This window comes from Sceloporus occidentalis, unplaced genomic scaffold, assembly GCF_023333645.1.
Source record: "Sceloporus occidentalis isolate IW3139 unplaced genomic scaffold, rSceOcc1.0.p SCAF_5, whole genome shotgun sequence".
NCBI classification, from domain to species: Eukaryota; Metazoa; Chordata; class Lepidosauria; order Squamata; family Phrynosomatidae; genus Sceloporus; species Sceloporus occidentalis.
In genome coordinates this window covers 61,371,026-61,431,973 of record NW_028316985.1, presented here as the reverse complement: position 1 = coordinate 61,431,973, position 60,948 = coordinate 61,371,026, and the positions used below count along the sequence as shown (strand labels likewise).

The window sequence follows — 60,948 nt, the reverse complement described above, 5'->3', positions numbered from 1 at the left end:
TTGTGTGTGGAGGGCATTGTGTGTGGTGAATTGGGCCTTCAAAGCCTCCTGGGGGACTAATGCAGTCCTTAAGCTTCCCACAGTTGCCCATCTCTGCTTTTATGAAATAATTTCTGCTTTGTAGAGAGGAGGTAGCATTTCCTTGGTGACAATCTGAAAGGATTGGTAAAGCCTAAATCTATTTTTATTATTTTATTTAAGTTTATTTCTTCCATAAAAACATTTAAAAACATTAAACATACATATCACTTTATCACATAAACAAAACTGATACTAAAAAGACAACTTCCTACAACCCCCCCTCCAATCCTACCACAAATTTATAATAAACATTCTATATTGGACATATACAAACCAAAAACTATACTTCTAAAATACTTGACAACATAAAAATGACTTCCTATCCTTTACCTGGGTTATTTCTAAATTTTGCACTTTTAAAAAAAATTAAGACTTTCCAATTCTAATTTCCATTTTAATATATTATTTTTTTTCACTTTTACATTATACATTTACTATATTATTCCATGTCTATTAATATATATACATATATATATTAACATATTAACATTACTCTTTTCATCTTTCAGACCTTTTCCTTAAATACCATGTGCATTTCATGTAACTACCTAAATCTATTTTTATATCCCAGTTAGAGTACATCCATTAAATGAATTCAATTTACATAGGTATTGATTCACCATTCAGCAATTTATTTAATGGGGTTTACATTAACTAAGCATAGCAAGTGTGGGTTTAGGACTAAAACTGGGAATTTTACTCTTTTAATCAATTTTTTTTTCTATTTCAGTAATTTGAAATTATCTGATTACTGAGTCAAGTGGATTTTCAGAAAGCCTGAATTCCAACATGTGTCAAATTATTTATGTAAGTTTATATGATGAAGCCCTGGCCAATTAAAGCAATTTACTAATACTGGTACAGCTGTCTACCCAATACACATCTAGAAATCATTATGGTAAAGTCTGAGGCCTCTTGATGCAAATAAGAACTGAGTTGGTCAAGGTCATGCCAAAGAAAAGCCTTTCTGCTCCATCTGGTAAGTGGCCTTATTCCAGACTCCATAATGCCAAATATTTAATCATTATCTTGTGTCAAAGGTAACTGATACTGCTCCCATGCACATCATTTCAGCTAAGCAGCCTAGAACTGGGAAGCTATGAAAAACCTTCCAGAGGCTGGAGTGGGAAGCCCTCCAGAAGTTGGACTGAAATCCCATCAATTCTGGCCAACAGAGCCAATGGTAAGGACTGGTGAGAGTTACTCAGAGTTTGCAGGAGATAAAATATGGACTATAACCACCATACGTCATGGGGGGATGCTGGGAGTTGTAGTCCAAACATGTAATGTTTTCAAGCTCTGCATCTGAAAGCCTATATGTTCCTCACCACTACTACATATCCTCCAACTGTCCTGATTTAGCTGAGGTTGTCCTGATCAGTTCTTCATCTGCTTTTAAAATTTCCTGATTTCTATTTCTTTTTCTCACTTTCTTCCCCCCTTGTTCTCATCTTACTTCAGTTGCTGCAAATTGGTTTAAAAGTGCAAAGGTTGATTCCTCCCATAGTTCATTGGGGCAAAGGAGAGAAGGGAGCAAATTCATCCCCTTTCCAGTAGACTTGGGCAAAAGTAAACTGCTACAGCCTATCCTGGCTTGTGTGTTCTTCCTCATAAAGAATGTTTGGCATCTTGACTACACTCTGAAGGTTATTGCACAGGGGCAAAACCGTCCCCCGATGTGTTCTAACGAGCACGAGAGCGGGCGCGCACGGAGCGTGATGGGAACCCGATGGGAACCAGAACGCTAGTTTACCGCACGGTGGAATGCCGCCGCTGCTGCCGGCGTTCCCATCGGGTTCCTGATGTGTTCCAGGAGGCGCCATTTCTGGGAACAGTTTCAAAAGCGTTCCCAGAAATGGCGCCTCCTGGAACACATCGGGAACCCGATGGGAACGCCGGCGGCAGCGGCGGCATTCCACCGTGCGGTAAACTAGCGTTCTGGTTCCCATCGGGTTCCCATCACGCTCCGTGCGCTCCCGCGCTCGTGCTCGTTAGAACACATCGGGGGACGGTTTTGCCCCCATGCGATAACCTTCTCTGATGTTGCTTTCCACATGTGTGCTGTTTTTCATCAGTGAAATGCTGATAAAGAATGAACTTCTCCCTTGCAAAAGCGAAACAATGCCAATTTTGTTCCTCCCAAATTTAGTGGTGCCACTGGTCCTTCATTTTAACAACATTTGTCTGTAGCTGACAGATCCAGAACATTGGTGATTTCTGTCCTCAATTTCTCTATATAAAATGGGCCACCAGGGATGAGCTGTATGAAGGCTGGCCTGGACAAGGTAAGTTCAGGATCTGAAGTATCTCCTGTCACTATAGCACTGAGGTGGGAGAAATTCCACTACAGACTCTTCAGTTCCTGACACACTACTCTCCAAGTCCTGGAAGATTTTTTGGTCCTGTGTCTGGTACCCTGCATAGAATAGGCAACAATGTTCATTGTTGTGCTGAGATTTTTGGGGGAAAGCTTGGTAAGCTTCCCTCCTCTTTGCCATTGTCATCACTGTCCATTCTCTTCCCAAAATTAGTGCAAGACATATTTCTGCCTGAGGCAAAGGACAATATGGTAGCCCTTCCATTCAATGTACAGAAGGTGATGGAACTGACAATTGATATCATAGTTCAATGCAGGTGACAGAATAGGATCATCTGTCACACTGAACAATGGTGAGCTAGATAAGGGGATGTAGGACAGACTGTAGGGTGTACACAACTCTCCCTTCCAAGATCAGAAAAAGGCCAGTGAGCTCATCTGCTGTTGGAGATAGTCACTTTACTTTCCCTAACAGTAGGACAGGATCTGCCACTTGAAGCTAAACTGGCACAACTTCTCACACAGAGTACTAGTCAAGTGGATACAGCTGCATGTCCTTATTCCTTGTGCCCTTGGAACAAACATACTGACAGATAAGAAAAGGAAGTTGTTGTAGTAATGTGGCCCTGGAGGCTGACAGGAATGTTGGCCTTGCAGGTGTCAAACAATCATATTCTGTATTGTGTTATATTTCGTTGACACTTATTATCTTCAGCTGTGTCTTGTTTCTTTAAGAACTTAATTTTCATAATCCACATTTGGATTTTTAAAAAAATCAAATACTGGCTTTATAAGGTGAGATATGAACTTAGCTGCTCCTACTGTATGTGTAGGGAAACAGTTGTTGTTCTTGTTATTTTATTCATTTATAGCCTGCCTTTTCCCAATAGTGGGACTCAAGATGGCTGACAACATATATTTGCGCGTGTGTTGTGTGCCTTCTAGTCATTTCTGACATATGGTGACCCTAAGGTGAAACTATCGCAAAGTTTTATTGCCAAGATTTGTTCAGAGGAAATTTGCCATTGCCTTCCCCTGAAGTTGAGAGCATGTGACTTGGCCACAGTGACCCAGTGGGTTTCATGGCTGAGCTGGGAATTGAACCATGGTCTCCAGAGTCATAGTCCAACACTCAAACCAATGCAACACAAACATAGTTAAAACAATACAAATTCAAAACTATTTTAAAGCATTAGTAAAAGTATAAATACAAGAATGTATAAATATTAAAAAATCAGAATATAAGAAAGCAATTAAACATTTTATAAAGTCAAAACATTAAACATTAAAAACTGGATGGCCCTTGTGGTCTCTTCCAGCTCTATGATTCTGTTATTCTATGGTTCTAGTGTGGGGAGAAGGAAATAGTAACAAAACAAAAAAGGATTCTTGCATCATAAATTGTACAGGTGAAATGAAGATACCTGGAGATACAGGAATAGTTTTTTTTTCCCCCACGAAAGGGATGTGACCTGCTGAGGTCTGGTACTTCAGTCAAATCCCTGGCCCACAGTTGTTTAAGTGTATTCCTTTTGCACCAGGCTCTGATCAGTGGATCTCTCATAAACAGTACTAGCCTTCTCGTTAGCTGCAATGAGGCAACCATTTCAGGTGGCAACTGCCAAGAAAAGAAAATCTACTACTTCCACCTTGCCCTTCCAGTAAGCTATTTCAGAGCCCACTAGTCCCAAGTGCCTGGCTCTCAGAGATCATCAGAGCCAGACATTGCGGATGTGGCATTCTGGGAAATTGTCTGTGCTGAACAGGTGGAAGGAGCCTTCAGAGCCAAACATTTGGGAGATATCTGGCTTTGTGACTGCTTTTCACAATCATTGAAGCTCTGCTCAGAGCTCTCTTGTTTTGCTCTCAGGAGGGTGGGAAATGGCAGTGGCAAAGGCAAGTTGAGGAGATCCCAGCTCAGGTCACCACTTTGGCCTTGCCTCACAAAGTAGCAAGCACACCTTCCCATATTCATATCAGGGTATTGCTATTATAATCTTTACCAGGTCGGTTGCCATATTGGCTGTGTTTGTGTGTGTGTATAAAAGGCTTGTTCTTTTAGGATCTGCTTCACTGTGGGTCTGGTGATGGGGATATTACCTGATTTAGAATATAATGTTAAGTATGACTTACATTATTATATTATTTATTCCTAACCAAATTATACCCACTAAAACATTTTGTTATACAGTCATCCCTCCATATTTGTGGCTTTGATATTTGCAGATTTGATTATTCACGAATTTAATTAATATGTTCTCTCTAGGACTGTCTAGGTCCTCCAGTGCAACTCTGTGGTCAACTTTAACTAAAAGTTGCACTGAAAGACCATTTGTAGCTACTCCAGTGCCATTCTATGGTCAGTGTATGTTGGACATTGACCACAGAGTTGCACTGGAGGACTAGAGATTCCTAGAAAGGTTTCCTCTCAGGTAAAAACAGTGTTTTTGTTATTTGCGTTTTTTCCATATTCACGGGGGTCTTGTTCCCCTAACCCTAGAGAATATGGAGGGACAACTGTAGTTACCTTTTATCCTATAAACTTAGATTGACAGCATTGTATTCATTTCATAAATACAACTTTCCTTTCAGTCTCTCTGTCCACTCCCTAAATCTCCAATGGTCTCCTTCAAAATCCTATTCTTCATCTTCACCCTGATGTCATTCTAACATCACTTTCATCCTCTAACTTCTTCAATGAGTCACCATCCTTATGCAAGTTCAAGTTTGATAGACATGTGGAATGTCCACTGGATGTTCTACATCCGTCACTCAATCCTCATCCCATCCTTTACCTTACTTACCATTTAAGATACAATACAAAGGTACAAATTATAATACAACTTTTGTAGCATCTTAAGGACAGGTTGCCCCTACTAGTAAATGATAAAGTAGATCCCATAAACCTACACCATACACCGTTGCTTGTGGGATTTGTTTCTACTGCAGGTTACTAGAAATGCAAGTCTCATAGGAATCCTGACTTTATCATTTAGCCTGGAAAATAATCATGAAGTTTGCCATACTGTGATAAAAACTAGTGTAACACTGTTATTGAGGGGTGGGAGGCATGGTATTATTTTAACACACAAGAGTTGGAAGAGACCACTAGGGCCATCTAATCCAATGTCCTGCAATGCAGGAACTCACAAAGCATCCCTGACAGACGACCATAACTTAAGAACAAATTATGCCTGCATGTTTTGATAAAAGCATGATTCCAAATATGAAAGTGTACTCTGCACATTAACTTTAGGTTATAAAATACATCAGCTAACAGATGCATAATTGTATATGCTGTGGGTTGGATCCAAAATGTTCATTTTCCCAATGGAATGAACCTCATTCAATGTGCCTCATGGAAGAAGCCTTATTCACACAGGGGCAGTTTCAAATCTGTTTCATGAGCCATCCTGGGCAGTGCTTGCTCCACTCGGTAGCAAATAAGTGAATTAACCCCTAAGGCAAGAAGAAAAATGTCACACATACACAATGTAAGATTATATCTTTATTTCAGTTTGGTTAAAACATACAATTGTCTAAAACACAGTGCAAAAATAATCTGGTTTGAGACTGCTTTAACTGCCCTACCTTAGTGCTAGAAAATCCTGGGAACTGTAGTTTATTGTGGCCCCAGAGCTCTCTGACAGAGAAGGCTCAATGTCTCACAAAACTACAGCTCCCAGAGTTCCCTAGCATTGAGCCAGGGCAGTGAAAGTGGTCTCAAGCTGCCTTATTTCTGCAGTGTGTTTTGGAGCAATGTTTCATTGAAACTGTGTAGCATTATTTTCCCAACAATTGGAGTTGAATTGTTGATCTAACAATACAGTGTGTATCTCTCTCTATATATATACATATACAATATATACAAATTGTAACATATCTGTACATGAAGGCTGAATATATTGATTTTAAAACCAATCACTGAAAACATCAACATACTCTGAAAACCTGAACTTTGTGGACCCAAAAGATAACTCATGGTTATTGCAGTGAACACATCTGTGAACAAAGAACAATGAAAAGCCTAATATGCACAAGAACTTCCCATTCCCTCGGGTGAAACAGAACATTGTTGTCTGCATTGCAAAGCCATTGAGGACAGGGACCTTTGCACACATGACAGTGTTTATGGGTCAGGTTTCAAAGAATCATGATGCTAGTCAACGTTATGACTTCTTTCTTGCCTCCAGCAGCAACTACCACTGTCCATCACACATAGCAAACTGCTTTGCAACCAACAGGAATTTCAGATCAGTTTGGTGGTACCATGTGGGGCAAATGGTACAAAGGGAAAAATAAGATTTCATTGGATTCACACATGTCGTTGAACACCGGCAGAGTAGTGAATGCCAACTTAAATTTGATTTTTAATCTTAGCAATTTGAGTAGACAGAATTTTAATTGGGCAGCCATACTATTTCTCTGGAAATTTTCCATCTGATAGCTCTTTACCAAGTGTACAACATGAATGAATCATGGACATTGTGTATTAGCCATTAAACATATTGAAAGCTTATATACATAAACATAAAATCCCAAACCTACATTATATACAATATAGTTACAATATATACACACATGATTTATGTACAGAGGATATGCATAAATACTGAAAAATAGGTTTTCAACTTCCAACAGGTTATTGTTCTATAAATAATGTTACATTTTATGAATGAAATAACATGGAAGACAGTAATTGTACAATGAGGTGACAAACAGTTGGTTTAATTAATACTGAAACTGCTAGATTGGGTGCTACTTAGAAACCTCCAAAGAAACAAGTATGCAACAGATTCAGACACCAGAAAGCAATGGACAAATTCATAGTGATCATATGCCGGAAAGCTGCATGATTCACAGTGTATTGTCCAGCTATCACTGGATTCAGGTTGTAATCCTATACACACTTATCTGGAAGTAATTCCCATTGAACCTGATGGGACTTTACTTCTGAGCAGCTATGTATAGCATTGTACACAGTATCATTTACTGAGGCAAAATAATGAGTATTATCTTGGATTTTTTTCATACCTCTGTCTAGTTTTTCAGCTGCTGAGATAAACCAATGAACATAGACAATTCTCCAGTGTTGGAAGAGGGCCTAGTTTTTCCCTGTACCAAACTGGTGGCTTGAGAAGTATCAAGACAAACATAATTGTTTTACGAGAAGCCACATGAATGGGTAAAGAGCTGCCATTTTAACTGAGACTTCTTTCAAATATTTTCACATGGAACATGATGTTAAGTACCAGTAATTTAGTTCAATAAGCAGGAAAAGAGAAATGCTGTTTTCACTATCTTATACATTATCTGTTACATTTGTATAATATAACCTTGATTCCACTGAAAACAGTAGCATTGAGACACAAAAGACATTTTAAAAATTCATTTTACTTTATCCCAAACAATTGCTTAGAAAAAGGTGAATTCTTTTAAAAACTCCAAATTGTTCTCTTTTGTATGTTTAGAATGTCAGCAAAAATTTAAGTTCTTGCAAGTATAGGGGTGATTCTTGGTTACAGTGGGCCGTTTTCATCTACAGGGCCCCAGGTGGATGGGGAAAATATTGACAGTTGCTCCCCATATTATTCAATGGGCAGTGATGTGCCCATGTTGCCACCTAATAATATGGAACATGGCAATCCACAGGCTGTTGAATCCACAGAATGCTAGCCTGCCGATGTGGTAGGCCCACTGTAATTGGATTTTTTGAGAACAAGGGAGATAATCAAGTTTATTCAAGTAGACTTCATATTGTTCTACTCAAGGTCATGGCTTGGATTCCAATGGCAAGCCATTGAATAGTGGAAGCAAGGGTATTGTAAGGGGAGGATGGAATTAATTAGCTTTCAGTAATGCATACATGTCATTGACATTGACCTCAGTGGAATCAGAATTGCAGCTTTTGAGGCAAGCAGTGCCCATGCAGAAATGCAAACAAAAACTTTTGCATTATCATATGTAAAAAGACACAATGACAGACAACTACCAAATGTTAAAAATGGGCCAAGACATTTTCCACAAAAATGCCTTTGTTGCTTAATTAGCTAATTACATGCCATCTGATCCCTGTAACCCAACTATTACTTGAACTAAATGAGACTCCTAAATTATGATGCCAGTTGAATATAGCTGAAAGCAATTCACATAGTACTATATTGTTAAACTTTGCCTGTCTAGTCTTAGGATGTTCTTTCCAGTAGCATCTGTGTATGCAAAGCAGTATTGAATGTGCTCTTAAACAAGTACCAATAATGCAGTGAACACCTACAGATTACCAAACAGTTAGAAGTATGTGTACCAGTACACAGATTTGCCACCATGAGGTGTAGTAAAGCAGTTTTCTCCTTTACCTTACTCAGCGTTAATTCACAGGATGCCCCTCTAGGGTATTGCAAAGAATGGGAAATCTGTACATACTTCCCTTTTCTCCATCTAACCCTCCTAACCTGGGCTGCAATAGCCTGGTAATGCTGAGTGTTCAAGGGAGGAAGGGTCAGGGGAACAGAGCTCCCTTGGGGCCAAGGAGATTTCTGCATTAGGAAAAGGATCATGCTCTTATTAAGCATTGTACTAAGTAACCTGTTGTTTTGTTAATGCAAATTTAAGGCTCAAACAGCACTCATATTTCAGAAACAAATACACATGAGATGACAGTATAGTCAATCAAGATCTTATTTTTTAAAAAATGTTGCTGTAAATATCAGTTGCATTTAGGAATACCAGTTGCCTTACGAAGATAATTTTTGTCATGTACACCAGTGCCTGGTGTATTGTATGCAATCATCTGTTCAAAGAGGAACAAATGATAAAATAGTTTAAAATTCTAATAACGGATGGAAACTTGAAATTGAAAAAATATTGTGCAGCCAGTGAATACTGTACTGCTAGTAAACTATAGGAGGACCTCACTTTTACTTGTTTAAAAATAAATAAATAAAACTAAGCCATGTGTTGTCAATAAGGGAACTCTGTATTAATGGCTGATGAACCAATGTGATTTGATCTATAACAAAAACTGAATAGGGGAAAAATACCCACACCTTTCTTTTTTAAAAAATGCAATTGCACTATTGAGCACCTCCAGAAGAAAAATGCCAATATTGCATTATCATGACTATATCAGGAATTTGCTAGATACTTCTGTATAGCCCTCATTCATTTCAAGAGGCCTGCTAGGGTATACTACTAATTGGGTAGGATGCTATGTTTACTACTACATACAAATTGCTTAACACATCATACACACTTTGGTGGAATGAAATCTTTTTAAAAGCATGACAATTTTAGGAAATAGAAATAGAGCATGGTAGTTTATGTTTGTTAGTTTAGTTATAGTACCATGAAATCTCAATAAATTCTTGTTTGGTTTCAGAATAACTAAATTACATATGGTTTGAATCTTTCAGATTAGTTGATCTTTAGCATTATAGGTTTTAAAAATAATTTCTTGTGGCCAAAAATATAATTTTAAGGATATGCCTCTACAGATAGGCAAGACATGTTGAATTTAGAACACTAATTAAACTGTTTACTGATTTCTTTCCAACCTTATGTGGATCATCGACGTACAAAACATTTTCTTAAAGTCAAAATAGTGCTTTTGAGGTCCATAACATTTTTGGTACAAAAATAATAGTGTTTTTTTTCTTTCACTTTCAATGGTTAGCTTAGCCTCCCTTGTTGTAAACTAACATTTCTCACATCAATGGTTTCCATTAGGCACATTCAAGTAAATAATAAAATTTCCAAGTAACAATGATAAAAGCCAAACACGGCTTGATAATATTTTTACAGAGAGAGCTGTCCATTCTCTGGAATGGAATAAATAGTCACTTCCCGCAGCCAAAGATTCAGGTGGTTTGATGTTAGTATCCATTCCCATCGTGTAGAATAGTTTCTTTTTAAAAAGTTCACCTATTCTACAATCAGAAGAACCAGCATCAAAGAATCTGCATTTCAAAGGAAGCAGAACTGCAAATACGGATAAGAAGTTCTGTCAGCAGATGGTTGTATGACCACTGTTGTTCAAAGCAGATAGTTAATGACCATCAGAAGCAGCATTGCTTGTCCAGTCCAGAATGATCAAGGTCATACTTCCAGTCATCACAAATATGCCACTGAGCAGGAAAAGCAAAGCCTACAAAGAGAGCACACAAAAAATACATTATTTCATCAAGAAAAAGTAGGACTTTATGGGAAGAACAGGCCATGGACATATTAGGGAATAGAATCTGTCTCTCAAGTTTCCTTTGTAATTTTAGTGGTAAATCCCCCATAGCAAAGATGATGAACCATAAAAATACATCTTGCCTTGAATGTTGTTGGAGACATGTCTATGCAAATTATGAATAACACTCAAACATAAAAAATAGCTCCTTTACACACGGAAGGATAATCTCCTTAATTCCACAACTGCTGCTTTATAGCATCCTTCCAACTCCTAAACTTAGTTTTAATATGATTTTAGTTTCCATTGATCTGGGTTTAAGCTGGAGTGTGCAATTTATAGCCCTTCAAGAAACAGTTAGATTTAGTAGTAGTTAGATATAACATATGACTACTATCCAAAGGAAGGATGAAGGATCATCCACAGGATAACAAAGTATGACTGCAATTCCTATTCTGACACCTTCACAAAAAGGCACAGCTCAGCTGTACAAAATATTAGAACAAAAATCAGTGTTGAAGAAGAAGCCATGTTACTAAATGTTTCCTCAACAACGATTTGAGGAAAGGCAGTTGATTTGCATGTATTAGAATCAAAGAATGCAAATACAAAACAGATACTGAACACTGTGCAGACAGACCACTGAATTAACTATAATCAGGCATCACTCCAAAAGCAAACTCTTGTAGAATTTAAAATATTTCTGTAAAAACTATGATTTTTGGGGGACTTTATGAGAGGAAAGTAACCTGATTTTTAAAAAAAGAATACAGTAGATTAATAACTGAGAGGTGGAATCCAAACTGGCCAAAAGCAAGTTGAGGTGGGGGTGGGGAGACAAAATGTGCGATGAGCACTGGTACTAGAATTCATACCAATTCTGTTCAAAGTTTGAGTCTGAGAGTCAATCATTTCATGAATGCAACTACCCTTGGAGGTTTGTGTCCACATTTTGCATGCCCAGACTGCATGCCCCTGAGTTTGACCCTCAACTTCTCCACGGGTCATGTCAAAATCCACGATTTTGCTCCCAAACCCTGCCTTTGACTTATACATGAGGTTGACTTATACATAAGTATATACGGTAGTAACTCTAAGAACTTTTAGGCCATAGGGCAGCTGGGGATCTGCTGTCAAGGAAGGGGGTTCACTCCCAGTTTTGTAGCCACCCTTTCCACAGCTCGCCCAGGTAGTATGGGGGCTCTTCTCTTACTAAACTTCCATCAGGTATGGCACTCTGATGCCTTTGTATAACCTGGAGGAACTGTGAGAGGTCCAGGCATAAAACTGGGCATGGACTCACCACTCAACTTCAACCATCCACATCTCCCATTTTTTACTAGTTACATAGATAAGAGAACTTCTCTGTACATACCCCAATCTTCTGTACAGACTTCATTGACTCCTTCTTCACTAGCTTAATGTAGAAAGCAGATGGAAGTATAAAGATCAGCATTGCAGCAGCAGAGGCACCTATATTAAAAATTAAAGATTAACAGGCTATTAGTTTTCTTTTACACTGTTCAAATTTCTTTTGAAGTTTTTTTCTTTTGAATAAAAGGAATGCGATTAACAGAAGAGTACTTACCAATGAAACCAAATATATCTCGGATTGTGGGAACAAAGATCACAAGGATGTTGGTGAACACCAAAAGAGCAAATGTAATAGCACAGTGGCGGAGCCAGCTGAATTCTTTCCCTGCACACAACAATTGTGTGATGGAGCTGCGGATCTGTAAATATATGAATTTTTCATTGAAGTAAATTCATTTTCTGGGGGAAAATGTTCCCCAAATTACTCATAGGATCATAAAAACTGTAAGAAAATAGCATATGGGGAAAATATTCTAAGAGATACCAATTTTTCATATAAAATTAGACAATTATTTCTGAACTAATTTGCTTATCCATCGGCTTTGACATAATGTGCTTAAGCCAAAAATTTGAGCTGTATTCTAAGATAAGTTAACAGAAGGATAGTCATAGAAATAAAGGCTCTCATTCTTTTTTTCTCTCTCTACATCACCAACAGCCTCTTGACACAGTGAAGGGCAACAAAAAGGGGGTTTCTCAAGTGTTGGGAAACCCTGATGAAGAGAATCCCTTGGAAACCCCTCTTCATTTTTTTCCTACAAGTCTCCAAACAACTCGATGACTATTCCTGCCTTCTGCTGCCTAGATTTCCTCTACTCTCTGAATATGGTCATGAAATGTTTGTGGGGAGGGCAGTGGGCAACTGTGGGTCATCACGAGCTATTTTCTGACCACTGATGATCCTCATCTGAAACTTGCTACTACAACCACTAAATAGTCATGCCAGGATCGGGGAAGATGAATTGAGGGGAGACTCTTTCCACCCTGCAGGAATGTTTTTGAAAACTGGTATTTTGGAAGATGTTCTCATAATGGGGGCAAAGCTGATTAAATTATTCATTCTCCAATGGAGAATGAGTAGTTTAAACAAGCACATTCCTATTCTGGAGGATGTGTGGGGCACTTTCTGAACAAAAGGGAAAACCAATTTAAGAGTGGGGAATTCCCTACAACTGAACTTTTATGAAAAGAAAAAATAAATTAAGGACATTTACTGATGGCAAGGTTTTCCCTTGCCCCCAGCCCGTGAGAAGCTTTTTGAAGGGGGCAAAGACAATTTTAAGATAGAAGATAGGGGAGAACTTTCCTTCTGTGAAATCTCCTAGGTTCACTTTATATTAGAAGTCCAGCATTTATTTTGAGGTCAGTTCTTATTCAGTGTATCACAGTATTCAGTATGTCACATTCAGTATGTCATTTAAAATGGAAACAGATCATTAACATCAAAGCAATGAAAGGAAAAACATATTGATACAAACAGGTGAAACAATATATATATATATAAAAAAGGACAGGTGGAAATAAGGAAAGAAGCCCCAAGTTATCTTGATTTCCAAATTACTATCAAAACTAAGAACAGAAATTATGAGCCCCTTCCCACCACCTGAAGTGAAGTTACTTACTGGAAAAATCACAACGGGCACAGTAAGAGTTACAGCCATCAAAACAGCCAGACGTACAATCAGGAGAAGAACATCTGCTCCAAGGAATGCAGAGTATGTATGAAGCAACTCTGGCTCAACTTTTTCTGCAAAGAAAATAGCATTTTAAGAGATTAGTAATTTTAGCATATACATAGTACAATAGCAAAATCTCTGTGCACTGTACACTGATGAGTGGAATCAGGTAAAAATATAACAATGCAGCACTTTCAACCTAAAAATTGAATTTGTTTAATGTTCATCCTTATTCAGTTTTGCTTAATAGAATTATAAGTGGACCAAATTCTGCGTCTGAATTGCATCAACAACAACCTTTGGAATAACTTCTTAAAGTTTTGTACTAATATGAACACAATATTGCTTCTATTAATATTGCTCAATAATAGTTAAATCCTGAGTTAATCACACTTGGGGCAGACATCCTGGAACCAGGGATTTACATACATCCTATCTAGCTGAAGACCTCTGAAATTTACTCTAGGCATGACAAAGTCTAGGACCAAATGACTGTACTGATGTCATGTTGAAGCTGCAAAGGCAGTGCACACTTCTCAGCCATCCAATGAAACCCAGCAATATGGTTCTTTGCAGTTTTACTGTAACCTGCATTAGGGGTTAATTACTGGTGGCCAATAAGTATAATAGAATAGCCTTGATGATGCTATTTGTGATAACTTTGTAGGGAGAAGATGTAGATAACTGATTTTACACGAGACACAGTACATTTTCCCAAAACTTCCTGGCCTCCAGACCAGAATGCAAAACCAGTTTCCATGTAGCATCCTCTGTTCTCTCTCTTTTGTCCTCTCTTCCTTCCAGGAAAGCCAGACATAAACTTTTGAAAAGTTACTTTTATGGACTATAACTTGCAGAATTCTATGTTGGATTGAGGATTCTGAGCTATAGCCTAAAAAGTAATGTTTCAAAGCACTGATCAAGCAGGAAGATCAAGATGTACAGAGGAGAGAAGAAAATCTTCAGTTGGTGACCTCTGCTTTCCCACCCACCATTTTCCAGGTTAAGGTGAAATTTTGTTTGTTACAGCCTACTTCATAACAAGCAATAGCTTATGTATTAAACATAAAAAGCATTCTATTCCACTTTCTTTCACATGCCTGATACCAAACATGATACCCACTGTATAATCCTAAATATCTCTATTCAGAAAGAAGTTCCAATGCATACAACAGAACTTTCTTTTTATTAAATAAATTTCAAAATGTGGATCAGATCTCCTTAGAATTAAATTGCTTAAGAACAAGTTGCAATTAAATTAGGAAGGGCTTATTTCAAGCTGTGCTTTTGGGAACAGTGAGCAAGCTTTTTATGCTTCCACCTGAGACTACATTTAGAGCTGTAATTTAGAAATGGTACACAAATATTTGAGTACACAAATCAAGTTGCCCTGATTCCACTGGGAGAGGTTACACATGATCTCCCCCACAAAGCAAAATAATGTTAAGTGTACTTTACTGTGGTAGCCTTGTGGATGCTCAAACACATCTATACAGTAAAATTCAAAGATATAGCCGTGTTAGTCTATAGAATCAGTGTATCTGAGGAAGTAGACTGAAGTCTGCAAAAGCTCATGCTGCCAATTTCTTTCTTTCAATTAGTCTCAAAGGTGCTACAAGATTTCTCTATGTACTACATCTATACAGTGTTTAAGTACAAAAATAACCCCAGAAATTGATACAGAAAAGTAGCTATTTACCATAAAATGTCAAGTAGCCGAAGAGAGCAGCCAGAAGGTACATGAGGAACATGGCAAAAAATGAAACATTGGATACCTTCATCATTCTTCTGCGGCTTCGGCTATTTCAAAGGAATAAATGTATTAATACTTCTGAAATATATGCACTTTTACCTATCTTATTTTCTATGAAACATGATATATGCAATATAAATAGGTCTTACCCTTTCAGTTCTTCATAAATAGGAAGAATAGCAGGATGGCAGACAAAGGAAAATGTTAAGATTGGTACAGCATAGACAGTCTGGTAAACAGAAAATGCATTTGTTAGTATTTTTTATAATTGTAACAGAAAAAGCAAAGACAGTTTACTTAGTAACTAGGTTGCAATCATAAACTCACTATTTTTATTTATATTATTTATAATGTATTACATTTCTATCACACCATCCTTCCACTGAGCTGATTTAATGTGCACAATAATCTTGTAAAGTATTGTCCAAATACTACCCAACAAGCTTCATGCCTGATTTAGGATTAGGCCTTCCTAGTCTTAGTCTGTCTTTGGCGGGTTACAGACGGGCAAAAAGGGGTGTGCTCATGACGTCATGAAGGTATAGCCTTTAGACAGCCCTTACCTGAATGCCGCCATGAACGTGCCACCTGCACGCCCCAAGCGGGAAGAAGCGGCATTAAAAAGGTGCCGCTTTTCCCCCCTTCTTTTCTATATACTGCGCAACTGCGCATCTCCGTCTGTAAGCTGCTGCACCTGTACGCCACAATTGTCACGCCACAAATTTAAGTTGCCCATTTAAAGGCTCCGAGTCAGCTGCGTCGCATAATGAGTCGGGATCCTGGAACATGCGCAGTTTGCACCGAGGCTCTAATTAGAGCGTCAGATGCCATGCAGATGTGGAAGCTGCAGCACAGCTGCACTCTATTTTAATGCTCGTAACCCTAACTCTAGAGCAACATGTATGCATGTGCTGCTAGAATTGTGGAAAGTTTGGAATTTAAAGTGAACCCCTACACACATTCCTGCGCCATTTTCACCTAACAATAAAAAAACGCTAAATCTATAAATATTTACATATGTACAAGGGAGGTGATGGGGATGGCAAGGGGACAGCGGTGGCAGTGCTTTGCAGATTCAGCAAGAGCGCAGGGACCAAAGGAGAGGAGGCATTCATGATGCTGGTGACACTGGCAACGTGCAAGCGGACAAGGATGTCAACACCAGCTGATCACCAGCTGGCAGGAGGCCACCTTTGTTCTTGGGTAGGGTGGGGGGAAAAGTTTAAAGGGGCCTGGGTGCTTTAAATGTGCACGTACGCTTTCTGCCGCCGGTGCTGACATACGCTTTCTGCCGCCGGCAAAAGAAAAAAAAGCCGCGTTTTTGGCCGCCTGTGTGGAAGCTGCCTCTCTCTTTGCAGCGTCCTGCGAGGCGGCGGTATGGAAGCTGCGGGTAAGAAACGGCCCCAGGTGAGGCGTCTTCACTACCCCCAGTGTGGAAGCCCCATCCACCTTAGCCACGCCCCCGGGGCGGGCGGTCTGGAGGCTCCGTATTCAGGGGAAGACACCTTCAAGACGTCTTCCCCTACCCGTCTGTAACCCGCCATTGTAACCAATACAATACTTCTGAGGGCAAATAGCAAGATTTACTTCTATATGGAAGCCAGCACAGCATAGTGGTTTGCGTATTGAATTGTAATTGGAGGCCAGGGTTTGAATCCCTGTTCAGCTAGGGAAACCTACTGAGTGACATGGGGTAAGTCGCTCTCTCTCAGTTTCAGAGGAAGGCAAAGGCAAACCTGCTCTGAACCAATCTTGCCAAGAAAACCCTATGACAGAGTCACCATTAATGAGAAATTACCTCAAGGCATACATCAACATCAAATGAAGGACTGTATAGTTAGCTGTCCTTTGAGAGCTGGTGGTTTTTTTTTGTTGTTGTTTCAGTTACAGATGAGGAAAGGAATCATGCCATTCAAGTCATCTTAGAGTTCTGCCCTTCAGTTCAAGAGGATGTGGATTGATCCCCAAGGTTCCATTTCTATTTGTTAGATGGAATTATGGGTACATTCCCATTTGGGACTATGCCTGTCATGACCAAAACACTTCTACCAAAATCACTAAGTGTCAGTTCTTATCAAATCCTATGGTATGTGTAGTTGCTAGTGAGAGTGTGTGCATATTAATGATTCTCAAAAAGAGGCAGTGTTGAAATATATACTGCACATATATAATATCACATTCCACTGAATCAATTATCATGCCAGCAAATCAATAAGAAAATTGGCATATTGCACCAGAGTACTTATTTGAAGTAGATCTGAAGCAATTTGAAAGTTTACTGAGAACTTGTCTACTCAGATTGAGAGTCCAATATGCCATATACAGATATTAAATAACCCCATACTGTTCTCCACTGAGAGAATTTTTAAACACTTAAGAATTTGAGCAGTTTTGTATGTGCTTAAGTAACCAATTGCCTTGGTGGCCAAGGCAAACATTCCATCCAACCCAGTCACCATCAGTTTAACTGAAGGATGACAGAAGACACACTGAACTTTACAACAGGTACATAGTGCTCTTGTGGGAGAAAGAGGAGCTCTAAATAGTCAATGAGGCTTAGAAAGAATTACAGTCACATTTATAATTAGCCCATACAGATTCAGCCACTCCTCTAGGCTAATATTAATCTTTACCTGTGAATTGAAGATGAAATATTTTGGTGTGCACTTGTCATCATTAGTTATATTAACTTCAGTTCCATGAAAAGGTGAAGCAGTTGACAGATGTTCTAATGTTGTATTTAGTGTCGCATTAATCAAATCATGTTCCAGCCCACAAGGAATCTGAAATTTCTTGCAAATGACCTAATGAAGAACAAAACTAGTACCTGTTACTTACTGTGATTCAATTTGTTTTAGATCTAATGACTGGGCATAATTAGAAGTAATTTGCAATTTCACTTGGACTAAGTATCTCAAGCATTTCAAATTATATAGAAGAGGTCATACTTACAACAATAAGAAAGAAGACCATGCACAATAAGGAAAATCCACTGGTGTAGCCCAGATAACCTGTAATAAAGAAATGTTTTACTTTGGACCTTATATTTCATCTGCAAGAGGATATACATCACATGGCCTGTAGTGGATTTCTAGGAATGGATATTGGCAATATATAAATACCACCCTACTATTCAACCATGCACACCTATGTTGGGGTTTACCTTTGCATTCAAGCTGCATAACCTGTGGCCCCCCAGATGTTGTTAGAATACAAATTTTCATCAGTCTTTGCCAGCCTTGCTAATAGTGAGAGATGATGGGAGCAGTAGCTCATCAACATATGGAGGGCCACAGTTCGTCGACCCACAAGTGAAACTGGCTCATCTGATAAATTAACAGTTAGATTTACAGTATAATTCTACACATATTTACTCAGAGGTAAGTCCCACTGCATTGTTGGACTTTCTCCCAGGTAAAGTATGTACGGGATTGCAAACTTTCCAACCTTCTTCTTGTTTCTTGTTATTTATGTTTTATAGTGTTTATGTAAGCCTCTTCTTTCACAAAGCACAATTTATTTTTGTAAGCCTTGCAGTATACATATTTTTCATATTGGCAGCTGTGAAGTATGTCAACTGGAAGGCTTCACGCACAAGATAAAGAAGTAGAAATGTAGTCATGGCTTCTAAATTAAGGATCTCTTACACTGTCATGAAAGAGAGTCATTATTATTTTCCTCCTAATTTTAGACAAAAATCAATATCCACTTACCTAAATTTTTCAGTAGCGATAAAGGTAGAATCAGCACCAAGGATACCAATATAACCAAGTAATCACCGTTGATATACCATTGCCTAAAAGAAAAGTAAGAGGAATCACCATTAAAATGTTGGCTATTAAATCTACAATTTCAAATACTACACAGATATGTATTACAGTAAAATTAGGGAAACAAGAAATGAAGCAGAGCAGTCCCAGGCTGGAATACCTCATACGCACAAATACCCAATTCTGGCTATGGAGCTATAAAAGCCCATTTTTTGGGAAAATTTGCTCTGCTGTAGCTCTCAAGAGGGATGACCATGTGGCAGTCAGATGTGATCAATATCAGCAATCAGATTCAATGATGTTCCACAGAAATTTATTAGACTGAGGGTGTACTTGTGTTGTAGAAATAATGCAGTTTGACATCACTTTAATTGCCATGGCTCCATTCAACAGAATCTTGGGATTTGTAGTTTTGTGAGGCACCAACACTCTTTGGCAGAAAAGGTTAAAGACCTTATAAAATCCCAGGATTCTATAGAACGGAGTTATAGCACTTAAAAGTGGTGGTCAAACTGCATTATTTCTACAGTGTAGATGCACCCCGAGACTTAACAGTTCAGTCTTAAATATGTTTACTCAGGAGGAAGTCAGTGAGATTGGTGGGACTTCTCCCACAGGAAGGATGCTCAGGTTTGCAACTAAAATTAACTTTTTATATTCTTCCAGAGGATATGAACAGAATTATATTTAGAGTTAGCCAAGTGAAAGGCACAGGATGGGATGGGATGTGTGTTCCATTCTCCATAAGAAATTGCTGTGATACCCAGAGCAATACAGAAATGGAAGGAACCCAAAAGATACTGCTTTGCCCTACAAAAATCTCTCATCATGTAGAAGCCCCATGGGGAAGAGCCATTTTCCAAAATGTTAGGCATTCTACCACTAAATAACAATTATTCCCTATCACAAGTTGAGATGCAATGAGTATAGTTCAGAGAAAGTTGTAGGAGCAAATGTGAAACTGAATTTAATACAGTTTAACTGGCTTCCCACATGCTAATCATTCTACTGAAATTTAGGCATCCTTACTTATCTCTGGTTTACAAACCATTATGTGGAATTTCAGTAAAATCAGAGTGTCTCATGGCTCAAAGCAAAAATATCTGAATTTCAGAAGTTATAATAAGTCCTGAAGACTTGCAGCCAATGCTTATGCATTTAAAATTCCTACAATATTTAAGATTAATGCTTTAGTCCCACTAAGTTTCAATTTTTATGAAAAAATATGTTGTTTAAAGCTACCATTAAAAAGGTACATTGTATGTACTGGCTTACAGCAAACACTTTCAGAAATGTTTACACTTTTCTACTTTTGTTTTATTTTTATTAGAAAAAGTAACAATTGCCCTGTTATTTTTATTGGTGCATTTTATCATTTTATGTTTACAACCCACAAGTAAAAGTATGTTACTGGACGGCTGACAAAAATGCAGAAAATAGCAACAACAAAACCTCAAACCACCTACAGTCTAACAGCAGACCTGCAAATAGTACTGTATAACAGTATTCCGGTTTACTAGAAGTTCTAATTTTGTCAATTGTAAGGATATTTTCCTAGTAATATCCATACCATAGTTTAAACAGATTGTTCAAGAAAAAGGGAAGCATAACTGAAACTTTTCCTCTGGTTCAGAAGTTACATTTGTGTGTATCAACAGAGGTATCCAGATACAATGATCCTTTGTCTTCCTACTGACAGTTTTTGGGCTGAGCCATTCTAACACCTACCCTGTGTTCTCTTCGATGTTCATAAATGCCTTGATGACCAATGGTAACTCATATTTCACTATGTAGAGGTAGCTTGACATAGCTGCAGGTGAATAATATTGTAGATCGTTACAAAGAGAACATGGCACAGAAAAATGAGTCACCAAACATAATACCAATTTCAGTACATTAGTGGAACTATGTTGTGTGACAAAGTCAGAACAGAGAAGAAAACACTTTTAAAGATGGGCATGTATCTGAAAACCCTTACCTCCAATATTCTGCATTGTAATTGATCCGGATGCTGCTAGTTTCCCAGCCATGCCAAATGCCTTCATTCCCAGTTGTTCATATAATAAAGATCCTACAGTCACAGAAAACAGAACAGTTGTAAGCACATCATTTATAATGGGGTGATGATGGTGAAGTGGTTGAATCTTTTATTTACAAATCGGTGTTATCATACCTCCTTCATTGGCAGTCTTCAGAAGGAGATGAACGGAATACAACGAAAATATCGACACAAATACTAGAAGAATTCTAAAAGCAAACATAAACAGAAATTTTTACTTTGACTGAAACAGGTATATAAGTAAAGCAAGAAAATTTAATAAACACAAGAGGAATTCTACTAATTTTAATTTTATGCACTTCCCCCCACTGATATCAACAGGAAATATTTAAGGTTGTGCATAACCTTTCTTTGAAATCAATGGCAGTTAGAAGTAATAATTGTTTTGAAATGGTTTCATCATTCCAGATTAACGAATAAATATATAGAGAAATAAATGTGATGAAAATAGTGGTGATCTTTGTTGTGACTCAGGTTACAAGAGATTTTCCAAAAAGGATTACAAATAGCCCAAGTGACCTAGCACTTAAACTGGATTACTTTGCTTTAAAATAGTTCAGACTCACAATGGATTAAATCCATGTTCTTTTAAACTGACAAGCCCTTTCCACCCCAATGTTATTAAACTTCTGAGACAAATAGTTTGAAGGGGAAATAAAGTTCTACTTCTTTTTCTTCTATTCATTTTAGTACTTTTTACAAGATAAACATTAAACTCATGATACAAATTTAGGTGGATACTTGGGGTGAGACAGAGGATTAGTACATAGGATTAAAGCCATTTTAGAATATCTTCTGATAAAATTGCTTCCAACAGTGGAATCAGTACAGGGCAATCTTACTTCCCAACTGCAATCTCCAGTATACCCCAAAAGCCTGCTTTGGAGAGCTGGGCAATTCTCTGGTGTTGGTTTTTGGGCACTACTGAGGAATGCAAGCAGAAAGGGGTGGATAAGGGAGAAATCCTCACTGCCCAGTGAAACATTGGATTTACTATGCCTGTGTAAAATGTTGTTATCCCATCCCAGTCCAAAACACACAGAAGTGAATTTAATTCAATAAAGACATAATGCAGGCAGCTGTAGGCAGGCCCTGCTACCTTATTCAGAAAACTTATCCCAACTTTCTAGTAGAAATGCTAGTACAGTAATTACTTTATACAAAAGGGCAAATGAATTGGAGGAGCTTCCTCTTCTCCTTTAAAATCTATCAGGTCCCTAAAGTCAAAGATCAATATCTACCAATATCTACTCCACATATGTATGTGCATAAGGCATGCAATATAATCCTCAGCATGTTTACACAGAAGTATGTTCCATTAGGTCCCACAAAAACCTCTAATGTATGTACCCACACTATATTTCATAAAAATCAGTCTTTGGAAAATCAACACATTTTAACTTTCGAAAATATAGTACTTAGTGTCTAATGCAAAATACTAATTTCAATTTCTAAAAAAATCTCCACTAACTTGAATGAGCTTTTTTAAAAAATAAAAAAGAGGACATTGCTATCCAGAGGGTACTGCTAGCGTGCATTATGCTGATGACATTGTAACCACTGCAAAACTTCCTTGGAGCATGAAAGGGCACATCTTAATGTCAAATTATTTTCTCTCTCTCTCTCTTTCTCTCTCTCATTTTAAAAGCGTATGGCACATTTTTTGCTTGGTATTTTTTTCCATATAAACTTACAAATTAAATTAATTAGCAAAAAATGAATAAAGGCCATACATCAACATGTGCTTCACACTTCAGTTGGTTTTGGTGGCAACAGTAACATTACCAGCATACTGCATGTTGAGTCATCTCAAAGTGATCATCAGTGAGTAATTCTGAGGACCTGAGAAGACAGAAGGGGAAGTTTAAATGTGTAGGGCTTAAAGCCAATAAGCTGGGCCATCTGAAAATACAGAGTATAGCTATAAATGTTTAAGGAATTAATATGAAAAAACTACGTTTCAATTTCCTCTTATTAATGCAGACACATCCTTGGGTATAATAACTTATTTCAATTGTATTGCAATAGGCAATAACCATGGTCATATGTCTTTCCAAGGATGCTCTTCAACAACTTACACTGCCCCCTAAAGGAAATAATTATGTTATATAATACAGGAAAGGCATCTCCATGTCTTCCATTGCAGTGTATATACAGCTAAAATTCCACTTACTAGCTTTTTGTGTTGCTCTCCTGTCTATGTCCCTCCACTTACATAATCCTAAAGCACACATATACTAATTTTTAAGTGAAAAAGATATTTGTGTGCACATTAACACTAGGATAAACAGTATTGCTTTTTTTTTTTAAAAAAGAAATGGACAAGGCTCAATGTGCGGATAAGGACAGAAATGAGACTGAACAGCATGTGGACGAATGTCTATCTAAATGCAGAGCAGCAAACAAACAGGGAAGCTTCTTCTACACTCCTGAAAATATTGTATAGTAACATTTATGCTGCAAAAAGAATCACTTTCTGATTGCTAGGAAGAGGCATTATCTGGTGCAAGGGCAGATTCTCACAAGACAGGCTAGGTTGGATAAAAGTGAGACAGAAGTAAGCATGGTTGAACTCTATTTATTTAAATAGCAGAGATGCAAGCAGCTAACATCATTTGGTCTCAAAAATACTTAATTTGGGCCAGATCCTGCCTTTTGTGTTTAAACTGACTTGTAGCCTGATCTCAAGTTCAGGAAATCAAGTATAGATAAACAGGACTGATTGCATCTTCTAGTCCAGAAGTGGGAATCATCTGGCCCTCCAGATGTTGTTGGGCTGAAACCCAATAAATTCCTCATCATTGGCAATGCTGGCAATGGCTTTTGGGACCTGTGATACAGCAACATTTGGAGGGCTACATGATTCATATCTATGTTCAAGTCTCATTTACCTTAGTGGGAATAAAACTCATTCTGTTCCTGTACTTCAGAAAAAGAGTGTTGCTTTCTAAAATCATCTGCAAAGCGGCAAACAAACCATGATAGTCTTGGTGATACTTTAAAAAAGCAAACCATTTGTCATTTCAGAAATGACAAACACAAAAAGCAACAACATGATAGGATTGTTATCGTTTAATGTATTCTAGTACTTACATAAAGAGAGCAATTCCAGTGTTTGCCATAGCATAAGAGAGTCCAAGGATGCCACTGCCCACAATAGCATTGCTCAGATTAAATACTGACATTCCAAAGGAAGTAGTACCTGGATGCTGCAAACAAAAAGAAAAATGTCATGATGATTAAGTGACCATTTAGATCCTAGTATTTTGTTACAGGCTTCAATCTGGATAAAAATTTGCCTTTACTTGAGTGCTGCTATTAAAAAGATTAATTGAGGCATGCTTACATATTCAGTTTCATATTTCTTCTTTCCAGGATTGGATTCAAGTAAAAAGTTTTGGTTTTCTGGATCCATGTCTACATAATGGCTATAAGAAAGAAGGGAAGGAGAAGGAGAGAGAGAGAGAGAGAGAGAATAGCTTTGAGTATCATTCTCCAGTATCCTACTTAAGCATCAGAAAATAAGTTTTGGTTTTCATGCATAGATCCCATGGCTTTAAAACGAGTTCATTTCTGAATTATTTATTTGTTTGCATATATTTATTGCTTTGCTTTTCTCTCCAAACTGGGACTCCAGGCAACTAAATCTGTTTAGGACTCTGGGCCAAATACAAAAGATTTGCGCACATTTATGGTGTATGCAAACCAGTGGCCACTGATGGTTCCAGTCTTGGGGATAATTTTAGTGTATTCATCCCAGATTTTAGCTCAGACTTTAAAGGAGTTGTCCACGCTGCTCATCCTTATCTCTGACCTCAGCACCTTGGAGAATTCCTTTAAAATTTAGACTAAAATCCAGAGTGGAGTCACCACCTTACAGACATGCAAGCCACCGGCTGGGAGTCTGTAGGGGAAATCAAGTAGGAAATCAAGGCTGAAATCTACTTTTGTTCCATCCAAGAGAGAGAACCTGCTCTTGATTAGGATGGGGCTCCAAAATTAAAAGCAGCGTGGTGGCCAAGAGCCTCTCTGACCTCTTGAGAGCAGTGGGTTTGGTTGGGTAAGGGTAGGCAAAATCATTGCTGTTGGAGCTGTAACTGCTGCTGTCTTCATCGGGGGTCGTGTTGAGCTTGCCCATCTCAGCTTTGGTCATGACGGGATCCGGGATGCTCCTTTCGGAAGGCGATGAAGCAAGAAGATTGAGGATGCTCTCAGGGATGGTGGCTGGCGTCCCTCCTGATCTTTTTGTCCTTGGGCTGCTGCTGGACTTGCCTTATCTGTGGAGGTATTAAAAAAAAAAGGGCGAAGGGATGGAAAGCGTCAATACTGCAGCAGTCTCTGGAAGGGGGGTCACGTGAGTGCTGTGGCTGCTGCTGCTGTGGCTGCTACCTCTTGCACATCGAGGCTGATTCATAGGCAGAGAGGCGAGTGGAAAAGTACCAGCAAGGAAAGGAGGGAGGGAGGGAAAAAAAGAGGGGATGGGAAGGAAAAGTACCAGAGTGGAGAACAAAGATAATCTCCAGCGACCACACTGGAGAACCACATTGCCAGGAGGAGGGAGGGAGGGAAGGGGGAGAGATCTGAGTGGGAAAGGCCAGGTTGCACCAAAGACACACGGATCTGCCCCACACCCAATGGATCAGACCTAGATCTCCCTCCCCCCCCCCCAAAAAAAACCCCATCTCCATGGGGCTGGGTTTTTTTCTTCTCTCCTCACCCAGAATGTCCAGATGTCCTAACTCCAAAGGAGGACAAGGCACCCCAACATGTAGGACATTCAAGAAGGGGGGGGGAAGGAAGGCATGACCAAAACAACAACAACAACAACAACGCTCATGTAAATATAAAGGCATGCTGCTCAAAAGGGAGGACATTTTGGAATTCCTCCTGGGCAGAAGGTTTAAAGGGAGGACATGAGAGAAGGAGGGGATTTGGTCACCCTCTCCTCACCCAAATTTGATCCAGATCTAGAAAGGGGGGACTCTTTTTTTAAATAAAACAAACCCACAGAGGAGAATCAAGTGGCTTAGGGCAGCATGGAAATGGACTTCTGCACACACACACACACACACACACACACGTTTGTGTTGTGGTTTTGGCAGCCGACCAACTCCACCCCCTTCCTCCCTATCTGAATTTGCCATGATGCAACCCCAGTTGAGACATTCTTACATTCCCTTTTATTTACCGTAACCACTCCTTCCTTCCCCCAGAGCTATGTTGCCATTAATTCATTCATTCAGCCATTAATCAGAATTATTACTTAATCTCTTCCCTACCCATCAGGCCCCCCCTCTCAAAAGCAAAATAGGGGCAGAAATGCCCCTGCATTTATTTAACACAGAATTAAAAAATGCAATGTCAGTCACAAGATTGCATCACCAGAGTCCGTTTTGGGGTGGGTCTCCTTTATTCATTCATTCAAAACAAATTATTTATTGACTCCTATTGCTAGGAGGCACTGACACCATATTTAATAAATAATTTATTTATTAACAAAAATAAATAAATGCCTCCCACAGCCTTACATCAAGAAACCAAGCGGGGCTGCGCCAGATGAATAACATCCAATGAAAGCTTCCCCTCCTCACCCTCCCTCCTCCCCAAACCCCATAGAAATAGGGCAACTATTTACCTCGATCAATCAACGGATCAATCAATCAATATCTTCAGATCTGGATGTTCCCAATATTTTTTTCCCCACTTCTTTTTTTCTTTGACGAACTGTCCTCTTCAGCGGCTCCCCAAAAATAATTGCAACCAAAACCCCTCGCAGTAGAAAGACCAATTATTATTATAAATTAAAATATAAACAAAATGGGTGCTTCCCCCCCTTTTTTTAAAAATAAAAATAAAAAACAACCAATAAGGTCGGTATAAAATAATAATAACAATAATAACAACAAATAATAATAATTTAGGGTTCTTTTCTTAATTTAAAATATTTTTAAAAAATGAGAGAGAGCTTGAGTTGAGGTACGATGCTTGTGTTGCCTTTCTTGGTGGCTGTGCTGCTGATGCAAGGCAGGCAGGCAGCGAGAGAGTCTCCGCGGGAAGCCTGGTGCTGCTGAGGTCTGTCTGGAGGATGCCTGGCTCTGCCGCTGCTTTTCAGGGGGGCGATGCTGTGCAGTGATGTCAGAGAGGGGAGGGGGGGGGCGGGAAAGGGCGCGGCTTCCTGGCTGGGCTGCTCTGTATACCAACATTGGGATGGACTCAAACAAAGGACAGGACAGGACTTGCCCATAGGGAAACAGTGAATGCTGGCCCTATGTTTCTCTATGGGCATGCATGCCCCAGTGATTCCCTCTGGGCAAGTATTCCCCAATGGTTCCCTATGGAGGAGTATTCCTCTATGATCCTCTATGGGCAAGTATTCTCCTATGTTTTCCTATGGACAAGTGTTCCCCTATGGGCAAGTATTCTCCAGTTATTCCTTGTGGGCAAATATTCCCCTATGTTTCCTTATATTATTATTATTATTATTATTATTTATTTATATAGCGTTGTAGATTTGCGCAGCGCTGTACATAAAAACAACAAATATAAAAGAGTAAACCTGCCTATGGTGTACAATCTAAGAAATGATAGGATAATACAAATAAAACACATGGACAAGTATTCCCCTATGTTTCCCTAAGGGCAAGTATGTCCCTATGTTTCCCTAAGGGCAAGTATTCCCCTATGTTTCCCTATGGATAAGTATTGCCCTATGTTTCCTTATGGGCAAGTATTCTCCAATTATTCCTTGTGGGCAAGTATTCCCCTATATTTCCTTATGGACAGATATTCCTCAATGATTCCCTATGGGCAACTATTCTTCAATGATTCTCTATGGGCAAGTATGATTTCCTTATGGGAAAGTACTGTCATTTGTTTTAGTATGTCCTACCAACATTGCACCCTTTTCTCCTTCCCCTGCCTCCTCCCTTACGAAATTGCTACAGTGACACTTGGGATATCACCACACTACACTCTTGTTGTTGTTATTGTTGACTGCCCTTAAGGCAACCCTGCAAATGAGACATCCCCAAGTCCTCTTGTCCGCTTCTATTGAAGATTGAACTACAAATCCCAGAATGCTACAGAAGGCAGCTAGAGCAGTAAAAGTGGGACAGTGGCGCTATAAGAGTGTAGTGCAGTACTCTCCTTGGAATTATCCAAGCTGTTGTATTTCCCATCATCGTGTATGGGATGCAAGAGATGGACCAGTGAAGAAAGGCGATAGGAAGAAAATAAACTCATCTGAGATGCAGTGCTAGCAAAGAACTACAGAATCCCTTTGCATTTTGAAATTCCAAATACTGTTATGGACTGGGGGAGAAGAGAGAGAAAACATAAGATTTCTGAATCATGTCACTATAGTATAAACTTTCAGAAGGGCAATATCTTTGTAAGGACTAATTAAAAATGTCACAAAATGTGAGCAAGATTTTGAATTGTACAGAACTCTTTTTCAGGATATGTGTTAAAGGTGTAAAAGCTTACCAATATTACTGATATTATTGATATTATTACCTCCGCTTATCTTCCCCAATGAAAAACACACCTCTCCCCCCCCCAAATCGAAACTGAATCTGGATCTTATTTTCAATTTTATCCAACCTTTAATAGGAATCCCCCCCTTGTTAACACTTGTATTGTTTAATCTCTTTTTAATTGGTTTTTATTTTGGGGTTTTATGATGGGGGGGGGGTCAGGATATGCTATTTCTTTTAATCATGACTGTAATTTTAACCGTTTGATGTTTTAATACCTGTTGTAATCTGCCTTGATTCCCTATTGGGAAAAAGACGAAATAGAAATAAATCTTATTATTATTATTATAACTCTTAAAACAGCATGCAAGAAGCACTACAGTCATCCCTCCATATTTGCGGCTTTGATAGTTGCGGCTTTGATTGTTCACGGATTTCATTAACATGTTCTCTCTAGGACTGTCTAGGGCCTCCAGTGCAACTCTGTGGTCAACTTTAACTAAAAGTTGCACTGAAAGACCTGCCATTCTATGGTCAGTGTATGTTGGACATTGGCCACAGAGTAGCACTGGAGGACCTAGAGATTCCTAGAAAGGTTTCCTCTCAGGTAAAAACAGTGTTTTTGTTATTTGCGTTTTTTCCATATTCACGGGGGTCTTGTTCCCCTAACCCTCGCGAATATGGAGGGACAACCGTATATAGATTTATAATGCCCTTGGATCCTTAAACTCAACTCTTACTGAGCTCTGGCTGCTGTTTTCATTATCTGTGAACAAGATATATGAGCAATGACCACTTGTCTACAGCCTATGTTCCTACAGTAGCCTCTGACATTTATCAACATTTGAAAAGAATGAATGATAAAACTAACGATTTTACAATGTTTACTCTAGGTGTGACACCACAGACAGAAGATATGGGTCAAGACACTGCCAAAGGTAAAAGTTCCACATTGGGAAACCTACATCTGAAGAAAACTGGTGTGTAACTCTGAATATTGCAAACATTATTTGCTTTGTAACTCTTGCCCTCTTATACCATTAAAATGTTGCTCTAATACTGCCAAGTCCACAGGTGGCATGTTGGATTTCAGCAGTAAGGAATCAATGGTACTCAGGATCATCCTGCATTAACCGACATAAGTCACAAATTTCCAGTTTGTATCACATGATAATGACAGAAAATTTCCAAAAGGAAAAGAATATCAGTTGCCCTGTCTTATGCCTTTCATGTGAGTTGCTCATTTATTATATTTATAAAATATGATGTCATGCATATCTAATCTAGCTAGGTATGGATACTGTTTTGGAGTAATGTCCAAACTGAATTATTATTTTCAGTGTGTGTCATATTCACTTTTAATGAAATGAGTCTTCTAAAGGAGTGTGTGTGTGTGTGTGTGTGTGTGGAGTTACACAAGAAAAACCAGATACTGTAATAATAATGACAGTAACAATCTAAGCTGTAACTGAGAAAGTAGCAAATAAATGTTTCTACTGATTTTCTATATGTTTTAACACAGAAACTTTTTAAAAGGAGATTGCCTATGTACTTCTGCTTATTTCATGAAATCTATTGTTCTTCCAAATCAAAAATTAATTAAAAAGCAAAAGTAGATTTTAACTAGGTAATGCAGATGAAGCAAGGTATTTTAATATTTGTAGCCATTAGCTAGGAGGTTGTAAGTATGCATCTTCCCACTTTTCCCCCTTTGTTAATTATTTATGGTCTACATTAGTTAGTTAGTTTAGTTGTTTTTGTGTGTTGTTGTTTTATGTATTCTGTATGTTCTTTGTGTGTGTGTGATGGCGTGAATAAAAAAATATTAGAAAATAAATAAATAAAATTGCATTACATTTTCATTGCTTATTCTCTGGGACTGCTCAGCCTTCAGTGGATACTTCAGAAAAAAGAAGGAACGGGGAAGAAACAAGGACAATATAATAGTTAGTGAAACTATGCGCAACTCTTCCCTTCTTTTAATATGCTGCTAATTTTACTGCATTTCCCCGGTTTGTTTTGTTTGTGTTGTTCAGAAACTTCTACATTCATCAGAACTTCCTGTCAGTTAGCTGTCAGTAACATGTTATGCTTATTGTTGTTCTTACGTGTCTTCAACTCCATGGCAATCCTTTCATTGGGGTTTCCTTGCAGGAATTATTTGGAGGAGGTTTGTTGTTGCCTTCCTTTTAGGCTGAGACAGGGTGACTTGCCCAAGGTCAGAATTCAAAGACATCGCTGTGTTTGTCTGAAAAAAACAGTATGCAAAGGGACCTTTGAGACAGAGTGACCAGATCTCCTAACCACAAAGGAAGACAAGACATTGCAAGATGTAGGCCATTCAATAAAAATGTAGCACATTAAGAAAGAAGCTGGTAGCATGAGCTTTGGTAGATTTGAGTCTACTTCCTCAGATACATGCCCTGGGTCAGTCAGTGGGGTTCCTTGGCTGGGGATACGAACCTTGGTATCTCAGAGTCCTAGTTCAACAGCTGGTACTTGGAAAACCATTTGTTAGAACAAATAAAGATGTGCAGAGAACCATGCAAATTCTCGCCTTGCATTACTGTTGCTGTTCCTATGGACTTATCTGGATTTATCTGGACTTGTGGCTAGACTCTTAACACGATTAAAGCATGTGATTGCTAACATGATCAAGAAGACAACAATAGCATATTTTAAAGAACACCGTCCTGAGAGCTGCAATGATAGGTTTTCTGGCAAAAAGGATCCCATCTCTTTTATGCCTTCAAACCAGGCTACAAACCATTACGTTCCCATGTCCTGTTGGAACTAGATGATGCTGAAGTTAATCATGATAAACAACATTTGTAACATGTTGAGATAGGTTAGGCTAAGAGGATAAGAGAAAGTGATTGGCCCAAGGCTGTTTAGTAGACTATAAATGCACCATCAGTTATATTGTCCAACCAGGGCATGAAACATTAAGTTCGCCATCTCCTTCTCAAATGAATATGCAACACAGACAGTACTTAAGTAATTAATGATGATAAATAATGCTTTAAGATAACAGCCCTGTGATGTAGATAAGGCTAACAGAATGGCCAAAGGCCATCCAGCAATATTCATAGGAGTGGAGATCTGAAATGGGATCAACCCAGTCCTTAACACATTACTATCCCTCACCAACACTGACTAGCCATCAGGTTTATTCACTTCCCTGCTTATTTCATTTAGTTCCTTGTCACTCTGCATGTATTTGTCAGAGAATAATACCCATCTTTTTGAATAACACTTTGGAATAATAATAAATTGTAATTCTCCATCCACTCTAGGTTTGGGTTGGTCTGAGGACCTCCTTTCCCTTTTGCCTCAAATCCCTTTCTCCTGGGCTGGGAGACGGAACTGCAGTTTATAGCCTCAGATTCTGAAGGGTTTTGAAATAATAATAATAATAATAATAATAATATAAAATATGTATGCATATCACACAAGGACACATACACACACTCATGCTAGAGTCGTCCACATTTCTTGATAATGCTGGGAGGCTTAGGGAATTTTTAATGGTTAAGGGGGAAAAGGAAGCATTTGGACATGCTTTCTCCTTTTTGGAAGAGAAGCTCTGCTGGGAAGAAACCTCAGCTGAGGGAACAATGGGCTTTTCCTTCAAGCTTCTCTCTTCCCGCGCTTTCTTCTCAGTGCTGCATCCACACTGCAGAAATAATACGGTTTGACGCCTCTTTCACTGCCATGGCTCAAGGCTATGGAATTCTGGGAATTGTAGTTTGTTGTGGCACCAGAACTGTGCTCTGTCGGAGGTGTCATCATAGCAGCAAAGGAGAAGGCACCGAAAAACGGAGAACATTCAAAAAGGGGGGGGGGGGGGGAGGAAGACACGACCAAATAAAAACTAAGAACCCTGACAGAAATGTAAATTCATGCTTCTTCTTCGTGCAGAAGAAGGAAATGTAGGATATGTTTGGGGTAGGGAGGACGCCTGGACACACCCTGCCTGGGGAGGGTGACCTTGGGCAAGTCACACTCTCTCAGCTTTAGAGGGAGGCAAAGGCAACCCCCCACTGAAGAAACTAGCCAGGGCTGCATCCACACTGGAGAAATAACCTGGTTTGGCACCGCTTTAACTCTTTGTCTGGCTCAAGGCTATGGAATTCTGGGAGTTGGAGTTTGTTGTGGGGCCCAGAGCGGTGCCAAACTGGGTTATTTCTCCAGTGTGGATGTGGTCTAAGAAAACCTCACAAGTGGGAAACGACTTTAAGACACACGAGCTAGAAAAGGAGGGGGTTTCCCCTTTCTCTGGCTCCGGAAGCGCCCTCCCTTTGCCCCCCTCCCCTCCGGAATGTTCTAGAGATAGAGGAGAGATAAGGGGGGAGGAGGGGGGGGAGAGAGCTGCGCGCGCAGCTCAGCCAATGGGAAAAATTTTCCACTGCCGGCTGCTGCCTCTGCTGACAATGGGCGGGAGACAATGAATGGGCGCTCCCCCCTCCTCCCTCCCTCCCTGCTTGCCTCCCATCCCAGGATGAGCCACAGAGTCACCTCTTTCCCTTCAGGGGAATGGGCTGGGCAGGGCAGGTTGGGACAAGGCCAGAGATGGAGCCATACAATGCCATTAATCCTGGGGAATACGTAGAATGGCAGCAAGGGAGAGGGAGGCAACCAGGTGTAAACAGGCGAGAGGGCCTTGGAGCCTGAGGAGGAACAGCGTCTCTTGCTATTGCTAATGCTATCCTCACCCTTGGAAACACTACCTTTGGACCCAGGGGGCCTAACCACCCTCTGCTCATGGCCAACCTGGGGATGAGACACCCCCAAGGCCCCCTGCCCTCCACTGCATAGGTACAGGGACGTAGCCAAGGGGGGGTTCTTGGGGTCTGGACCCCCCTCCATTAGAAAAATGAATGGTGTGTGCTGCTGCACTGCCACACCCAAGCCCCATTATAATGGTAACACTTAGTCTGGACCCCCCCTTCCTAAAATCTTAGCTATGTCCCTGATAGGTACCCTAAGAGGTACCTGCCCAAAGAAGAAGCAAAAAAGCAAAGGGAAGGGCACAAAGCAAACAAAGGGAACTAGCACTCCCTTTGAAACACTTTCATCTTTTTGCACAAGCATTTGTAGATATCAGCGCACTTCTTCAGATACAATGCCAGAGGAAGTGGATTGATCTCCACACAAACTGTTCTTGTTGTTCACCACCATTAAAGTCAATCTCGACTCATGGCAACCCTGTGGATGAGACATCTCCAAGATTCCTTGTACCCCAGTGCATATGTACCCCTAAGTGGTACCTTTTCAAAGATGAAGGAAAAGGAGGAGGGGAGGGGAAAAAAGAAAGGAAACTAGCACTCTCTTTGAGACTGTTTTATATTTTAGCACAAGCATCTGTGGTTATCAATGCACTTCTTCAAATACAGTGCTGGAGGAAGTGGATTGATAGTCATCAAAACTCATTTGTTCTTAACCACCTTAGAGTTGATCTTGAAGCAAGGTAACACTGTGGATGAGACCTATCCAAGACCCTCTGACCTCCACTGCATTGGTACCCTAAGTGGTACCTTCTCTGTTGCAGAAGAAGGGAAAAGAGAAGGGGAGGGGGAAAAACCGGAAACTAGCACTTCCTTTGAGACTGTTTTATATTTTAGCACAAGCATTTGTAGATATCTGTGCACTTCTTCAGATGCAATGTCAGAGGAAGTGAATTGATAGCCACAAAAGCTCATTTGTTGTTCTTATTAACCATCTTCAAGTTGATCTCAACTCATGGTGACTCTGTGGATGAGACCTCTCCAAGACCCCCTATCCTCCACTGCTCTGCTTAGTTGCTGTAAATTCATACCTGTGACCTGGCTAATAGAATCCATCTGTCTAGGATGCAGACTTCGCCTCTTTCTACATCCCTTCACATTTTCTAGCATTATTGTTTTTTCCAGTGAGTCATTCCTTCTCATGACATGACCAAAGTACAGTAACATCAACTTTATCATCTTGGCTTCCAGGAAAGAACTAGAAATTCTCAAAACTTTCAGGCAGTGAGCCTTGTGCAGATAGGGTTGCCATAAGTCAGGATCTCCAAACCGGGACAAATGTAGGACAAATGTAGGGCAACATTTTCAAATGTAGGACACATTTTTTAAAAAATGGAGGACGCGCAAAAAAATTGAGGTTTTTTTAAAAATGTTAATATAAATGCATGTTTTTTAGGCATGATCAAAATGGAGGACATTTTGGCATTATTCCTAGACAGATGGCAGAAATGGACTTGCCCTCGGGTTCAACTGTACTTCTCAGAAGTGTGTACTTGGGCAAGGGACTGTGGTTTTTCTTCACTGCGCATGAGTTTGTAAAAATCACAGCAAGTTACATTGGCCGTGCCTCAGAGGCTTGTTGATATCAATATCACCATCATCATCATCATCATCATCATCATCATCATCATCATCACTATAATTGTCCAAGAAAGGCAGACTTGTTAGCATTCAAAGCACCATAAATACACAGAAAATGCACTTGCATATATTTAATAATAAAAAATAATGAAAAAATAAAATAAAAAACAAGGCAGGGGTGTATATATTTAATAATAAAAATTAATGTAATAAAATAAAAAACAAGCAATAATAAAAATTAATAAAATAAAAAAGCAATAATAAAAATTAATAAAATAAAATAAAATAAGTATTTTATATTTTTAAAAATAATTAAAAATCCCCCAAAAAACAAGGCAGACCTAATGGCCACTGACTCAGCTTTCCTTCTCCTCCTCTGCCCCAATTCTGCCCTTCAAGGCACCCTTCCTCCGGCTCCTTCCTCCTCCTCCTCCTCAGGATGGTGCGCGCGCCCATGCGGAGGGAAGCGGGGCAGGCGCGTGCGGGTGGAGGGAAGTGGGGCAGGCGCGCGCGCTGCCGCTGACCCCTGCTGAGGCCTGGGCGGCGCGCACTGAGGAGCTCATCCCCTTTGGCCAGCTGGCCAATGGCCGGCTGGCCAAAGCAAGGGACGAGCTCCTGTTTTGGAGCCCCGCGCACACGCACGGGTGGGCAAGCCCTGACGTGGTGGCGGCGGCGCTTCTGCCGCCGAGGAGGAGGAGGAAGGTGGAGCCGGAGGAGGAGGTGGGTTGGCGCTGCCCACCATGAAGAGGAGGTGGGTTGGCGCCGCAGCCAGCCGCATTAGCGGCAGCGGCAATGGCCGCAGGAGGAGCGGGCCCCCGAACTGGGAACAAGTCATGGGTGGGGGCCCAAACCGGACCGGGACCGGGAGGGGCCCCCCAAAAGCGGGATTGTCCCGGGGGCTGCCGGGTTATGGTGTCCCTATGTGCAGATAAAGCCTACAATTTCCCTGGAGGCCAAGATAGTCAAACTAAGGGCTGGTACATACTTGCGGGAAGTGGTGTGGCGGCAGCGATACTAAGGGTCAGGAGCATGCAGGAACTACACGCTCCCGAGCCCTAGTTTGTGTGGATGGTGCCATCGTTACGCAGCGCCATCCACACAGCACACATATAGCTTACACCACATGTGCGCCATGTCCAAACAGCATGGCGCATGTATGATCTAACCGTGATGCTGCAAGGCAGAAATGGCGCTTTGGCAGTGTCACAGCAAGGAGCTCCATTTTGGAGCTCCTTTTTACTGTAGATCATTGTCGGGGCCGTGCGGTTGCCATGGCAATGATCAGGAGATTTCTTCTCATCTGTACCAGGCCTAAGTCTATCCATCTGGCATATTGTCTTCCTCTCTTTCTAGTACCTTCAATCTTTCCCAGCATTATTATCTTTCTAATGAGTTATGCCTTCTCATGATGTGGCCAAAGCATGACAGCCTCAGTTTGAACATTTTGGCTTCCAGGGAAATTTTAGGCTTTATCTGCTCAAGGACTCATTGCCTGAAAGTTTTGAGAAAGCTTTTTCCATTTTGATTATATCTGCATGTTCCCATATATTCCTTAATATTCCTGCTCCTCCTTCTAGACCTTTCTTGAAATATCCAGTTTCCCTCTGCCTCTGCCTTTTGTCTTTCCTTATCCTCTCTCACTGAACACATGTCATATGCAACATCCAGTCTCATGCAACATTTCAGAATATTTTTTTGCCAATTTCCACTCAGTCTTTCTTTTATTACTACTTAGGAGCTGTAGTTATTGTGCTAAAGCACTTTAGCAGTATACACTAGTTAAGCGTTAGGATCATTTTGTTTTAGTGCTAACATTCTTCTTTTTCTTGCTTGAAGTCAGTTGAATCTGCTGAGCTAATTGAATGCACAATAGTATTTAACTAAGAACTCCATTTGCAGCAGTTGAATTAAGCTAAAGATAAAGGGAGAATTTGGGAGGAGGAGAGAGAAATTGGGACATTTTAAAAGCATCTGAAAAAGTGGGATGACAGATTAATCAGGACTGCCCCTGCCAAACTGGGACATTTGGAAGGTATGGAAATGTGTTGGGTTAAAAGTAAACCTACCTTGATTCATTGAAAATAATTAAAAAAAAAAAAAAAACGTTCACTGGAATTAAAAGGGAGCAAAATGTCTTCAGGGTATCAGAAATAAAATTGGTTTGTACAGTAACAAAATCTGGCACTTTCTTTTTTAATCTGTGTCGCAGCAGAGTGTTGAAATCACTCATGTAAGGTGTTCTTCTTGCTTGTTTGCACTGTGAAGACTGGTTGCTCATCTTGGGGTGCCAGATCATCATCTGACCTACAAACTGAAGCAATATGTGGCGTCTCCTCATTAAGGGGAACCATGGCACTCTGAAAAATGGCAGCACCCATTATAGCCTATATTACAGTATAATAGAAATGTCAAAAATTAAGAATCAATTTAACAATGAATGTCTTGTACTGGACACAAAAATCTCCTAATCCCTTTTGTAGTTAAGTTACAGACTTTGACCTGAATCCTGCTGGTGTACTATGCTGATGTAATCACTGGAGGAAACTTGAGGAAAAGACGATGGGTGCAGTGACCGTGAAGTAAGTAGGGCACTAGAGAAATAGGCTTCTTGGAATCAGCAGATTTTTATCTGCTTTCCCTCACCTAGCATAGTGAACTGACAAGAATGTGGCCATTATATTACTGCTATGGAGATCAGCATCCATTGGTGAATTTCTCACAAAGACATGTGATTTCCTTTATCTTGTTGGACTACAACTCCCACAATCTGTAGCCTATATAACCAATGGTGAAGGATGATACTAGTTAAGCTGGTAGCTTCCATCTCATACAGGAGGAAGCCAGAGCAGTAAAAGTGGAATAGGAGCACTATAAGTGTGTAGTGTAGTAATTTCCTAAATAGCAATAGTGATTCCAGTCATTGTGTTGAATAGCCTCTGAATTGGATGAACTGGATGAACCATAGCCTCTGAACTGGATGAACCATTGTGATGAGAATCAATTCTGAAAGAGAATTTATAGAATTAAGTGTTTCCTTCCAGTGCGTAGTAAGTGGCAGTCCAAGACTGTATTATTTAAGGTGGTGGAGGAAAAAGGTACCCCAGCCACCAAAAGCCAAACTGCATTGTATCCAAGCAAAGCTGGCCACCTTCTTGGGCAGTAAAAATAATAAATAACAATTTATTTCATCCTTTCTTCATGACACTCCAGATCAACACGTTACTCTTCCTAACGTTACAGCCAGCCTGGCAATGGTGGAATAACTGCAAGGAAAAGGCACAAAGACCAGATTCTCCTGGAGTTCAATGTGCCATTCAGGCTGGTTTCTTTAGCCTATGCAGAGAAACCTTTTCAAGAGCCTTTTCACAAGTGAACCGTGAGGTTAGAGGCTCTGTGGAGGTACACATACTTAGGATTTGTATAAATACCGATAAGTAAAATAGTAAACATAGTTTACGAAGTAGGCCAAACAAATATGCAAAACCATAACATATACCCACATCTCATTATTTTTGCTGTAGTAGAAGAAAAGAAGTGTTGTCTAAGTAAGTAAATGAGTGCAGATCTTATTTGTGGAACATAGTGTTAACTGTGGTCTAGTATCTTGCCTTTTTCAGGTCCTGGTAATTTGTACTGATTACTCTGTTTCCCATAAGTCTGGTCAAGCTGACCTGTTTGCTTTTACTTGCATTAACTTGTCATAAGCATAACTGAGAAGAAGCAATGCCTTTGGGACAAAGTTCTAGCCCTTTGGAAGGACAAATTTGGGATATAAACTTGATTGCGTTATAGGGGAAGGGCCGTGAGAAAAGCAGCGTTGAGACATCTGTAGTATTTTTGCTAAAGATTGGGTGCCAGAGTAAAGCTAAGGTTTGTAAAAGCTGTGGTAAAGTATACATGTAATGTAATGTCACTTATTTATAATATTTATAGTATTTCTGTATCATCTCACAGCCCACAAGGGCTCCCATTTGGCACCGTGAGAGCTATGGAGCAAATAATCTCCAAAATCCTGCAAGGCAGGTTAGACAAAGAAATTGTAAGTGGTCTAAAGCTCTGAGTTAACCTAACAGACTGAGCTGGTATTTGAAACTGAGAATGTGTATCCATACTGCAGAAATAAAGCAGCTTGACACCAGTTTAACTGCCATGATTCTATCTACAGAATCCTGCAATCTGTAGTTTGGTGAGGCACGAGGGCTCTCTCACAGATCAGGCTGAATACATCACCAAAGTGCAAATCACAGATTCCATAGGATGGAGCCATGACATTAATGTGGTGTCAAACTGCTTTATTTCTGGGGTGTGGAAGAGTTGGGAGTTCATTTCATCCCACCACACCATGCTGATTTTCTTGTATCTTGTAGATACAGGTTAGATGCCATAGGCAGTATGTTTAGGAACTCCCCTACACACTTGTTTCAGATTCTCAAGTTAGTGAGCACAAGGAAAGATAAAGTTTGAACAATATGTTGGTGGATATTTAAAAATAAGTAATCCTAACTTTGCACATGTGGAGATATTTCTCTCTCTCTCTCTCTCTCTCTCTCACACACACACACACACACATCCCATCATAAAAATCATCCCATCATGAGTTTCAATTTAATGACTTACCACCCCTAACACTGACATGAAGATAACACTTCAACTTTTACCTATGCTTTTGCTTCTTTTTTTAAAAAAAATTCTGATGCAATTAAAGTCTTGCTGAGACTTCTGCCTACCCTCAGCATTCTTAGAACTGCCACCTTTCCTCTTTTCATGAGATCAGGCTGCATTACTATATGGTAAAGAATCTGGTTTAAATACTTCTGTTGAATATATGAGACCAAAACTGAGCTATTGTGGAAATTTAGTAGCAATATAATACTGTACAGGTCAATTAACCACATGAGCTTCACTTCATGGAAATACTACTTCTATTAACTGTATCTACAAGTTGCTGTGTCATGCTTTTGTATCTACAAGTTGCTGTGTCATGCTTTGGCTTCCTAAATTGTGCTCCACCCACATTCTTACTGTTTCACTTACTCCAGGAAAATGTAAAAAAGGCATGGTTGTTTGGTTGAACTTTGTATGCCAAGCACACAAGAATGAAACAGCAAAAAACAGGCTCAGGTATATGTTACTCATAACACATTGTCTAGTAATAATCATTCTTTAGCATAACCTATGAACAATATACAAGTAATTCAGTAAGAGTGCTGGATTTGCAATTATTCTCTGTGTTTAACACAGCAAAGTTAAGATCTGGTTTTAGGTCCATACAGCTAGGCTGGGTCAAGTGGACTTATGGCAGCCACTCTGCCCTTCAAAAAAGCCCCACAGAACCCTGCTAAATAGGACAGAATGGAAGAGAGAGGCTGATCTCTGAAAATGATCCTGTAGTAGTGCTATTTTAGTTCTGTCAACAGAGAGCCAAATTTAGTAGTATCATTTTTGGTAATACTGAGTAATGCTAATGCATTAGAAGGGGGGAATATAACTTTTTGGAATGAATGCTTTCTTATTTGCAAAGGACTGCACATATTAGTGGAAGAACAGCAGGAAATTGACTTCCTAATGTTTTCAATTCCAGCCATTTTACACCTCTCAAAATCACCTTTAGCTGCTATTCTTTCAATGGGGAAATATATACAGTCATCCCTTTGTATCTGCAGGGGATCAGTTACACACAGATACACACACACACACACACACCATGGATAACAAAAAACACAGGACCTCAAGTCCTGTTGTTTCCTATGGCAGAGCAATGTGTATGCAGCTGGTAACATGGCTCTGTGCACATACCTCCATTAAAAACAATGGGGCTTGCCATCTGCAGAAGCTCAAATTTGTGGATGGCCCACTGTACATCCATATAGAATTTTACAACCTAGAGGGCAAAAGGCAAACAAAAAACAGCAATGGGTGGTGGACATTTGATTGCTAAGCTGTATACATTGCCTTTGAGATTTGAAACTGAAGGGGAACAAGTAAAGGATCATATGGTGAAATGGGCTCAAAATTCTGGCTCCTCAATTAAGAAATTAATACAGCAAAAACACTAACAACAGAACTGTGTTGAGCATTTTCTTTATTATTCATGAAGCATTTTCTATGAATATAAGCCTGCCTTTCTCTACTTTGGGGTTAGACTGCGGCTCTGTGCCACCCCTGGAAGCACTGGATTGGGGACGTGACAACTGCATGCCACAACCCCAACCCGGCAGCTCCACGGCTCAAAAAGAAGCTGCAAAAAGTGGCTTCTTTTGTGCCACAGAAAAGGCGCCATAGCTACTGCTACTGCGTCTCTTCCTTGGCTCTTCAGCGCAGTGCATTTACACACTGCACCAAAGATGCAGTGTGATGCCACTCACCATGTGGGGTGCACTGCGTGATACTGACATGACTCCAGCACGGGAATGGGTGGTATGCGGTCCCCACATCCCCACTCTGCCCTCATGCCGGTGTTTCTTGCTGGTCTGTTGAGGGCCTAAGTCAGCATGGCAAGCTATCATTGCATCTTCCACCTTCTCTATCCTGTTGTTGCAGTTGCCATGGTCATCATCTTTTGACTTGAAAAGTACAAAAAATTCAGTACATGTAGATGAAGAATACTATTAGGGAAAACTGCTAAGAAATAAATACATGAAACATATTAAGATGAAGATAAATATAAGAGCAGAAATGTTACATCTTTCAAAAGTTTGAATTATAACTTTTGTGTATTCCTTAGAGACAATAACAACAGAAATAATGATCCCTTGAGTGTACCTTGTGTATCAGCCTTGAAAACATGCAACAACTGCAGAAAGGTTGTATAATTTATACTGGGGACAATATTTAAGAGGAAAGAACAGGCAAAACTACCTCTGAGTATTTTGTTCCCTAAGAAAACCCTATGAAATTCTTGGGATCGTCATAAGTCAACAGATGTTGTGAAGTCACATACAACAAGAGAATGGAATATTACTTTCATAAGAATGAATACGATGATGTGCTGAAGTAATCCATACTTGAGGCAGAGCCTCAACCTATCACTCTCAGTGGTGGGAGGCTTCAGAATGTCATCACATTCATTCACCTTAAAAATAACTTTCAGGCATTGGGCAGTGTTTCTGTCCAATGTCTGAGCAGCATCTTTCTAAACTGTTGATCTGGTCTTTTGGAGACTCCATACAGCAGCAGTCCAGAGAGTGATAAGGAAGCCCTGTGAGTCTGGGATACTGAATTTATCCTTTTCCCATTCACTATCAGTAGTGTGCAGGCATAAGGGGAGTGTAAGGTAGTGACCTTCAAACCCCCCCCCCCCAAAATGAGGGCAAAAGGGGAGAATTCAATTCACTTTGCACTCTTAGAAATTGTTTATGGTATGTTTTTTCTTTAATTCCAGGTACTTCTGTGCCAGATCACAAGGCACAGATGCCCATCTCTCACTTGTGTCCTTAAGCAGGGGGTTAACGGGGATAGCATATCTGGGGGAAAACACTGTTTACTTTGAGATTAGGAACAAACATGAAAATCTACCCTGGATTTGTTACTCTTTGGGATTCTAGAAGAATGGGGTGAAGAGAGAAGTGGGGGTGGGGAGAACAGAATAAGAATATATTTCACAGAGTGTGTTTCCACACTGCAGAAATAAAGCAGTTTGAGACCACTTTAACTGCCGTGACTCAGTGCTATGGAATTCTGGAATTTGTAATTTTGTGAGCTATTTATCTTTCCCTGTCAGAGAGCTCTAGTGCCCCACCAAAACCAGAGATCTCAGAATTCTATAGCAATGAGTCATGGCAGTTAAAGTGGTGTCAAACTGCTTTATTTCTGCAGTGTGACAGCAGCTAACATTATTAGTCGCTTAAAGGTAAGTAATACTGGTAGGTATAGATATCTCCCAGAATCCCCTGGCTCCTAATAGCCCCCCCCCCCAGGCTGAACTCCCAGAATTTCTTGAATCTTTCAGCTAGTCATCATGGCCACTTGCCAGGCTGACTAGGAGATTCACGGAACTACTGTAGTCCAAAAAGTAACATATTCAAGCTGTTAGGGTGTTCTGGGTTAGGGAAGCTTCCCCAAAGCAGTGATCACCCCCCCCCCCCCCGCCTGTAGTGTAACAACTTTTAAAAATGTAACCAGGGAAATGTCAGGTATAAAAACGTTTGAGAGCAAAGCCTATAAATGTCTGCTCATATGTTCTCACTGAGTAGTTTAGAAAAATGCAAGTTAATTTATTACATCACTGTTTAAGTATTTCCTTTAGGCTTTGATCTCCTGGGAATCTGGGGAAACAGAGCACAGACAGATTTTTTTGATTATATGCTGTATATGCCAGAAGATCATGTTCTCTAGAATACACTGGCCCTCCTTTATACCTGCATCATTCTGGTCCCATGGCTGTGCCTTAATTTAGACTAGGAATGGTTGCATTGCAAATCCAGCAATCTATCTTTCCCAGAGTTTAGTATTGTTAGTTTCTTGGACTACACTAGTACTCCCCAAATTGTAACCAGCCATGCCAACTGGGTGATTTTTGGAGTTATTATCCCCAAATGGAACTTTCTCGAACTCTGATCTCTAGCAGATATTTAATATTTAGCATTTGAAGGCACAACCTAACTAGTTAAGATATAGAATAGTGGACACCATCATGTGTTTTTCATCTGCATTCTCAGTGACTCAGTTATAGTAAAGCTCAACCTGATTTTTCAGATGTTAACAGTGATGTGAAAAGAGCCATATCCATATTATTGGGAAACATGCTCAATGGGAAACTTTACTGCATGTAGCCTTGGAGTCAGAAAAATGAATGTTCATACTTTAAGTATTAGTCGTTAATGCCCAATTATGACATTAGCTGGATTTTATCAGAGCATGGAAAATTTGCCCTAGATGAATTTATTTTTAAAAAAGCAGATAAGGAAAGAGCAAACAATCTAGGTATTTTGTGATTTTATTTGAATATATAAACATAAATTATCATCCATAAGAGAGGAAAAGAAGAGAAAGAGGAAGAAATCAAGCTTTTGTCTTTTGTTTTGTTTTGTAATATTGAAGTATTCTAAGTCTATATGCGAAGGAATATTGTAGCATTTTTGTGACTACTTGAGCAGAAGACATTGCTTTGTAGACTTGGTCTACTTCCTCAGACTATACTTCCAGGTTTATGGAAGCTTATGCTACAATGTCTCTCATTCAGTTAGTCTCACAGATTCTGCAAGATCCCTTTCCATACTGATTTTCCAGACTACCATTGCTATATCTCTGAATCTTAAATCTATGTTTAATTTTCTAAAAGATAATTCATTTCTTAGCTTAAAGGACTTCTTGCTTTGGAGGGCCCAAACAAATTATTTTGCTGCCTGAAACAAATGACAAGATGGTACCACTCCCTAATTCTAAGACTAAGGTTGAATAGACTAATGGTTGACTCTTTCTTCAACACTGACAAAAGAACAAGCTGTTTTAGGGGGTACAGACACACACTTTTCACATCCAATATATCTTCCCACCTTGCAACATTTTCCTGCTGAGGCAACCATATCACTCTGTCTAATGTTAGAGTCAACCCTGATGTGTTGTGAAATGAAGAGGAAGTGTTCAGGTTACCAGATGAACTGGTTATCAATTTATTTAAAATAATGATACAGAATCATATGTATATTTAAATGAAATTGAACAGATTACATATACCCTTTGGCTTGGATGGATGTAGTATCTGTTCACATCATTTATATATTTTTTCTATTAGTCAGATGTTCCTTTCTTCTTTCCACATTGAGCGACTATGTTTCAATGTGTGAGATCTCCACGGACAATTGCTAGTTAAAAGCAGAGTCCAGCGCACTGGAATTCTGCACCAAAATAGCTTGGTTTTAACAAGAAAAACAGGATGCGCCTCCTACCAGTTTTTGAGCTTGTGGAATGCAACTGTTGTAAAGATATGACCCTGCTTAAAGCTCCCATTTTAGATACAGGAATGTGAATCTGCCTGGTAAATCATCACTTAGACAAGCCTTCTCACATTATAAAAGTAAGACACAGCTTTCTGGTTACCTTCCCACATGGCATTGTAGTACTTCTGTTCTCCTGCCAGTGGGAAGTGGTCATAAAAGCATGCCTTTTGCCAAATGGATTTTTCCAGCAAGAGAAAAGGCATGCTTTTATAACTGTCTCACTTTGGAATAGAATGGAAGTGCTTTGAGGGCATGCGGCGAGGTAGACTCATATGAGAGGAGGTGGTCTTTGGAATATTTTGGTCCCAAGTCATTGTGGGATTTGTAGGTCAACACTAGTACCTTGAATTGAGCTTGAAAGTAAATTGGAAGGCAGTTCTTGCAAGATTTGGTCGTATGGTCTCTAAAATGCACACCTGACACAAGTCTGGCTGCTGCATCTTGCAATAGCAGCAGCTTCTAAACATTTTTTCAAGGGTATTCCCATGTAGAACACATTACAATATTGAGAAATAAATAGGGCATGAATCACTGTGGCCAGATCTCCTTTACCCAAGAAAGGGTGCAGCTTGCTCACCAGTTGAAACTGGCCAAAGGTGCTCCTGGCCATTGCAGCAACCTGACTTTCTAGAAGCAGCACTGGGGACTTTATCACACAGGGACCTATGTGCTTCCATCCTGAAAATTATTAAAGTGTCCACATCCCAGAAAAGCACACAAATGCACAATTGATTATCATACGCAGAGCACAACCAAGTGTTAAAAGCACATTACTAATGTGAGAAAGTGGGTGTAAAATGCATTTGGTATTCAGACCGATGCACACAAATCCTGTTGATGGTTTAGAAATAATTTTTTTTTGCTCCAGCTGGCTCCCAATCCGGCCAGCCCTCCCTCCCACCAACTCTGCCCCAATCACCAGCCCAGAATGCGTGGCACGAGGGAGGGAGAAAAGCAAGCCTTCTCTCTCTTTTTCTGTGCCTTCTGTCCCTTTAAGAGCAGAAAAGGCATCACTCTCCCTCTTGGCACAACAAAGCAGCAAAGAACCATGGGAAATCTGACAACAGGGAGAATCCCACAAGTAGTTTCCACACTACAGCAGTTGCGCAAAGGAAGCAAATTCATGAATGAAATAGAAATTTTAAAAAAGGTATTTTTCAGAAATTGATTATTCCCTGATTCATGTCACTTTCTGTTTGGATACTAAGCAGTTTGTACATGTCGTCATCTGAAAACCAATTGCAAAATTGTGCCTAAAACCCTGGATAACCCCGTGTTCTGTCCAATTTAAACTTCCAGTTTTCCCCGTGTGATAAACTCCTAGATCCAATAGGACTCCCAAGCTGCGAACCTGATCTTTCAGAGGGAGAGCAATTCCAGCCAGAACAGGCTGTGACACCAATATCAGGTTGGTTTTTCTACTGAACAGTAGCACTTCCATTTTGTCCAGATTAAGTGTCAGTCTATTTACACACATCCAGTCCTTAACTGCATCCAGAGAATGATTCAGTGCTATCACTGCCTCCATGGCATCAGTTGTAAAGGAGAGAGATTGCTGGCTTTCATCAGCATACTGGGTACATGCAACCTCAAAGCTCTAGATGACCCCCCCAGCAGCTTCATGTAGATGGTGAAAAGCGTATAGACCACTGTAGAACTGACAGGATGTATGTGGTTCCTAGCAATTAATTTTAGCCCTTAAGATTGTAGTCCTTTAACTCAGCAGAATATGTTTTATTGTCGTGTACTGCAGTAGACAAACATACATGTTTTTAAAAGTGGAATTTATTGGTCTGCCCAAGTGTGCAGGCAGATGTGATACTGATTCTTAAAATAGGACACCTTTCAACAGGAAGTAGTGCCTTACAGTAAAGATCTTTGTGTAGAAAAGGAACAGAAAATGTGAGCTCTTTGCAGGAATTAAGAACATGATTACACCATTACTACCTTTATTTTTTTTATAAAAGGACTTGAGGAAATGATTCATGCATAGAGCATTAGTGCAGAGTATTCTTTAAGTACAAAAAGTTCTAATTACCAAGTGGCAGCAAGACAAGTGAAGTAATGTAGGAAGTTGGTTAAGTAATCCTTTTTACTATATAAACACATAGTTGTTTTCTCCTAGCTGTTCTAGACTGGCCAAGTAAAACCTGACTAGACAGAAAATACAAGGTTGATCTTGTGGGAATGACACAAAAACGATTGGACTCAGTGAAGGCTCTTCTGGAAAAAACTAAGGCGTTTGGCTCATGATTCAGGTTTAAAGTGAACAGTGATAAGATAAAGTTGCTGATCAAAACTTGACCCCAGAAGAGGAAAATTAACTAGGGCACTATACAGATTTCCAGCCTATGGGTGGAGTTAAAGTGGAACATCCACATACTGGATGCCCTAATCCCAACCCCTGGGTGCCATTTTGGCACACGCTGGTCTACACAGTGCATGCTATCATGACGCCCATCCGGTGCTGCATCCACATGGTGCAGCACTGAAGGGGCGTCATAGAGCTGCACCACTGCAGTTATAGTGCCTATTCGAGAGCACAAAAATGAGTTGCTTTTTGAAGCTCCTTTTTGCCCTCTCCAGAGGCTGGATCAGCGCCATGGTGTGAGGTTGCCGTGGCCCCGATTTTACCAGTAAAGAGGAGGCTACAGACTGCCTCTTTGGGACAGTCTGTATAGCCCCTTAGTGTTCTTTCAAATTTTGAAGAGGGAAAAATGGGGTTTAAATATCTGAGAGTTACAATTATGAAGAATAATATTATTTCAAAACCACTATGAAAAAGTGTAGAAAGAAATTAAAAGAGACCTAGAAAATTTTGAAAATTACATTTATACCCTTTGGGAAGAATTACAGTAATAAAAGTGAAAGTTTTGCCAAGACTTTTATTTTTCTTCCAAACAATCCCCATTACAAGAAATGGAATACCGTTTGTGCAGTGGCAGAAGAAAATCTCCATATTTATTTGCTAGGCAAAGAAGCCTCGAATAATATTTAAAACATGTTATGATGCTAAGGAAAGGATTGGATTGGGAGTTCCTAATATTAAACTGGAGCCCTGGTGGGACAGTGGTTAAATGCCGGTTCTGCAGCCACAATGTTGTGAGTTCAATCCCAGGGGGCTCTCAGGTTCACTCAACCTTCCATTCTCTTGTAGGTCAGTAAAATGAGTACCCAGCTTGTTGGGGGCAATTGGCTTACATGTTGTAACTGCTTAGAGACTGCTTAGTTCACTGATAAGTGGTATAGAAATGTACATGCTATTGCTATGCTATGCCATAAAACTGTATTACAGTGCCTGTTGTTTTGTGTGGCTGACAAATGGATATTGCTTAGAGATGAAAGAGTCTTGGAACTTGAAGGAAATGATTTAAGATTTGGGCGGCATGGTTATCTTTGTGATAATAAAGTAAAGGCACATAATAAACTTAAAAACCCTTACGTGTTTGGTATAAGTATAAACAATGACACCCCCCTCCCCACACACAAACAATACTAGCTATCTCACCACAGGAAACCTCTTTTTAAGAAACAGTGGGTTAAAAATCAGAGAGTGTTGTTTACTGACGATCTTTTGCAATTTGAGCAAAACAGATGGAAGTTTAGCTCAAGAGAGAATAATAATTAATAATAATAATAATAATAATAATAATTTGTTTTATTTATATACCGCTATTCCAAAGATCATAGCGGTGAACAGCAAGTAAGCTAATTAGCAAGTAAGCTAATTTGCCCCCAACAGTCTGGGTACTCATTTTAGCGACCTCGGAAGGATGCAAGCCTGAGTCGAGCTTGGGCCCTTTTGCTGGTCTTGAACTCGCAACCTTGTGGTTTCGAGTGAATGGCTGCAGTACAGGCATTTAACCACTGCGCCACCAGATCTTAGGAAATATAAATATTGGTTTGCTTATATGCATCTTAATGATAAATTTAATCAAGGGCTGAAACAAACAGCCAAAAAGGGGCGGTTTGGAGCTGCCTCTTTTAGGTTGGACTGGGCCCATGGCAAACAGATGCATGGCCCCAATCCAGCCAGTTTCCACCCCAATCTGCTCCTATTTGGGTCAGAAAAAAGCCACCCCATTGCTTCTAGAGCTGGTTCTTTTCACTGGCTCTGGGGCGAGTGGTGTCTAAATGCCACACCCCCAAGCTGGATAGAAGTCAGTTGGTGTGTGATCGCCAATGTGGCTTTTGTCTAGCTTGAGGGCATGGTGTGTTTAAATGCCACACCCTCAAGCTGGCATGAAGCCAGTTTAATGGGGCTGTCTGTTTCAGCTGTAAAATAAAAATAAAAAAGTGGCAATCTTTTTACCAGTTGAAAAAATTGAATTTTATCTATAGTTGTGTAAAGGTGATGAACATGTAATTTTAAAAGTATATAAATGTCTTTTGAAACTAGAGACAGAAGGTGAAACTTTAAAAGAGTACATGACAAGGTGGCCCCAAAATTTTGGGCTAATGGTCAATCACATACGTATATGGGAAAAATGTGGTATAAAGATTTAAAGTTTACTTTGTGTAGTAATTTAAAAGAAAACTTATATAAGATGATGTACAGATGATACCTAACTTTAAATAAGTTGTCAAATGTGCCCAAGAATGTTTCAAACCAATATGGTTGACTCGTAAGAAGGAAAACAGTTATTTTCTAATATCTGTATGTTAATTAAAATTTTTTTTAAAGATAGATTCTGTACCTTCTGTAACATTTTTTAATGTTACAAGAATTGTTTCTGCTGGGCATTATAATAAAGAACTGTACTGTAAACATGGATTACTTCTTTGTTACATGATTACAGCGGCAAAAATATTGCTTGCTCAAACTTGGAAACAGACTGAAGCATTGCTTATGGAAGGCTGGATTGTTCAGGTAGCTGAGTTAGCCCAAATGGCCCAACTAATATGGGTTGTAAAGGATAAGCTAACTGAAGAATTTTGTTTTAAAGACTGGACACCATTTATGGACTTTTTGAACAAAATAATAATTTGTGACTATGGTTATCAGTAATTCTAGCAGGATAATTTAGCTGAATCTGTAATGGTAGAATAAAGTGTTTTTGTTTTATTTTTATTTTCATTACAGCTACGATGGGGGGGAGGGTGTCACAAGCCAATTATATTTTCTTTTTCTTTCTTTCTTCTCTGCTCTGACCTTTTTCTTCTTCTTGAATGCATTCTTGAATGTATATTTTCTTGCTTTTGATTGAAAATTACATTGTCAATATTAAACGGATAAATAAATAAATATTTAAAAGAACCCCCCCCCCCCCGAAAAAAAAACAGTTTGTATCAAATATATTGATTTGTCTGTAAGATTTCATATACCGTAGGGAAGGTGTTGATGCCAAGACAATTGTTTAATTGATGCTATTCCCTCTAAACATATTCTCCTACTTAAGTGTGGTGTGATTTAAAAAACAGCCCTCTTTTCAAAGCTGGAAATAGAAATATTCTTAACATAGAAGTAAAATGTGTGAGCTGTTCCTTGGTGCTCTATGTGTAATCCATTCCAAATGTGACACTATTTTCCACAAGCAATGACTATGTTGAAGTCATGTAGTCTTGAGTATTACGTGGATTTTCAAAGACCAAATAAGTTGTGGGTATGTGTGGGTTCCACATGATTTTTGCTTCAAACTTCACTGTGATGGAGATCATGCCACAAGGCAGCCTTACCCATGTCTATTCCGTTTTAGAGGTTTATAGTTTAAGATGCAAGAATGGATGAGCGTATGCAAACTAAAGGCAAGAGCTCAGTATATAATTATTCACCAGCACTTGACTTTGATTGTAGTGGGACTTAAACATGTATGTTTCTGGGACTGTAGCCAACATCTGTAACACTATTCATTAGCAAATGTTTTCAACATCTGTTTTTCACAGCATTGGTAAAATCCATCACTAATAGAACCCCCATGGGAACTGTGATAAAATTTTAGCTCTACAGTAAAATATGAATGGAAATGGGGCAATATTTTGTATCAGTGTAAGTGCTGCAACATTACATGATGTGTAGAGAAACTACATTTGTAGCCTATCTACTAGGAGTGGACAGAATGGAAAGTTTTCCTTTTAAAACAACCCTAGAATCCTGAGATTCACAGCTGAAAAATGATGTGAAAATTGTGTCTTAATGTATGTATGCTGTGAATAATTCAGACACAGGGTCCTTCTGAGCACATGCTCAGCCTAGGAGATTTTAGTCAACATCAGAACAAGCTCACAAATTATTTCACATGATAGCTATTCTAAATTATCTCTCAAAACTTTCTCTCCACCAAATTGATGGGAAGGGGGAGCTTTTTAGTTGTCTCCATGGTTAGATAACTGGGAATCAGATTTGGTGATTTGTTACAAAATACTAAGAGATCTTCCTTTTGCCCACCCCTATCTGCAAGCCGATTCTTCAAATGTGGGTCCTAATGACATAATACAAATGGGAACCCAATGTCTGTAGAGATAAAATAAATATTTAGGAATGAAAATAATAATAATAATCCCAAAAGAGATTAGGAGAGATATAGGATTAGCCCAAAACGTTTGGCTTCTTGAAGAACAAGAAAATGCTTCCTCACTAAACTGCATAAACAGAAGCCATCTGGATTGGCAGTTGAATCTTACTTCAGTACTGACAATGGGATAGCATCTTCTTATGGAAGCAGATAGTTTAAGTGACCTAGGAGAGGGCAGTGATACATGGTCATCATGGGCGATGGTTGCACTCCCCAAAATAATTTTCCCTAGCTCTGTTTTGCCTATTGGTAGGGCTGGTCCCAGAGAAAAATCTTAAAACAGCTCAGTTAAGACTGAGTGTGGATAGGGGCCACAGAATATTGTTAACAATGTTGGAGGGAAAACTGAAACGGATGGTGTGTGGGGCAGAAACTCAGAGTGGTGTGGAGTCCAAAGGGCAAGGGAATATGGAGCAGGTTCCTAGTGAGCTGTTTATGGTGGCATCTGCACACAGCCCCAGAACAGTTGGTGGTGTGGGGAATCTTTAGTCAAATACAAATAAAAGCAAATGTGGAAGCTTTTAAAATAGGTGAAAGCCAAGGAAACAGTCAATCTCTGAAAATCGTAAACACAAAAGACAGGTCCATTTCAAAAGGCATAAACGTATGTATCTTTCTGTTTCACAGGATGAGAGAAGAGATATGTCAACAAACATGCCACACCCATGTGCCTGAACCAGTCTGATTATTTTATTTTAAAAAGGAACAAGCTGAAGCCAGTTAATGAGTGTGCCGACATGTCCTATGATGCAGGACGGCTGTGGGCTTAGCATTTTCTTCCTTAGTATTGCAGACTTTTTTCTCCCACGTTGCTTTCTGTATAGTTTCCCATGCCAGAGATTGCATAAGTCCTGTAATATTCCATACAATCCTCCTGCATGGGAGGAATTGTAGAGGGAACATTTTGATGGAAAAGCAATAATCTGATTTCCTGTGTGCAATAGATCCACGTGGGTACAATTTCCAAAGGGCAGAAGTGTTAGTCAGTTTCAGCAAAACAATGAAGTGTCCTTACTCTTATAGCAACTTAAAAGTTAATAAATTTACTCTGTTGTAAGGTTTCATGGACCATGGACCAGTTGATCTCAAGTGTCAGCCAGAATTACAGATATACATATATTACTTCTAACCAACATTCCTTTAGGAGTAGATAGGGACTCTATGAAAGAAAAAGACTCTGATTTACTTGCTGCTGACAGCTGGTGGACTGGGGCAACTGAAGAGACTGTCAATGTCCAGATTGTCCCAGTCTACCCACGTTGTTCTCAGGTCCTGAAGGGGTCCAGGTGCCTTCAGCAAAGGGAGAAGCCTCCATGAGTTCATTATGGCATGTTGACAGCATCCTGGCTGGCCTCCTCACCACCTCTGAGTGGATGGACTGGGTCCTTCCCAGGACCTCCAGCATGTGGAGAGGCATGATGGTACATTTTACACTAGAAGACATATATATCTTCCTCTAAGTTGTCACCTGGTATGGTCCACACTCCCTGCATTCCCTAAAAATGCTCCTGTTGGGCAGCTTACAAGATAAAAAGAATATGAAATCCCTTGTAAGTTGAAAATATACAAAAAGGTGCATTTAAAACAGCATAAAACCATCTATTGAATTAAAACCCATTTAAAACATATATATTTAAAAGCAAAAAAATACTATAACACACTTATAAATCAGGCAGTTCCACAAAACCTATTGCAATAGGAAAGTCTTCAGCTGCTGGTGAAAAGATAGCATAGAGGGACCAGGCTAGCCTCCCCAGGAGGGGAGTTCCACAGTCTAGGAGCAGTCACCAAGAAGGCCCTGTCTTGTGTTCCCACCAAATGTGCTTTTGAGGGTGACGGGACTGTTTGGAATATTTTGATTATTTACTATTTCAAAATTTTATTTTAATCATTTAATATATTTTTATAATGTATCTTATATAGCCATCTGCTGGCACCTGCTTCAGCCAGGGTGGGCAATTCTCTCTCCCTCCTGCAACATGCCATAGGCCTTATAATAGCCTTCTCCAGAGAATTAGGAACAGAGTTTTGGTGCCAAGGAAAGCTGTAGCAGGAGGGAAAGAAGGCCTAGATTCTGTTTGTCCTGGATATCAAAGGACAGCATTGGCCCTTGCACAATGTATTGTCATTTAGATATTTTATTCTATTCAGTGGTATACAAATAATAATAATAATAATAATAATAATAATAATAGCAACAGCAGGAACACTATGGAATCTTTTCTCATAATTAATGCACACCAATAGCTGTTGGTTATGTATAGCCATGGGATGTATCTGCATCACACACAGTTTGATATCACGTTAACTGTCATGGCTCTATCTTATAGATTGGCTTTAAGTCTGAGATGTTACATTGAATCCCCAGAAGTAGAACACCAGAGTTATATGACAGCAAATATTTAAGTGCGTCAAAAACCTGCAAATTCCAAGAATCTCTAGGATGAAGCCATGGCAGTTTTTGCTTGGAAGGAATCTTGCAATTTAGAATTTGAGACATCATAGGAGAAGTCACATTTACACTTTTAAAAAAAATTCTAATATTTTGAAAAAACGTGAAGGGAAACAGGGCTCATTTTCTTACAGCATCCAGTTTGTATGCAGAGTTGTGACTGAATATGCAGTAAAAAGAAACAAACGTCTGAAAGTTAATACCCTTGGCGCCAAGTGTGTGTCTGTGGAAGAGGAATGCAACCAGACATTTCTGATATGCTCTGCATTAATTCCTGTTAGGGTGCTTCTCTTTGATACTGAGCAAGATTATATGAATGTGCCAGGAGCTGGTGGACTTTTTAACATACATATGTTTGATAGATCCCCTTTGGCCTTTTGTGTATTTAATTAGATCATATGAGTAAGAGAAACGATAGTTTGCTGTAGCTTCTGGGAGTCCAGAGAGGGGAAGGGAGACTGAAAATATGCAGGGTTGAAATGAGGGCTCACATCAAGGTGGACATAGTATGGCCCATAGATTTTATGGCCTTCTTGACTTCCTGGACCATCCTCTTTCTGGCACAAAGAAAAAGAAAAGAAAAATGAATTGCCTTCCATGAAAGTCCCTAGAAGCAGCATTTAAAAAACTTTAAAAATGGATTACAGCCTTCTTCCTACAAGGGTGTAATTCTCTGTGTGTGTCTCTGTGTGCATGTGAGTACATAAGGAAAATAGGTTTCCTGTCAGTGATAGCATTAGGTTGGGAAAGTACTTTATCCATGATGTTTCTAAAATCAGCATTCTCTAAACAATAAAGATTTTCTGAAATTTAAATAAACTTCAGCATAAATAAAGCAGTGTTCATTATGGCATGACATGCTAAGTAGGAAGGTGAGCCTATTTGAAGTTTTAAAAGGGTATTGTAAATTTAATTAAAGAGTATCTTTATACTGTTTTAATTGAGTTTTATTCGTTCATTGCCTCGGGAGCCCTTGTGGGCTGGGAGACAATACAGAAATACAATCAATCAGCCAACCAATGCCTTCAAGCTGCCTTTCGATTTATGATGATCTCATGAATTTCACTGGGTTTTCTTAGGCAAGGTATACTCAGAGGTGGTTTTGCCAGTTCTTTCCTCTGAAATATAGCACCTGGTATTAATTGGCAATCTCCCATCCAGCCAGAGCTGACCCTGCTTAACGTCCAAGCTCAAACTGGATCTGGTGACTTTAGGGAATTGGGTAAGGGCAAATGAGGGCATTGACTCCCAACTAAGAATTCTGACACCCCTCAATGATGGTTCCTTCCAGTCCCCAAATTTCTAGCACTGCAGTAACTTAAAACTTCAACTGAGCATTTAGAAAGAACAGAAAAGGGGCAGACAAAGTGACAAATGTGAACACTGCAAATATAAGAGTTCTGGGTTTAAAAGATTTTCAGCGTCTCACTCTCTGTGATGCTAGAAATTTGGAGACTGATAGAAAAATACAATAGTGGGGCAGAATTCTTATTTTGGGGGGGGGGCACTTTGTCTTCCTACAACCATACCTACAGCCCTGTCTTCTCGCACTGGTTAATATTAAAAATACACTTTTTTTGAGAACCAGAAGTGTCACATCCATTTTTGTGTTTGGTTTGGGGCATTTTGGCAGTCCATATGGCCCACAGAAGGTCTAGGAGCAAAGCAAATCCACTGTAGTTGTTACCCCCAATGTCTTATAGGACTAACTAGAATTTCACATTTCTGAAAGCAGCCAGAATTTGCTGTTTGCATCCATATATCTGCTGGGCTTGCCCTATTTCTTCTACTTTAAAGCCCAGAGTATACATTTGTTTTGCTCATGGACTAAAAATCCTTTGTTTTCAGTGTTTCATGCAGAGACCAGGAAACAAGTTGATGGCAGTTATGACCTAAGCAAGAGCAACACCAGAGTGTATTGTCCTTTCCCTGACTGTGTTCATTCATCCTGTTTATCCTATTGAATAATACAAGCCGGGGAATGTACAAATTGACATGGACGCAGCTTGCTTGTGTTTTTCATCTTCATATGTGAGGCAATGTTCAGCCCAACTGCATACCCAGATGCACATTCATGGTCAAAACAGCAAAACACAGGTGAACTTTGGCACTTAATGTGTTTCTGACAGGTTTTGCAATACATTTGTAACTTCTTTCTAAATAATTCTCCAACTCCATTTGGAGACTGAAGATGTCACCTCATTGTTTGCCTTCTTTTACTCTGATCAGCTTTCTTCTGAACTGTTCATGTCTAGAATGAAGTTTGGTAACCAGTGTTATTGACATTCCAGCACCAACACTGTATTCCCTTACCTTCTGGCTCATTAGTTATATAGTAGAACTAAGGTTAGCAAGAGAGAGAATGGCAAACCTTGTTAAATTTACAGCAAAAATAGAATGTGTGGCCCTGGTAGCTTTCATGGTAGTGGCCTGGAGGCACTGGGTTTTATTTGGAACTGTAAAGGGGCTACCTAAAGTGCTTAATGTTATCCCCAAATAGATTCAGTACTTTGGATAGCTGTTTAAAGTTCAATCTAAAACCCAGATAAGAGTCGCAATCCCACTGATTGCTCACAGTCCACCAGCCGCTGTTGTGGATGTTCTCTGTGTGGAATCCCTTAGGCCTTAATCTTTTTCAAAAATCAGGTGTAGGAAAGGAAGATTTTGATCAGGCCTCTGAAGGAGGAAAGGTGGGTGGGTAAACTCTTTCCTCCCAGACAAGTTAAACTTGACTTACATTATCCACTTTGAGCAGTATTCACAATTAAACAATATTCCGATACAGTGTAACAATATTTACAGCACCTAGGGTTTACAGGTCAAGAGCAGCTCATATCCTGAGATTTGATGGCCAAAATCTGAGACCTGGGTGTATCAGCACTGCACAATTATAGCAGTTTGGATACCACCTTAACTAACATGGCTTCATCTATGACATCTTGAGATGTACAATTTGGTGAAACATTTGGAATTCTTTGCCAGAGACCATTAATTCATTCATCTGAACTGCAATTCCCAAGGTACTCTGAATGCTTGTTTACACTGCAGAATTAAAGTTATTTACACTTCAATTCCTCTTTTTTCAGGATACTTTGGTGCCTTCTAAATAGCTCACCAAACTACAAATCCCAAGATTCTGTCAGATGGACCCATGACACTTGAAGCAAACTGATATAATTGTGTAGTGTGGATACCTACAGACAGTTTCTGATAACATTACAAGGGGCAGTCTCTAGTGAACTAATTAAGTATGATTCATCAAATATCCATCACATTTGCACAGAGCATGCTGTTAAAATAAGCCCCCTAAAAAGTCTAACAAATGTCAAATATCCGTCTGTCTGTCTGTCTATCTATCTATCTATCTATCTATCTATCTATCTATCTATCATCTATCTATCTATCTATCTTTTTCAACGCAACATTCTTGTCCTGAGATTCCTCCCCCTTGGCTTGAGGACTGAATAAGGGAACTAGGCCCTGAAATCTAGGAACCCTAACAGGGTCGTGTGTTCCTTATCCGAGCTGTAAACCACAGTAGCAGCTCCAGTGAGAGGCTGATCCGGATTGGGGATGCAGTGCAACAGAAATGTTTAGAGTCTCCTCCTGTGATAGAACCCTGATCTAAACTCCCCCACCCCAGCTCCTTTTTTTTTGGCAAAGAAGAAAGATATTAGGCATTCCAAACACAAGTGACCCCATGTGATGTCTAATTTGACCCTTCTAGAGGTAATTAAAAATAATAACCTAAGGTAAATCAGCTCATAGTTCATATTGCCAGACTGCAGCATGGAAACTTGATTTATTGTTTTACAATTTTTAAAGAAATGTATTCTGAATCAATCCAAATATAATATCACTGATCTGGTTTTATTGGCTTTATTTTCAGCCACAGTTCAGGCAGTACTTGGCTTGGTAAACTACACATATGTAAGAAAACATTAGACTGAATCACCAACTCAGATTCCTTCTTCATAAACAATTTTGGATCTGAAAGGATGAAGTTCTATAATTTAGCCATGCTCCACCTGTGTTAGGAGTTTCTTTGTCCCTGGAATTTTGCACCCTGTTTTTAAAAGGTTTGCCTAGGGAATTTCATCCATCCCTTATTAAATAGGGAACATCATCTTCAGGGTGACCCACATCTTCTTTACAAGGATGGACAGCCTGGTGACCTCCATAGCTTGTTGGACTTCAACTCCCATAAACCCTGACATTTGGTAGGGATTGTCCTGATTAATGCTCTATTGTCATACTTCTTCAACTCCTTTTAAAATGTCCAATTTCTCTCCCCTGCTTCCACATTCCCTTTTATGTGCAGTTTACTTCATGGGCTACACACTGAGCTCAATATGCAAAAACATATTGCATTGAGTTAGTAGGAGAAAAAATAGAGAAGGAGGTGGAATCTTGCCCTTCCTAGTAGGCTCAGGCAAAGGCAAACTGCTGCAGCCTCTTCTAGCTTGTTTGTTTCCTCACTGATGACCTTTGTCATCTTGATCACATCTGATGCTGCTTGGTTCTCAGTTTTCATCTGAGAAATGTTGGAGGATATATCCTGACAATTGACCATGGTGGCTGGTCTGATGGGAGTTCCCATTCAAAGCCTTTGGATGTCAGTTCCCTAGCAGATTCCCCAGTAAATTCAAAATGATAGTTCAAGATGTAACAGAGCCAGTATGATTTAACAGAGCCAGAGTGGAGTAGTAGTTTGAGTTTTGGTTTAGGACTCTGGGAAACCAAGGTTCAAAACCCCACTCAGCCATGGAAAACCACTGAGTAACCTTGGGCAACTTGCACACTCTCAGCCTAAGATGGAGGCAGTGGCTAACCACCTTTGAATAAGACCCTATCTGCATGGGGAGCCTGGATAATGCATGGCCCAAACTCTGGTTCTGGTGCAAATAGACCAGATGACATCTGGCCCTTTCAACATTAGTACTGGGTATACCCCTCTTATACTGTATTAAAATACCTCCCTATTTGCTCCAGATCCCTCTATTCTGACTGGGTTGATGTTTAAAATACATCTGATGAGCTATCCTGTGCTATCATCAGTTGTTTGCTGTGAGATCAGAATGAGGTGCCCAGCCATGTATTCATCACTGGGTGCCTTGTTCTGACCCATTGAAGCAACCCATGGTTGCAGTGGCACATATGTTGAGTGTGAACAGCTGCCTGGCATTGGAATGGAGGGCCTTTTTAACAGGGGAGGGTTGGGGCAGCTCTGGGACCAGGATATTCTGGTCTGATCCCTGGAGTATCCTAGTCAGGGCAGAGAGGAAATAAGTCTGGTCAAGAAAAAGCTATGATAGGGTTGCCAAAAGTCAAGTGCCAACTTGAAGATACACAACACCAACAAAAAGCTAAGCTCTTCAATGGCAGTATTTCTTTAAATGGAGTTCACAGAGAGTTCCAATGTGCAGGAAATGATTACCTCAGGTTGACAAATGTCCTTGGTGCTTATGCAACCCCAGAACAGGATGAGTGTTCATTTTCTGTAAGAGAAAGAAGAGGGCCATGCCCCTTAGGTGAACCACCAATCAACAGGGTCAGGCTGAAGGCCGTTTCCTTTGATAACAGCACTGGGCATGAAATGGTGGGGCATGGGGACTTGGCTTCTAGAGTTCAGAAAAGCATTTGAACTTTTTATTTACCCACCTGAGTTTTTGACCTTGAACGGTCCAGACCTTTCTTATTGAATTTTGTTGTGTTTTTTATTATTATAAAAAATGTATTTTGCTTCAGTCAAAGGCACCAGATCAAAGAGGGTTTGAGGTTCCTTATCTCCCATTCTTTGTTGTTATTGTTCAAATATAAATACCACTTTAATCTTTTTTTCATTTTCAGAGCCACCCAACTCTTTTGATACCATCACCAGATTATCAGATTTGTGGCCCTGAAACAGATGCACTGGGGAGTCTCCCTTGTCTGCATCACTACTACATGCCAGTTCATGAAGCGACAAGACTTTGGAATCAGGTAGGCTTGGGAAGAAGTCATGTCTGAACAGAGCAACTTCTGAAATAAACTGGTCCATTGATACATTGTTCTAATGGGGAATCATGCAGCCATAACATTCTTTGTTTGCTACAAAGTTGAGTCAGACTGCTGATGAAATTGTTCCTCCATGCCCTGAGAAGAATCTATGAGATCATTCCTTGGAGAAGTCCTCCCAAGAATTGGCCCCTTCTGGAACAATATATCTTGGGGGAGAGAAATCAGAGCTTGGCAAAGTTACTTTTTGAACTACAACACTGAGAATCCAGCAGCCAGAAAAGTAATGGTGTAGGAGATGCTAGGATGCTAGGAATTGTAGTGCCAAAAAGTCAAACTTTCAAGTACTAAAAATGGTTGTTTACGTGCTTGATTTGGACTATGGACTGTACACCATACCAAAGACAGTATAAGAGTTCCATAGCTGGTCTTGCCAACACAAAATCAGGAGATTTATCAAGTCCTTAGTAAGCCACCAGTCCATACATGACTAGTGGAGTGCATTCGGTTTGATGGATCACAAGCTATTTAGTCCTAAACTAGACTTGGAATATTTGAGTATGAATATATACTGTTTCATAGGCTGGAAAGAAGCAATGGGAGAGGGGAATTAAGAAGTAATTTATACCCATCAACAGTGGCCCAGTCCAGTTCACTTTGGCCATGCCTATGTCTAGCGGAATTAAGTTAGTTATAGCTACCTGGTTCTATGAATTTCAATGAGACATGGGCTTATTCCTCAGAAACAGCAGGAGTGAAAGTAAGCCTATTTCTCAACAGGGCTGCTTGAATTGTATGTGTGGGGTTGCATGTCTGAGTGCTCCTCTGTTCAAACAATGTCCAAAAGGCAGAAAAGTAGATGTCAGAGAGAAGGACAGGACATAATTTATTTCACTGACATGTTGATTTTCTTTCTGCAGTATATCTTTCCTAAATAGAAACATTAAGTTGCAAGAGTGACCACCTGCAGTCTGAAGTGATGCAGCTGAAAACTGTGTTTACC

At 39.7% G+C, this 60,948-nt stretch overlaps 1 protein-coding gene across 1 annotated transcript; it reads right to left on the bottom strand.

Annotated features, from left to right (window-relative positions):
• Window positions 1-5,893: 5,893 nt before the first annotated feature.
• Window positions 5,894-27,281, bottom strand: SLC38A2 (solute carrier family 38 member 2). The gene is made up of 16 exons (XM_089524243.1): window positions 26,839-27,281; window positions 25,238-25,480; window positions 24,550-24,631; window positions 24,297-24,412; window positions 21,318-21,391; window positions 21,123-21,215; window positions 20,873-20,954; window positions 19,088-19,170; window positions 18,327-18,385; window positions 18,008-18,178; window positions 15,524-15,603; window positions 15,321-15,421; window positions 13,568-13,692; window positions 12,160-12,304; window positions 11,947-12,044; window positions 5,894-10,541 (listed from the first exon to the last, which is right to left on the bottom strand). The coding sequence occupies exons 2-16, from the start codon at window positions 25,354-25,356 to the stop codon at window positions 10,443-10,445; spliced, it is 1,527 nt and encodes a 508-aa protein (XP_089380369.1). The 5' UTR covers window positions 25,357-25,480; window positions 26,839-27,281; the 3' UTR covers window positions 5,894-10,442.
• Between the last annotated feature and the right edge of the window lie 33,667 nt (window positions 27,282-60,948).

What these genes read in the sequence shown, in the direction of transcription:
- SLC38A2 (XM_089524243.1), bottom strand. Translation starts at nt 25,356, where the DNA reads ATGACCAAAGCTGAGATGGGCAAGCTCAACACGACCCCCGATGAAGAC. An exon ending in AACATCGAAGAGAACACAGG is followed by an intron (nt 19,171 to 20,872) that starts GTAGGTGTTAGA and finishes CTTTTCTTTTAG; the next exon opens with GCAATGGTATATCAACGGTG. An exon ending in AGATATATTTGGTTTCATTG is followed by an intron (nt 12,045 to 12,159) that starts GTAAGTACTCTT and finishes TTTTTAATATAG; the next exon opens with GTGCCTCTGCTGCTGCAATG.